Genomic DNA, 56,435 nt, shown 5'->3' with positions numbered 1-56,435 from the left:
TCAAACTAGACACTCTAATGTACTTGTCCTCTTGCTCAGTTGTGGACCGGGGCCTCCCATTCCTCTTTCTATTCAGGTTAGAGCCAGTTTGCACTGTTCTGTGAAGGGAGTAGTACACAGTGTTATACGAGATCTTCAGTTTCTTGGCAATTTCTTGCATGGAATAGCCTTCATTTCTCAGAACAAGAATAGACTGAAGAGTTTCATAAGAAAGGTCTTTGTTTCTGGCCATTTTGAGCATGTAATTGAACCCACAAATGCTGATGCTCCAGATACTCAACTAGTCTAAAGAAGGCCAGTTTTATTGCTTCTTTAATCAGACCCACAGTTTTCAGCTGTGCTAACATAACTGCAAAAGGGTTTTCGAATGACCAATTAGCATTTTAAAATGATACACTTGGATTACCTAACACAACGTGCCATTGGAACACAGGAGTGATGGTTGCTGATAATGGGCCTCTGTACGCCCATTATCAGAAATCAGCCGTTTCCAGCTACAATAGTCATTTACAACATTAACAATGTCTACACTGTATTTCTGATCAATTTGATGTTATTTTAATGGACCAAAAATTCGCTTTTCTTTCAAAAACAAGGAAATATTTAAGTGACCCCAAACTTTTGAACGGTAGTGTATCCTCCTCTAAAGCGCTTTTAGGATGGAGGATAACATGGGTCAAACATGCCAAGCGCACATGAGTTATTCAGACGGAGAGATATCCCCGATGTCTTCGCAACCAAAGGAGAGAGGAGAGTAGAGGGGAGGAGAGAATTTCTTCATCACCATCTAATCTGAGCCAGTAGTGGCCTGTAATGTGGCTATGAGGGAGTTTAGTCATAGACCTGTCATGCATGCTACACTAAGCATCAGAGGCATCATGCACATAAGGGGAACATATTTGTTCTGTTTAAAATGTATTATTATAATTTTTAAAAGTATAATTCTGTAATACTACCAGCCAATTTTATGAAGTTTGCTTTAGTTAGCCCAATCTCCCAACTTCATAATTAGCTACCAAGAAGCTATTTCAGGCTATCAATCAAGTTAGAGTAGCTAGCTTGACTAACTATCTTAGCTGACTTGCAGAAATACAAGAAATACATGTACTGCAAGAAATACATGTACTGCAAGAAATACATGTACTGCAAGAAATACAATAACCACCAGTCAGGAGGATACAGACAGCTTGAGTGGTATGCTTAGATATGCAGAAAAATATACGTATTTTTTTTTTACATAGAATTAAGCATAATGATTATGTGTCTAGATTGCAGGAAAAAGCTGCTTCAGGTGTTGAAAAGTGCGAAATTCCCCAACTTACGGATGGGGGGCAGAGCCCCCTCCGGACCATCCCCCAGCCATCCTAACGTACCTTGTGCCCCTTCAGATTTTTGGGGTGCATAACGCCCCTCCTAAGCATGAAGTACACAGAGAAATAGACTAATATAATTATGCCAAAAAAACTAGTTTTATTATATATATATTATATAGATGGAAGCACACAGTATGAAACAAAAACAAAATTCCCTGAAGTGTAAAGCAGAAACCAGGTTGTTTAATTGAAATATTAATATCATGATGAAGAAGGAAGGATCATGAAAGAGAGAGAAAGAAAAGATCTAGATGTAATGAAGGAAGGAACTCAAAGAAAAGCATCAAAGACATAGACAACACTTGATTCCCACAAAGGCCAAACTTCAAAAGGCTCCTCCACGAAAACACTATATTGCTTCCAGAAGATTATTGCAGGATCAATGCTCAACAGGAAGCACATATTTTGCAAAAGTGTGTCTTCTTGATGCGTCTTTGTATCAGGAAGAAAGGGTCTGGGGTCTTCCAATAGGTGGCCTCCTCACAAATTACAAGAGCTCTCTGATGCCACAGCCCTGTTGCTGATTGACTGTGATTTAGAATCCTGAAATTACAGTGCCTTCAGTTGTTACAGCCTGAATTCAAAATTGATTAAATATGTTTTTCTCACCCGTCTACACTCAATAACCCATAATGACAAGGTGAAAACAGTTTTTTAGCAATTTTTGCAAATTTTGTGAAAATGAAGTACAGAAATGTCTTATTTACATAAGTAATCACACCCCTGAGTCAATACATGTTAGAATCACCTTTGACAGCGATTACAGCTGGGTAAGTCTCTAAGAGCATTGCACACTCTGGGTAAGTCTCTAAGAGCATTGCACACCTGGATTCTTGTATTAAATACTTGAAAGGCTTTGAAGTTGGTAGTTGATTATTGCTAGACAGCCATTTTCAAGTATTTCCCAAGATTTTCAAGGCAAAACTTTAACTAGGCTACTTAGGTACATTCAATTACATTTTGGTAAGCAGCTCCTGTGTATATTTGGCCTTGTTTTAGGTTATTCCAGCTGAAAGATGAATTTGTCTCCCAGTGTCTGTTGGATTGCAGACTGAAATAGGAATTTGCCTTGGCTCAGCTCTATTCCATTTATTTCTATCCACCCCAAAAAACTCCCTAGTCCTTGCCGATTACAAGCATACCCATAACATGATGCAGCCACCACCATGCTTGAAAATATGAAGAGTGGTACTCATTGATGTGTTGTGTTTGCCCCAAACATAACACTTTGTATTCAGGACAAAGTTAATTTCCTTGCCACATTTTTTTGCAGTTTTACTTTAGTGCCTTATTGCAAACAGAATGCATGTTCTGGAATATTTTTATTATGTACAGGCTTCCTTCTTTTCACTCTGTCATTTAGGTTAATATTATGGAGTACCTACAATGTTGTTGATCCATCTTCAGTTTTCAACTATTAGAGCCATTCAACTCTGTAACTGTTTTAAACCATTGGCATCAAGGTGAAATCCCTGAGTGGTTTCCTTCCTCTCCGGTAACTGAGTTAGGAAGGACGTCTGTATCTTTGAAGTGACTGGTTTTTTTTTGTTAGGTAAAAGAACAATCTAACAATAAGTTCACTTTTTTGCGAGGCATTGGAAAATCTTCCTGGTCTTTGTGGTTGAATCTGTGTTTGAAATTCACTGCTCATCTGAGGGACCTTTCAGATAATTGTATGTGCAAGGTACAGCGATGAGGTAGTCATTCAAAAATCATGTTAAACACTATTATTTCACACAGTGTGAGCCCATACAACTTATTATGTGACTTTTTAAGCAAATCCTGAACTTATTTAGGCTTCCCTTAACAAAGAGGTTGAATACTTATTGATTCAACACTTTTCAGCTTTTCATTTTTTATTAATTCGTAAGAATTTCTAAAGACCTAATTCCACTTTGACATTATGGGGTATTGTGTGTAGGCCAGTGACACAAAATCAAAATTTCCTCCATTTTAAATTTGGGCTGTAACACAACAAAATGTGGAAAAAGTCAAGGGGTGTGAATACTTTCTGAAGGCGCTGTACCTCCAGCTTTGTCCACATAGTTGCCTTGATCTCAAAATGAGTTAATGGACCGAAGAACTCTGCATATCCATCCCCACCAACCTTGTATTAGAAAAGAGCAGTAGAGGATTCATGGGATAAACAAGATTGTTGAGATTCCTGCTTTATCTGTATTGGCTCTATGCTTGTGTTAGATGACGTGTACAGTACATTTACATAACGTATAAGCTCTCTGAAGATAAACCTTTAAATCTGCGTGAGTAGATTATGAGCTATTGCCAATTTCCCTTATATTCTGAAACAGTCAGACACTTGAGTTTGATAAGTCAAATTCCTGTGGTTACAAAGATCTCGTGCTTTGCCTCCTCCATAATTAAGTTGCTGCTCTGAAGTGTTCCATCCTCCTCTCCTTCTCCAGATGTCAGTAAGTTGAATGAGCACAGAGCTCAGATCAGATTTAACAAATCATAAATCAAAAGAACAAATAAAGCTTCGGGACTTTGAGGAACTGGGGATATCAATACCTGATCATAGTTCCTCTTTCAAAACGGTCCTCTTATTCACTGCTTATTGTTTCCTATGTACTCAGTCCATTCAACAGCAGGTTTCTATTCCATGTGATCTTGCGGAAATGGATAAACATGCTTGTTGAAACGCAATATATAACTGTTACACGAAGAAGAAGAAAACATATGTGAACCATTCAGGGTTTCATGAATGTATGATTATCACAAATGTTGACTACGGTAATGACTCAGTGTTTTTTTCCATGTGTGCGTAGAAACATGTGTATGTGACATCATATGCATTCAGTTGTGTTTGTGTACGTTTCCTACCCCTCGGAGCCGATGCTGGCAAGTGATGGAGCCGCCGTCCCCATCCAGGAACGCCCAGAGAGCACAAAGGGCCTCTTTCAACCACGCTTTTAACGCCAATGTCCCACACCCACACTGTCATCCAGACACCCAGAACCACACAGCCTGGAATCATTATGGAATGTTCTGTTACTGTAGCCTACTTCGACAGCAGTAAAGCATTCACATGAAAAGGCACATTAAGAAAAACCTCAGAACCGTGGGGGGAAATTATGTAATGAAAAACCTAGCACCAAATCTGCCCAGAAACTGTCTCCCCTGCTGCTGTCTCAGCAAAGCTGTGTGTCACACTAAAATTGCTCCCTTCTCCATTGCTTGTGTTCAGCAATGAGTGGATGATATCCTGTTGGTTTTCCCTACTTCTCAAGCCAAGTACAGCATGCGACTCCGTGGTTAGACTACAGGAACACAATACCATTTTGGTAGGGGGATGATTCGCTGTGCTTAGAACAATATTTTAGTTCCAGCAGCTGCCCAGAGAGCTCAGGTGGACTACAGGCCATGTGTTTAAACAGTGTGTCTTGCCAGCCAGGAGCTTCCTAGGACTGCTCTGTGTAGGGAAGACCCCTAGTGGATATGACAGGCTCCACAGTCGTGTCATTTCAACCCTGAGAAGAGGAACAATACTATGAAACACAGAGACGAACACCGATATCCCTGTACTGTACATCAATCTGAATATCATGAGAATCCCTGACATGGAATGCACGTTAAGGAATAATTGAGTGTTCTTTAGTGAGTATCTAATGTAGAAACACATGGTCCGCGTCGAGGTCGGTTTAAAAATGTCATGTTGTTATGACATTGGGACACAGTACATCAGGGGTGTCGGACAATGTTTCAGTAGGGGGCACAAACCTGATTATTCTCATTCGGACGCTGGTATTACATAAACGTACTAAGCTGTAGGTTAGCTACATAGGCCTACTGTAAATAAATCACTCATGAGTATGCATGAAACTCACAGCACACTATTGTGATGAATCACAGGCACCCTCTAGGGATCAGAATTGGAGATGCAGACGTTTGACATGAGCGCTTGACGTTTTAATGAGGCAAACAAGCAGCAGCACTATATCTGTGTTCAGTAGAGGGTAACATTCACATTGTGCAACAATCCACGTACAGTGATGGCGCTTATCCTTGTGGAATACTGTACCTCAGAAGTCCTAGCTCCTGTTATGACAGAATACTGTTACTATATAACAATACGTTTAATAACATGGACAGTCAAGGGTTTGGATTAACGGAATTTAGCTTAACGGAATTTCACCACCTTTGAAATGGGGGAAAACAGACATAACAGTACAGTAGAAATATAAAACCTGTCAGAACTTCATTTCGGTAAGTCAACTATCTTTCAACTATTATTTTAAAGTAGCTGCCCAGTGAAAATATCCCTTTTAAAAGTTAATATTCTGTTAACTCATATGCAAATAATGTTGTTGACTTGTCCTATATTTGCATTTGTGGCCAATGCATAAATTGAAGAAAAAAACGAATAAAACCATCTCAAACTTATATCTCAAACATACAGTTTCAAAATGCTTGTTATTTCCTCATAGAATATGATGTCATCTCCCTGAGGCGGATGAGCTGGCCAATCAGTGGTTTAGAGGAGGATGAGCTGGCCAATCAGTGGTCTACTTGAATGAATATCTTATGACCATTATACGCCCACGCCATTCTGTTGTTGGGGTACGCCTACACCATTCCAACACAAAAAAGCTGCTTTTCAACATACTTAATTATACTTTTTGTAAGGAAAACTATTTCCCTCATATTGTAAGCATTAATAATCATGTCATAGAAATCTGGAAACACTGGATAGTTACTTCAAGTGACAATACTGTACTCTTCAATGGTCATTCATTGCCAACATCCATATCATACTAATGTTATTTTACATAGCTCTTTTCTCCTTTAGATAACAGCTTTCATCCCATCTTTCTGTGACATAAGTAAGCACATTTTCCAATCAGGTGACAAATCATCAATATTAAGCAATACATTTTCCTTCATTTTATGATACTGTACCATAAATTAAGTCCCAATACCTTTCTGTGATTTCAAATCATTATACACTGAGACAATGTTCTTTGCTTAGATCAATGAGTGAAGTCTTCTCCTATGGCTGTTTCTTCCCCTCGCCCTCTGGTGTGCCCTTCCCTGCTGCAGGACTCTTAACAGCTCTGGGAGTTTTGGTAGCTTTGGGTGGCCTCTCCAACTTAACTAGTTTCTCCTTTTTAACCGTTGTCTCCTCCTTCTTTAGAGTTTCTCCTAAAGACTCCTCATCTGACCCCTCCCCCTTGTCACCTTTGACCTTTCTCAGCTTGTGCTTGCCCTTGACTGGGGCGGAGAAAGTGAGCGAGGCCTTGTTGAACTCCAGAGGGAAAATGCCCACGTCTCCGTCGAAGCGGTTCTTGGCCACCTGGAGGGACCTCCGGCCGGGGCATGTCACCAGCTTCTTCTCCTGCAGGATGAGCACGTTGTCCGCCTCCTGGCTGGCCTGGTAGACAGGAATTTCAAAGGTTACTAGTACCAACACATATAGGTTAAAAATACATTGGTGACAATGTGTGTTATGGTGAATCTCTTTGATTGAAAAAGAATGCGGGTCTGTGAAACTAATAGATATACAGTACATGGAACTGTTTTTGATAATGTTGTCACAAGCACCACCTATCGATCAAACATAGCAATGCGCCCAACAGAATGCCAGGTGTAATAAAAGCACTCAATGCTTTAAAGAGGCAAACAAGGAAGCCGCCTTATATTTATCTGTCTACATTTATATTGACATGTTTCAGTATTAGATTTAACCCTGTACTCACCTTGGCTGTTCCAAAGATGGACGCTGTCTGTAGTTCTCTGTCGTCCTCCTCTTTCCTGGGGTGAATGATCAGAGTGACGTGACAGCTGCTGTTGGTGGCAAACTTCCTGAAAGCTCCGATAATGTGGTCCTGGACGGCAAACTTGTCTACAGAGAGGTGCTCCTGGCCCATCATGAACTGCAGGTTGTCAATGATCACGTGACTGATGTCGTAAAGGTAGACAGCGTGTTGCATGGTGTCCAGCACAGCTCTGCAGAGGGAGAAAGGAGGAAGTTATTTACAACTCAAGCTGTACAGTACATCTGCTGATTGACATATCACTCAACACTTTCAGAGGACTCACTTGACGTTCTGCTGCCCATGGAAGGTCATGAAATAGAGGGGCAGGTCCTCGAACCTGTCGGCCCACGAGTCGTACTGGTCCAGGTTCTCCTCCAGCCTCTGCATGGCGAACTGGGTCAGCATGATCTTGGCCAGGCGCACGTTGTTGATCTCAAAGCTGCCCCACAGCGTGTTGACGCCCTGCATGCACAGGTCCAGGGCAAACTCACTGATGAAGGTGGTCTTGCCGCTGCCCGTGGGTCCTGGAGGGGAGGAGAAAAAAAAGGGAGGAGAGGTACGTTAAAGTTAGAGCCACTATCAACATAGTCTGGTAACAGATTGATCATTTGCTTTTGTTTTGACTTACACAGTAAAGGAATATTCTCACTCAGTCTAGTGTCAGGTTAAAAATCAACCCCAATTTGAAGCATATTCTACCATAACTGGCTATATACGTCTGTGTAGAACAACATGATCAAATGACAATATGTCATCCTACTATACGCTATACCTGTGAAGACTGTCAGTTCTCCTTTGCGATGACCCTTCATGATCCTGTTGAGCTCTGGAAACCTGATCCATTTCACCCCAGCCACCTGTTCCGTGTTGGCAAGCTCCCCGTAGACGTCCTCCCTGAGCTGCTTGAACGACACAATGGACTTGTGGGCGGCGGGGATGGAGGCTTTGACGATGCGGGCCAGGTTCCTGCCCTGGAACAGGGCCTCCAGAGGACAGGGCTGGAACTCCCCCGGGCGCACTAGGGAGCAGCGCTTAAGACCCAGCTTTCTGGAGAAGATCTTGGAGGCCTCCCAGGAGCGCATGTCCCCTCCCAGCCACAGGGTGACCCGCTTGAACTGCTCCAGGTAGGGCAGAAGAGCTGGGGGCAGGGTGTTAACACCCCGGGGCAAAGCCACGCTGGGCAGGCCTGTGGCTTGGCTCACTGCCAGGGTGTCCACCTCCTGGCCTGTCAGCACCACCTCAGAGTCCATGCGTCCCACCAGATGCAGTCCAAACAGGTTGTGGTAGGAGCCAGCCTTGGGCACCGTGGCCTCGGTATAAGCCACCGTCCCGCCCTCCATGCTCTGGGCGGATAGCAGCTTGATGCCTCGCAGGCTGTAGTCCCTTCCACCGAACCAGGGGAACACCAGGCTCTTGGTGGGCTTGAATAACCTCACCGCAAACTTTTTGAGCGTGGCGTTGGAGATCTTGCTGATCTGGAACATGGTTTTGACTAGCTGCGCCTCCTCGTCAGGGAGGTCTGAGAAGGGCACGGCACTGGACCAGATCCTCTGCACCTCCCTGAGCTCCTGTTCATTCTCCTCCCGCTCCTCCTGGCTCTCGGGGTAGCCCAGCAGCACGTGAGGGCTGAGGGAGGCCTGGCCCTCCTTCTGCATCACCTCCAGGCAGTCCTGCAGGTCCTCCCAGCTCCCCTCCACCAGGGTCTCCTTGCACAGAAATTGGCCTGTGGTTTTGTCAATGAACATTGTAAAGCTCTCCCTCCCTGTATCCGCAGGGACACCCACAGCCAAGTCCAGGAACACGCTGGGGGCGTGCAAGCAGCTGTAGCCATCGTGGAAGGGGATGTCTTTAGAGCGTAGATATTGTTTGATATCGGTCACTGTAATAGGGTCAACAGAAAAGTCTAGGATAGACTTGGTATCCTTTTTGTAGCTCCTGGTACAACTGATAGACAATGACATCCCCCATAGTTGTCCCTGAGGATAGTATGAAGGAATAGCAAATCTTGGGGTGTGTGGCTTGGTTAGGATTCTGACAAGAGAGGAAGACAGGCATCTTTGGGGAGGCATCCTTGGGGTGCTGCGGGCTGCCACCTGCAAGAGACAGGTGGTCCCTTTCAGGAACCAGCTCATCCACATTTGTTACCTGTTCAAGACATTGGACCTGAAACATACAAAAGAAAGGATTACACAACTAGCAAGGAAAAACATAGCTACGCTAATCAGTTAGCTAGCAAGCAACATACTGTACATTAGAGATCCCAAATACATTCAGCCGCGGGACAATTTTTTTATTGAGCGTATAGTCAGAGCCGGAACCAGGGTTTATGTTAGCCGTTAATTGCCGGCCTTTACCCCCCCCCCCCCCCCAGAAAAGAAAAGCAGATCAATAAAACTGTTGCTCGCCAAAATGACCGGAAAAAAATTACATGGCAAAATAATGCTTTTTATTCATTGTTGGAAATACCAGTTGATGGAAATACATTTTTACCTTCATGCTTATAGGTCTATAGGTTAATTAGCATTATTTAGTGGAATTAAATTGGTCTGTGTGTATTTTTGTAATTCATCATGTATCTTATTTATCCAACACAACTATCACACACACACACACAAGCCTTTCACAACCATAAGACTAACTAAAAATGAATTTATTTCATCAAAATAGTTTAACCTGCTTTTTATTTGGCTTTCAAGTATCTATGAAAATGACTTTTTTTGTTACAAATTTAACTAGAACTATGCATAATGCACTAACTTCTAGTAGCAGGCATCTGGCTATAGAAAATTAACACTGGTCTCAACAACCTCAAGGCCTCGTGCTAGTGATTAGCCAGCTAATCTTTATATTTCAAGTTTAGCCAACTTGGATCTATTTGCTAGCTAACCAAGTTGAACTGTTATGAACACACCCTTCTGTCTGTCTCCAACTGTTTGAAAAGCATGTTAGGCTGTCGACTTCAGCCCTCAGCAGTCCCGTTCTGTGAGCTTGTGTTGCCTACCACTTCACGGCTGAGACGTTGTTGCTCCTAAACGTTTCCACTTCACAATAACAGCACTTACAGATGACCGGGCAGCTCTAGCAGGACAGAAATTTGACAAACTGACGCGTTGGAAAGGTGGCATCCTATGACGGTGCCACATTGAAAGTCACTTAGCTGTTCAGTAAGGCCATTCTACTGGCAATGTTTGTCTATGGAGATCGCATGGCTGTGTGCTCAATTTTATACACCTGTTTGCAGTGGGTGTTGCTGAATTCACTAATATATACTTTTGTATATATAGTGTATCTCAAATGGCCGGTAAATCTAAATTTCCAGGTCACCCAGTCCGGCGCCACATTTTCCTAATGGAAACCATGGCCAGAACATAAAATTAATTTGTACACTGCAAATTGACCACAAGAAGCCCAAACAAATATAGTTAGCTAGTATTTGACAAAAATAAAATAATTTATTGATAACATTTGTTTACGATTCCATAGCTATGTCTCTCTATTTATGCTGGAAATACTTGGGAACAGATTTCCTAAATAAAAATAGCTTAGAACAGATTTCCTGGGGATTTTTGTCTTTTGTGTTATTTATTAAGCTCAGAAAACTTGGGGCCAAATAAAATCTATTTCGGGCCAATTGCAGAACCCTGCTGTACATTAACCACTAGATCAGGGGTAGGCAACTGTTCCTGGAGGGCCGCAGGTACTGCAGGATTTTGTTCCAACTAGGCACCACACCTCTGACCAACTGAGATAATAGATCAGTTAAATGACTGCCTAAATTTAACACACCTGGTCTTCCAGGTCGGTTAAATCAATAACACGTGGCACTCCATAACCAGGGTTACCTACCCCTGCACTAGATTGCTGGTTGTTGTTAACCAGCTAACTACCGGTTTCCACTGGCTATATTGTAAACATTCATGGGGGGAAAAAGTAGCTTTTTGGTCTTAATTTAAGGTTAGTCATAAGGTTTGCTGTGTGGTTAAGTTAAAATCACATGTTAAGATAAATTGTATAAATTGGTGTGGTTTATGACTTAGTGCCGTGGTAATTAGCTAACTGACGTTAGTAATTTGTGACCTAAGCTAGCTAGCAACATTTTTACAGGGGTGTCAAACTCAAGACCTAGACAACCAGGTGAGGGGAGTTCTAAACTAAACAGTAACCTTAATTCATCAATCAAGTAATGTTACTTGATTGACGAAGGGAGGAGCGACATACCGCAAACACTCGGCTCTGCATGGAATGAGTTTGACACGTGATTAAAAGGCCAAAAAGGAATGCAGAAGTGGACGAAGTCGAGGTTGCGGTAGCTTTAACCTTTTATATTGATATGCATCCCCGCATACATTCTTTCAAATTAAACAAAAAATATAATGATGCACACCAACCTTTTCTTACATTTCTTCTCCCATGCATGCTTTTGCGGGCTTTTGTTGCGTTATAAAAATACGTCCGTGTGAAACAAAGCCATCAAACCAGTACTCTAATCGCATACACAAATCACACAAAGAGAACGCTTTGATTGTAAGTTTGTGATTGATAAATCTATTTTATATTCATATTTGATTATTTTTTACATCGAAAATCCAACTGAAATGTATAACATGTATAAATTAATTCACAATTTATTGAATCCTGTGTTTGTCTTTCCGCCCGGACTTTTCACTTGACGGACTGCATGCTCTTCTCATGCCCGTCAAATTGTCCTTTAGCTACCTAGTCCATGGAAGTTAAACATACACATTTTACATTTATATAGATGTCAAAGTATTTATCAATATTGCAAAATGACATCTAGAGGCACCCCGAGTCGCTTCCTACAAAGTGTTCTGCAAAACGGGGTGGGTCGGTATGTTTGTCAACTGAAGCGCATTTCCCTCATCTTCTCCAAGAATGGACAGAGCTCTCTGGGAGCCAGGTTAGTGTCATAAAGCTAGCTAGCTATCTAGCCTATGTGGTTAGTTACCATTTATTATCTAGTGTGCTTTCTATGCCTGTGATATGTGGTTGTCCCACCTATTTATCTTAAGATTAATGCACTAACTGTAAGTCGCTCTGGATAAGAGCATCTGCTAAATTAATAAAATGTAAATGATTATCAACAAAATCCTTTCTTAGGGAATTCATCGAAGAAGGAGTGGTGGATTTTGCCCAAAATAACCCTGGAACCGTTGTCTACGTATCTCCTCAGTCCTGCAGGATCCCTAAAATTGTTGCGGAATACTGTAAGTGTGAATTGCATGATATTTTGTATTTGAGAAATGTGTTAACGTCGATGTATTATTGTTCCGCCATATCAGAATTCACTGCTACAGTAAAATGAACGCGTCACATTTTTGTGGATGCATTACATAAACATTACGGTAGGTGGCGCCAGAGCCATGTTCTCTGTCATTGAGTGTGATCCAGGATCATTGTGCATTGAAAACCAATGTCGTTGTATAGAATATTTTTAAAATTAATTTTACATTACATTGTTTGTGATTATTCCCAAATTCCCAATCTGACCCTCAAACCATCATGGTCGCCTAATAATCCCCAGTTTACAATTGGCTCATTCATCCCCCTCCTCTCCCCTGTAACTATTCCCCAGGTCGTTGCTGCAAATGAGAACGTGTTCTCAGTCAACTTACCTGGTAAAATAACGGTAAAATAAATAAATAAATAAATTATTGCAGTTTGGATATTCACGTGATGCAGAATGTGCCTTGTTTTTTCCTGCAGTAAACGGCAATGTGAAGGAGGAAGCCATCACAAGCAAGACGTCTCAACAGATCGTAGAGTTAATAACCAAACTGACCAACCAGTCTGGCCTGGATATCATCCGTATCCGCAAGCCCGTCCACACAGACAGCCCCAGCATCCAGGGCCAATGGCATCCCTTCACCAACCGACCCCTGTCCATTGGACCAATCGGACCCCAGAAACAGCAGGCCAACTGAAGACTGTGAAACCTCATAATACTGGCAATATTTTTGTCTGTTATCGTCACCCTCATCAGTGGTAGAACGACTACAAGTCAGGTATCCACTCTCCACAGAACTGTCCATGGCAGGCAAGCCATTGTGTTTCTGAAACACCTGAATCACCAGATATGTTATAGCATATCTGCCCTTTTTCGTTTGAACGAATTTTGCAGTTATCAGAGGCTTGTCAACTGGTATCAGTGGCGTGCATACAGAATAGTTTGTGTGTCCAAACCAGTATTTCAAACTGCTCACTGCAGCTGTGTTTTACGAATAGAATAAAGTGGTCAATGTTTTAGACTCAGAAGTGACTAATTTGTGATCATTTGGGAGGGGGTAATTTAAGACCCTGGGAGGCTAGGTATTTACATGGATGATCATTTGGGAGGGGGTAATTTAAGACCCTGGGAGGCTAGGTATTTACGTGGATGATCATTTAAACTGTTCAAGCGTTTGAATCAGTCGACTGAGTTCTCTGAAAGATACATCAAAATAATTACAGATGACTACGACAGACAATCCTAGAAACATTGTAGAGATGTTTATTTTCCATGGCATGTAGCAGATGTACTCATTTACATCAACAGCAGTGTTTCAAGTTGCCATTACTTACACCACAGTTCAGACAGTATCTCAACTCACAAAATGTCTGCCAATCACCAAAACCATCTAAACAGTGTGGAATGACCCAGAAACATATGGCTCTTGAACGTCTCTATCAGCTACCCATCAATAAGAGAACAGTGACGGTCCCCAACGACTTGACTGTGAGCATGTCTTGTATGAACTCCGTGTTGATTGTCTGCCGATGACAACAAAGCTGTGGGTCGTGATAGGATTTCTGGTTGAACTTGATGGATGAGTTACAGACGGGTTGCGTGTGACTGGTCACAGGAAAGGAAATAGTATAAACCGAAGGTTGATTGTGTAAAATGCAAAGGGTGCGTGACTCGTGAGAGTGGAAGGGAAGAGGAAGTGTACCTGTGACTGCAGAGCAATTACAGTCATGTGGTCATGTGTTAGCAATTTGGTTGGTGACCAAAGAGAATGGCATTACATTTTCCGGTTGTGTAGTCGGTGTTATAGATTTATAGTTTCAACAATTCATAAAATGTGAAAATGTGCCTCTATTCATTCTGGTTCGTTTTTTGACGGTTACCTGTCAGAATGTAGGTTGGACTTAAAACAGGAGATGATGTTAACCTTAATTGAATCCACTTAACTTCATACTAGTTAAGTTATTTAAGTTGTGAAAAATGATAAGTCTGTTATTCTAAGAACATCTGCTGAACAGACTGCTGTTTTTTTTTCTATGGATTGGAGTTGGGTTGCCACTAGTATGAACATAGCTAATTATCACACGCCGATTACAGGCAGCAGAGACTGACCAGATTAGAGTTCTCACATCACATTTTTTCCCCCCCAACGAGAACTGTCAGAGCTTGACTGACACTACGGGTGTAAAATCTCTAAATAAAGATTGCTGTTGCTTAGTTACGGCCCTAGACGCGCCACTCAGACTTGCCTTTTTTTCCCACCAGTCTTTCAGCCTGTGCTGTACCCCCATACCCTGTCACAATCATATGTGTGAGTTACTCACAATGATATGTTGAGCAGTCTGTGGAGAAAACGGGGTCGTGTTCATTAGGTTCCAAAACGAAAGAAAACAGACTAAAATAGGGAGGGACTACCGGTCTTTGCATTGTATAAAACGTTTTCCATTGCGTGTCCTAATGAACATGACCAAGGCCTTGATTATCATTATCACCCAACAGGGTGTCATGCTGTCGAGACAAAAGGACGCCGTTGGAACATGTTTTGCATAATGCTGTGCTGTACTGACTTCGCCCTTGGGAATTGACACACAGGATTATTTCCAGTCAATCTGATGCAAAATAGTGTTTTTTTAATCCTTTACGGGTAGTTGCACAAAACAGTTACAACATACAGTACCAGTCAAAAGTTTGGACATTCCTACTCATTCAAGGGTTTTTCTTTATTTGTACTATTTTCTACATTTGTAGAATAATAATAAAGACACCAAAAGTATGAAATAACACATATGGAATCATGTAGTAACCAAAAAAGTGTTAAACAAATCAAAATAGATTTTTGATTCTTCAAAGTAGCCACCCGTAGCCTTAATGACAGCTTTGCACACTATTGGCATTCTCTCAACCAGCTTCACCTTGAATGCTTTTCCAACAGTCTTGAGGGAGTTCCCACATATGCTGAGTACTTGTTGGCTGCTTTTCCTTCACTCTGTGGTTTTTACCCCTTTTTCTCTCCAGTTTCGTGGTATCCAATTGGTAGTTACAGTCTTGTCTCATCGATGCAACTCCTGTACGGACTTGGGAGAGGCAAAGGTCGAGAGCTATGCATCCCTCCCCTAACCCGGACCACGCTGGGTCAATTGTGCGCTGCCCCATGGGTCTACCGGTCACGGCCGGCTGTGACAGAGCCTGGACTCGAACCCAGAATCTCTAGTGGCACAGCTAGCACTGCGATGCAGTGCCTTAAACCACTGCAGCACTCGGGAGGCCTAAATTAACTTAACGAGGAACACCTGTTAATTGAAATGCATTCCAGGTGACTGCCTCATGAAGCTGGTTGAGAGAATGCCAAGAGTGTGCAAAGCTGTCATCAAGGCAAAGGGTGGCTACTTTGAAGAATCTCAAATATAAAATAAATTTTGATTTGTTTAACACTTTTTTTTGGTTACCATGATTCTATATGTGTTATTTCATAGTTTTGATGTCTTCACTATTATTTTACAATGTAGAAAATAGTAAAAATAAAGAAAAACCCTGGAATGAGTAGGTGTGTCCAAACTTTTGACTGGTACTTGTATGAGAATTGTATTTTCTCCTCAAGTGCAATGATGCCCAAAGAATTACGCATGACATGGCCAATTACATGGCTGATAAAATACTAAGTAGATTGTGAAGTAGTAGTCATATCTACATCGAACCAGAAAACAACACAACATGGATGTAACTTTACAAGGGTATACTGAATCTCCTTATGTACAGAGCAAGAAAAGTCCTCGAAAGAGGTATAACGCAAATTCATCTTTTAGTCATTGTTCACTCAAATGTATTCTGTAGGTGATGTGGAGTTAAAAGCCCAGTGCAGTCAATAATTAAATTTTTCTGTGTTTTATTTATACTGTATTTCCACACTGAGGTTGGAATAAAACTGTGAAATTTATGATAATTCCCTTTTAGTGTAAGAGCTGTTTGAAAAGCCTGCCTGAGTTTTCAGCCTTTTTTGGTGGGATGGAGTTTTGGCCTGCCTGGTGACGTCATAGTTAATAGACCAATAGGAAAGAGTTCCAAACCTCTCTGCCAATAACAGCTAGTTTTCCCCTCCCCACTTAGACCACTCCGAGAGTCATAGCAACATTCTTGCTTGAGAAATTGCACTTTGCTAAGAAGCTATTTTTGTTTCTTTTCGATCGTTTTGACTGAAAACAATCACAGTAAGGTATTTCATTGTTACCTAGAAATGATTTGATATTGAGATAAAAACAGCTGCACTGGGCCTTTGTCTAAACCTCCATTTGAATGTTGTCATGTCTGTACAGTGTGACGTGAGCGAGTATGTTTGTTGAAATAAGTGTTCCACAGTGTTTATGGGGGCATACTGGAGGTGCGTATTTGACTGTAGTAGCCAGCATATTTTCCAATTGACCATAAGTAGTAAGCACACTACAATAACCATATCCAAGTCCCCTGCCATTGGAGATTTCACGTGCTGATCGTCCTCCTGTGTATTTTGAGCAGTCATTGGCTCAGATCATCAGGGTTCCTCACACACTCCTTCCATCCATCTTCTCCATCTCTTCTGAGATCAATGTGATCTGACTTCTTGCATATCTAAAGACAGATTCAATATAAGACAGCGGACATAAAGACTTAATACGGCAGTAATACACTCTACATATACAGCATGTCTGTTTTTTAGTTTTGGTTTTGAACTAACTTCTCTCCGTTAAAACTTTCAACATAACTTGACAGCATCAGTGAATCACCTCTAATGAGAAATGACATGGCCTACAGTATAAATGCCCAGTTTGTCATAAATGTCCAGTTTGTTCTTTCAACTTTGAATGTTCTATTCATAGGCTGAGTGAACATGCTCAACTACCCTCATTTGCGCGATTGCACTTTCGATACATCATTATTTATTTGACATGACAAGATAATAAGATAAGCAAAACACATTCATCAGGCTTGCTTGACCCCTGCTGTAGACAAGCTTTTGTACAACATTAATATAACGCTCCTGTGACATTGTGTTCTTTACACTTCCACCGAGACACCTTGTGAAAACGGCATGTGTAATGAAACACACATCATAGCGCAGAAATATTCTAAACAACCAGGTTCTGCTCGGCTATTAATGACCAATGGGGAGATGGCATGTCTTTGTTATAGCCCAGCACTAAAACACCTGATTCAACATAAATCATTGCCAAGCCCTTGATTAGTTGAATAGGGTGTTGTCATTAGTGCTGGGCGAGAACAAAAACATGCACACCCTGTGGGTCCTTCCAGGGAACAGGATTTAGGAACACTGCCGTAACCCCTTTCCAAAGACAAGGTCACAGGCACTGTTTATAGGCCAGGCTTAATTGATTGGGGTGCTATCATGGAGGTTTGTGAACTCAGCAGGGTCCTCTAGGGCAGGGTTTCCCAAACTCAGTCCTGGGGCCCTCCCTGGGTGCACGTTTTGGTTTTTGCCCTATCGCTACACAGCTGATTCAAATAATCAAAGCTGGATGATGAGTTGGTTATTTGAATCAGCTGTGTAGTGCTAAGGCAAAAACCAAAACATGCACCCAGGACCAAGTGTGGGAAACCTAAGGAAGAGGGGGAATGAGAGAAAAGGAGGGCAGGAGGGGATGATGGATACTGTAACGTGGAGAGAACAGGGAATGGAAAAGGGAGGATATAATGACAGAGAGAAAGAGAGGGAGGGAATAAAGGTAGGGGGAGAGAGGGTTAGGAGGAGGAGGAGCGGGAAACCTCTTGGGGTGCAAAGCAGTTCCTGACAGCCCCCCTCCCACACACAAATACAGACACACACACACACATATGCATACACCCTCCCTCTCCTACTCTATCAGCTCTCTACATCAATGCCCAGGACACACAGGTCAAATGTTTCCCTGTGCCGCTCGGCCGCCTTCGATAGAATCCACACCCAAAAGGACAACAAGCCTTCACTTGGTGTCTCTATGGAGTCCAGCCCATGAGCGATGCCAAGCACCGCTGTTACTGTCAGCAATGCAGTAACAGATACACAAACCGGCGCGCTGTGCTGCGAGCCACCAGGGAGCAGCCGGGCAAGAGCTGATTCCACACTTTACTGTGATGAGGAAAGGCCTTTATTTAACACGGCAAGCCTTGACATGCTTAGAGAGTACCGACTGACTGGCTGTTTGTCATCTTGTTCCTATGCTGGATGCATATTCCACCATATGGCACCATATTCCCTATATAGCGCACTACTTTTGGCCAGAGCCTTATATATTCCCTATAGTGCACTAACAGTAGTGCACTTCATAGAGAAGGATGCCATTTGAGACACATATACTTGCTTTGGTCAGAGTGGACTCTCAAGGGAATGAAGCAGTGGAGTAGGTCGTCGCTAGCGGCATGCATTGTGTTTGCGTTGACACCGATGTCACGTAAACATTGAGAGAGCGTTGCGGGCTAAGTAACAATGACGCAGGTCTTTTTTTGTGCGAAGGTCATATAGCTCATCTGGCATGTGGCCACCAGCTTGGGACAGCAAAGGACACATAGCGCCAACATCAAACTGGGATGGAATCTGGACTGTTTCTTTTATACTGTTTTTCACCCTGTGTATCCATATACTGTATTCTTCACATAACTCATTTTACTACATCTACTACTGTATATATCATTCTTTGTAGATCTTTTTGGTGTACATAGCCTTCAGAAAGTATTCACAGTCCTTGACTTTTTCCACATTTTGATGTGTTACAACCTGAGTTTAAATTTGATTACATTAAGATGTTGTGTCACTGGCCTACACACAATACCCCATAATGTCAAAGTGTAATTATGTTTTTAGACATTTTTACAAATTAATAAAAAATGAAAAGCTGAAATGTCTTAAGTCAATAAGTATTCAACCCCTTTGTTATGGTAAGCCTAAATCACTTCAGGAGTACAAATGTGATTAACAAGTCACACAAGTTCCATGGACTCATTCGGTGTGAAATAATAGTGTTTAACATGATTTTTTAATGACTACCTCATCGATGTACCCTACACATACAATTATCTGTAAGGTCCTTCAGTCGAGCAGCGAATTTCAATGGTTACTTTATAACAGTTACAGAGTTGAATGAGAAAACTGAAAATGGATCAACTTTGTAGGTACTCCATAATATTAACCTAAATGACAGAGTGAAAAGAAGGAAGCCTGTACATAATAAAAATATTCCAGAACATGCATCCTATTTGCAATAAGGCACTAAAGTAAAACTGCAAAAAATGTGGCAAAGAAATTAGCTTTATCTCTTGAATACAAAGTGTTATGTTTGGGGCAAATCCAACACATCACTGAGTACCACTCTTCATATTTTCAAGCATGGTGGTGGCTGCATCATGTTATGGGTATGCTTGTCATTGGCAAGGACTAGGGAGTTTTTTATGATAAAAATAAATGGAATACAGCTATAAGCACAGGCAAAATCCTAGAGGAAAACCTGGTTCAGTCTGCTTTCCAACAGACACTGGGAGACAAATTCACCTTTCAGCAGGAAAATAACCTAAAACACAAGGCCAAATATACACTGGAGTTCCTTACCAAGATGAGATATAATATTCCTGAGTGGCCTAGTTACAGTTTTGACTTAAATCGGCTTGAAAATCTATGGCAAGACTAATCTATGCCTGTCTAGCAATGATCAACAACCAATTTGACAGAGCTTGAAGAATTGTAAAAAGAATAATGGACAAATATTGTACAATCCAGGTGTGCAAATCTCTTAGAGATTTACCCAGAAAGACTCACAGTTGTAATCGCTGCCAATGGTGATTATGACATGTATTGACTGAGGGGTGTGAATTCTTATGTAAATAAGCTATTTCTGTATTTAATTTTCAATACATTTGTAAAAATTTGTAATAACACGTTTTCACTTTGTCATTATGGGGTATTGTGTGTAGATTGGTGAGAAAAATATACACTGCTCAAAAAAATAAAGGGAACACTTAAACAACACAATGTAACTCCAAGTCCATCACACTTCTGTGAAATCAAACTGTCCACTTAGGAAGCAACACTGATTGACAATAAATTTCACATGCTGTTGTGCAAATGGAATAGACAACAGGTGGAAATTATAGGCAATTAGCAAGACACCCCCAATAAAGGAGTGGTTCTGCAGGTGGTGACCACAGACCACTTCTCAGTTCCTATGCTTCCTGGCTGATGTTTTGGTCACTTTTGAATGCTGGCGGTGCTTTCACTCTAGTGGTAGCATGAGACGGAGTCTACAACCCACACAAGTGGCTCAGGTAGTGCAGCTCATCCAGGATGGCACATCAATGCGAGCTGTGGCAAGAAGGTTTGCTGTGTCTGTCAGCGTAGTGTCCAGAGCATGGAGACGCTACCAGGAGACAGGCCAGTACATCAGGAGACGTGGAGGAGGCCGTAGGAGGGCAACAACCCAGCAGCAGGACCGCTACCTCCGCCTTTGTGCAAGGGGGAGCACTGCCAGAGCCCTGCAAAATGACCTCCAGCAGGCCACAAATGTGCATGTGTCTGCTCAAACGGTCAGAAACAGACTCCATGAGGGTGGTATGAGGGCCCGACGTCCACAGATGGGGGTTGTGCTTACAGCCCAACACCGTGCAGGATGTTTGGCATTTGCCAGAGAACACCAAGATTGGCAAATTCGCCACTGGCGCCCTGTGCTCTTCACAGATGAAAGCAGGTTCACACTGAGCACATGTGACAGACGTGACAGAGTCTGGAGACGCCGTGGAGAACGTTCTGCTGCCTGCAACATCCTCCAGCATGACCGGTTTGGCAGTGGGTCAGTCATGGTGTGGGGTGGCATTTCTTTGGGGGGCCGCACAGCCCTCCATGTGCTCGCCAGAGTTAGCCTGACTGCCATTAGGTACCGAAATGAGATCCTCAGACCCCTTGTGAGACCATATGCTGGTGCGGTTGGCCCTGGGTTCCTCCTAATGCAAGACAATGCTAGACCTAATGTGGCTGGAGTGTGTCAGCAGTTCCTGCAAGAGGAAGGCATTGATGCTATGGACTGGCCCGCCCGTTCCCCAGACCTGAATCCAATTGAGCACATCTGGGACATCATGTCTCGCTCCATCCACCAACGCCACGTTGCACCACAGACTGTCCAGGAGTTGGCGGATGCTTTAGTCCAGGTCTGGGAGGAGATCCCTCAGGAGACCATCCGCCACCTCATCAGGAGCATGCCCAGGCGTTGTAGGGAGGTCATACAGGCACGTAGAGGCCACACACACTACTGAGCCTCATTTTGACTTGTTTTAAGGACATTACATCAAAGTTGGATCAGCCTGTAGTGTGATTTTCCACTTTAATTTTGAGTGTGACTCCAAATCCAAACCTCCATGGGTTGATAAATTTGATTTCCATTGATAATTTTTGTGTGATTTTGTTGTCAGCACATTCAACTATGTAAAGAAAAAAGTATTTAATAAGAATATTTCATTCATTCAGATCTAGGATGTGTTATTTTAGTGTTCCCTTTATTTTTTTGAGCAGTGTATATTTAATCCATTTTGAATTCAGGCTGTAACACAAAAATGTGGAATAAGTCAAGGGGTATGAATAGTTTCTGAAAGCTCCGTACAGACGAATAGATTGCATTTGGATTACCGATACAGTGTTATTTGAGATTGTTATCTGGATTCGTTCTAGTTTTTAATTGTTTGATATTTGTACTGTACCGTTAGGAGCTAGTAACACAAGCATTTCGCTGCACCCGCTATAACATCTGCTAAACTGTGTAAATCAATATGTCTGCCCCAATCGCCTTCATCTGCTGATGTTTGGTAGTGGTGGACTTTGACTTTGAAAAAAAGGTTCGAATGACAGTGACAATGTGCATGTTCATAGTAATTGAGAAGTATTTCAACAACACGTGCAGGGCACAGCTTTCTCTCAGTCTTACCTTTGCCTTCTGGTCTCCTGTTGGGCTCACACATCTCTGGCAATCAGATCCATCATCAACATCATCATCACTCAGTTTCTCTGATCAATCTGACCAGAGATCAGTCATTAACGATTGTCTTCATTCTTTAATGATAGTCTTCATCCCGCCAAGCTTAGATAAAACCTGCCGTCTATCCATACTGCTGTTTTCCCCCTTTGACACAGTCCGACGCTAACAACACAAAGATGCTAAAAAGTTCCATTTCAATATGGTTTCGGCGCAACCATTTCAACTGGCAGTATTTAAACAGGTTGCTACTGATGGCTGCCACGCGATACTATTGCTATTTACATAAGCACAAAAGAAAACGAAGATAAGTGTGTGGTATTAAGTTATGACTGAAATGTATTATTTGTCCAACCATATTTGCTCTCATATGAAGTTCTGTAGGCCTGGGTCAATAAGAGCCATCTTAGACGTGTATGGCACTAAACTACCGTACCCATTGTTCTCCAAACTCAATAGTTTAGACGATGGTCTATAATGTTCATACCGGATTTGGTAGTTCCTCACAGTCTTACGTTCATCACCATCTCACTTCATGGTCGTTGGTCATATGACCTGGGCTCTCATCGTCCCGTGTCCGACGATACACCACAGCACTCGCTGTCAGTGTGTCTGCTGACCAGACCATCACTGACCCTACTTTCCCAATAGGGTAAGGATCTGAGGTAGGATTGTAACTAACTTGTGTATATGTATCATGTATGTGACCTTAAGTCCTTGAAAGTCAATCAAAGGGTCCATGTAATAGTACAATGTGTGTCCAAAATGGTTACCATGACTATATCAATGACTGCTCCAGTTTGGTAAAAGTCAGAAAGTCTTCTTTACTCCAATGTTCAGTAGTGAAATTACGTGGGGCACCTATCTCGAGTCACAGGAAGCTGCACATTGAGTTTTAGGTATGGATACTCCCACAGGTTGCTTTGACACTGGGTAAACAGCAGCAGTATAATACAAAAGTTTGACCTCCCTGCCTCTTGGGGGAACTCTGGGGTAGTTGGGTTAAACCAATAAACAGATCAATGGGAAAGTGATGGGAGGGGGCTAGACAGAGCTCTCGTCTGGCAGCTGGGGGTCCATTTGTGTGTGCTTCCTCTTCTCTAGGATGCGGTTGAGCTCTTCGGTGAACGAGTGGTAGAGGGGAGACGTGCTCCCCTCGGGGTCCGCCGTCTGCCTCAGCAGCACGTAACTGTTGCCGTTCATCTTGCGAAGGACACTGGGTAATGTCGCCGACATCCCGTTGGCGTACTCTGACGATGCGTACGCCGAGGAGGGCAGGGGCGGCGGCATTGGGAGAGGCGGGGCGGGAGGGGCCGGCGACTTCCCCGGAGACCCTCCCCCGGGCACAATCTGAAGGAAGCCGTCGCACACGTCGTCCACGTTAGAAGCCGACAGGGAGCGGCGTCCTCGCTTGCTGTCCTGCCTGCCGTTGCAGTGGATGGACATGGTCTTGAGCTCCAGATGGGAATGGGAGCTCTTCTTCCTCTCGGCTGCGGCCCCTGACTCGGGCAGCCCCTCCTGGGAGTACTTGCGGCCCTGGTAGGGCGCTCGTTTGCAGAAGCTGACGTAGAGCAACACTATGGTCAGCACCAGGCACAGCCCGCCCAGCACAGCCACCAGGGAGATATACATGGCCTCCATGTGCCTGTAGGTCTGGAACTCGGGTCCAAAGGGGAGGGGAGCAGGTGGGGAGGGCAGGGGCTGCTCGGTGGGGCTGCTGGGAGTAAGAGAAGGGCTTGGTGGGGCGGTAGTGGCGGTAGTGGCGGTGGTTGATAAAGTGTTCGTCGTGACTGTTGGCCCCACAGGGAAGGGCAGGTCAGGGTGCACCTTCACCGTGTACAGCCTCACTGGCACCCACACGTCGTTCTCCACGGCGTAGCAGTGGTAGTCTCCACTCTGGTTGGTCCGGGCGCCAATGAGGAGCAGGCCGTCGGTGCCCACGCGGTGGCCCGAGTCGAGGTCATAGCCCTGGAGCTCGTGCCCATCCAGGGTCCAGTGCGGCGTGGCCAGGTTGGAGTGCAGCTCGCACTGGAGGAGGATGTCGTCCCCAGACATCACCGTACGCCTGCGGTGGACTACTGATTGAGAGAGAGAGAGAGTAGGAGAGAGAGATGAATACAGAAACAGATGTAAAGAAATGGCAGATCATATTATCAAAGCAGAGCTAGCAGGACATATTAACCTTTCAGCGTCACTTCTCATCTTTATTCGTAGTAAGCTTCTGAAAGCGGACAGAACCCCGCAATGCAGACAGCTCGATCATCTGACCTCTAATTTAATGTAAGAGGAACTGATTAAAGTGAGTGGAGCAGCCTGGGGGAGTAGTAACAGCACTGCACACCTAATGAAATCCCTTAATGGCCTTTAAATGGTTTGGGTTTGCGGGTAAAAGAGCCACATGTCGGAATATATTAATGCTGTGATATCCCTTAAAATAGAACTTGTGTGTGTGTGAATGTACGATGCATGTGTTTGAGAGCGATGAACACACACGTGGTGTGTGAGTGTATGGTGTGTGTGTGTGTGCTTAGTACATACCAGCTCCTGTGCTGTTGTCACAGCCTCTGTTGCCTTTCTGTATATCCTGGGTTAGATTGGAGCTGAATAGGAGCCAGAAGAATGTTAGTTCTCATTTATGCTTCCAGGGCAGTGGGCACCCACACATACTGTACACACAGACCAAGTAGGAATGCAGAAACGGTATAACATTTGAACAGGAGTCATTACATATTACTCATTGAAGTACACATAAAATAGGATGTTGGGTTGTGTATTTAAGTAATCAAACAATCCACCCATTTTATAGAGGTACTTCACGGTGCGTTCAGTTAAAGTCAAGAAAAGAAAGTAAACAACAAAAACATTCTAAGCAGAGCCTATTGAAATATGACAGCAGGTGATCTGCAAGGTTTCTTTTAATTGGAATGAAACTCTCTCAAACTAACGCGGTGCTCAAAGCACAGCAACAAATCCACAGGAAAACCACAGAGGAGTCTGATGTGTCTGCAGCAGCAATGAAGATTAAAATGTCTGACGCTCACTCATGCAGAGTAAATGATTCCAGACACAAAACAGTCCCCAGCCTCACTCACTGGTGTCCCACGTGTGTGTGTGTGTGTGTGTGTGTGTGTGTGTGTGTGTGTGTGTGTGTGTGTGTGTGTGTACACGTGCGTGTGTGTGCCTGCCCTCACGTGTTTGTGCGTGAGGATATTTCCACACACAGCTTCCCGTCCCAGCCACAGTAGGGGTCCCGGGCAAACACACAGTCGAAACAGGACGTGTAGCGCTGGCAGGAGGACAAGGGGACCTGGAGCACTGCAGAGTTGGAGCCCACATAGACACTTCCCTGTTGGACGAGAGCTCATGTTTCATGACTATTTGGTAACAATTTACTTATAACTGGCAGGCACAATGCTTTAAAACGTGTTATTAGCATGTATGAGCAACATATAGTACCTGTGTCTGGGAGATGACCATGCTGTCTACAGGCTGAGGGTTCTCAAAAAGCTGCAGCTCCTCTATGATGTGCATTTGACCTCCGACCTCCACAGCCCTGTGCAGCCAGCCCTCATCTGCAGGAAAAAACACAGACATATAATGTTCATCCAACGTTTATATAACGTTCAAATAACATTCATATGATATAACATTGATATAACTGTCATATAACATTCATGTAACATTCATTCAAGAAAAAATATGTATTACGCATTACACATCTAGCCACTCACCAGTTCCCAAGAAGAGCAAGGTGTAGACGTGTCCGTCCAGAGCTGCCACCCGGTGCACGGCCATCTTGACGTAATTGACACTTCTCTTGAATAGTAGGGGTCGCCCTCCTATGGGGTGGACCTGTGTAGACATCAGGGGGTGGCGCCTCGCAAAGGCCAACACGTTGTCTGGGAGGTCACGGGACGAGTTGATGCCCTGGGACCGGTGTATGTTTGTGATACACTGGAAGGAGAGAAGGCAGTGAGAGAGAGAGAGGGGCAGGAGAGGGAAAGAGAGAGCAGTCAATACAGATCAGAAGAGAGTGAGTGAGACAGAAATAGACAAGGGCTCACCTCAACAGCATTAAGGGGCTTCCTCTTCTACACCCGCATATTAAAGAACTAGTCAGGTGACAGCCAAGTCTAAGTACTGCTTTCACTTATTCAGTCTTTTCAGATGAAGGATAGAAGACGAGGAAAGGAGGACACTGTGTAGAGAGTATTGAGATTGATCCAAGGTGGTAAGGAACGGGGGAAAGGGGAGGAATAGGTGATTGAAGGGTATTCCTAGAGACTTACCGAGCCAGGTCTTGGTACCGGAACCTTCCCTCTATATTCCCTCCATTTGGAATCCTGCACCTCCATGTAAGGCCCCTCGAAGGCCCTCTGAATATCTGTGAAGGAGTACTGGCACACCGCAGACACCTTGACATTTTTCCTGAGACAAAAAAATGCCCCAAGACACAGAACAAAAGTCAGAGAATAATAATTCTACGTTATATAAAACATTGAAGCTTGTTCTTGGAAAGTAACTGCCACCGGCCACCCAAAACTAATTTCAAACACATCAGCGATCCACTCACCGAGAGAGAAAATGTCAATAGACTTGGTAAGGTTTTAGTAGATAATTCACTGAAAGCTGTAGTGGGTGGGGAAGCAGTGGTGGAAGCAGTGATGTAAAGTCACACTCAAGTATGACAACGGAGTATTTTTTCCACCACTGGTGGGAAGGAAAGTGTGGGTTTGGTTTTGGGTAACAGTAATCTTTTCCTTGTTCTCTCCTTCCCTTTGTTTTCAACAGGGATATGGGGAGTTGAGGCCACGTCATTAAACAGGGGTAAGCTCTTGTCTTACTGTATATCAGCACTAAGCTTATACTTTATTCGTATTCAATGTGCAGTTGAGTCATGTACTCGCAACTGTGTTGGCATAGGTCTTACTACCTGGGACTACACGCTTGGGTGAAAGACTGACTGGATGGCCGCATTTAAAACGATACCCGATTTCCTACAGTACCTTATTTCCACTAGAGACAAATAGTCTGGTCAAGGTCAGGTGTCATTTGGAACACACACTCTAAGCCACATGACATGGCTCTGTTGGGGAGTACCTAGGAAAGAAAGAGTCGTTTTGTCCTGTGTATGTGCTAGTAGATGGGAACCAGGGGAAATAACTGTCAAATGCTCCTAGCCTGCAGGTAGGATTAGCCTGTGTGAGTCACTGTAAAGCCTATTGTGTGTCCTCCTCAGCCCGCACAACCAATCCAGGACTTCTTCTGGTGTCTGCCCAGAGTAATACAGTGTTGCCCAAGGGCTTACTCACTCAGGTCACACACATGGTGATGGGTGTAACTCACAAAGGTGCACCTTTGTGTGTGTCTGTGTGTGAGAGTGAGTGAGTGAGTGAGTGAGTGAGTGAGTGAGTGAGTGAGTGAGTGAGTGAGTGAGTGAGAGAGAGAATCTCTGCTACTCTATCTTCGCCTGACAGGGTCTTTGATATGCTCCTACTGCAGCCCCAATGTCAGCCTTTCTCACTCCCCATCATTCTCTATCAGCCTAGAATCTCCCATCCGATAACCCCAACAAACTACTATATACTTACACTGTCAACAGACCACAAATCTCTGCATACAAAGTGGTGAGTGCATGACTACACAACAGTATAAAGCCAGTTGACAATTATCCAGTCCCCTGTATGGTAGACAACAAATCCCATTGCTCCATTCTCTTACCATTCCAGGCCAAAGATCCCGTAGAAGACGGTGCTGTGTACGTCTGGGCCCTCCAGTACGAAGACGCTACGCAGCACATTCAGGTGGAGCTCGTAGTCAGGAACGGAGCACACCAGTCTAGCCTTCAGGAAGGACGTCCACTTCCTCTGCAAGGTCCTCTGGCCGCCCCAGTCACCCTGGAAGGGAGGGGGAGAAAGGGAGCGATGGACAGAACATCAGTCACACACACAGATACACACTCATACAGTAACACACACACACACACACACAAAACACACATACACACACACACACACAGAGATACACACTCATACAGTAACACACACACACACACAGGTTTACTCATGATCATACGTACACATACCACAAACACATACACACAGAGACAGACCCACACGTACCCCCTTGCACGCACACACACACACACACACACACACACACACACACACACACACACACACACACACACACACACACACACACACACACACACACACACACGTACACACACACACACACACACACACACACACACACACACAGACACACAGACACACACACACACACACACACACACTTATTCACAACCCCACCTAGAAGCAATACTGAGCACCATTGAATGAGAGTGTTCAGTTGAGGCTCACAGTGTGCCTGGAACACATTTACTCCAATTGCATTTCAGGCAGCAGCAGCAGAGGAGGCGCTCGGAGAAGAAGAAGCCTGAATAGAGTGATTTAGCACACCTCATTTAGACAAGAGACTTCTCCCCTCTTTGTATGGCAGGGTTTAAATACACCCGTCGCTCTTCATTTCTGTCTTTCATAGACCTCTATCATCTCTCTACCCAGCCTCAGAACTGTATCCGCCGCAAAACACTGTAGTCACAGTAAACAAAGTAACCAAAACAAACACAAAACAGCACACATTACTCATACATAAAAAGGGCTGATCCATCGAGAACAATAGCGTTGTTCTCAATGCAAAAAAAGAGAAGATTAAGCAGAGAAATACACCGGTACTGAAGGTTAATCTTCTCCCTAGTGAATTAGACCCCTGGTGAGAGTTGGCAACCAGCTCTGGCAGAGAGACAAGATGGCCGCCATCCAAAAGTAGGCACAAGCAGCCGGTATAGAAGACTAAAGATATTTGGGTTGTGATGATGTTGGTTGTGGTGATGTTAACAATAGCCTGTCAGGTGAATTGTAATGCACACGCTCTGTGGCTAATCATCTTGTCACTTCATAATCTGTTAACAGACACAAGGACCCTAGCACAGCACCCTGAGGATATGCCTATGTGAAAATAAATTGTGGAGGAAGTGGACCAGTGCCAAGTGGTGCACATTTTCATTCTAGCCCAGCAGTAGCACACCTGATCAACTTATTAACTAACCAAGCCCTTGGTTCAGGTGTGTTACTACTTGGCAACGGTCTAAAACGAGTGGTAGAAGCCATGCAGGGGCTATGGCCAAGAGCTATATAGCCTGATAGCCATGTAGGGCCACCTTAAGCATGGATGCCACATCTGGCATCTGGATGGCTGTGCAATGGATTGCACACCGTAGATGTGGGTTGCCGATGAAAAGAAGGTTGGGGATTGGCTGAGAAGCAGACCGACCAGTGGCACGCCTCCAGTATTCTCTGGCTAGCAACTTATGGGAATTCTGTGTCTGGGGATCTGTCGCCGCTGCAACTGTCATCATCATGGGTGACTGCCACTGTGCCGAGTCGCCACCCCCCAGACTGACATCTGCGTGGTCTGCTGTGGCCCAGTTATGGCTGGATCCATCACATTCTACCCCTCCACCACCACCACTACCACAAAGTGGGCACAGGCAGCAGACTTGACCCCATTCCCAGAAAGCTGCATTTTTGAAATAGGGAGACTGCAAGCATGAAGATTACAGTTACACCAGGCACAGCCAAAGAGAAAGGAGGAGGTGGAGGAGTGAAACAACCATTTTCTGTATCTCCAGGAGTGGTTTCTGGGCACAGTGTCTGGAGAGAGACGCTGATCTCCAGTAAAATTAGGTAGGAGGGAGAGAGTGGGGGGAGGGAGCGAGAGGAGAGAGAAAGTGGGGAGAGAAAGAGAGTCTACCATTGCAGCGGGGGTTGGGTGGGCTTCTACCCTGCCTGGCAACAGTGGCACACTGTGAAGCCCTTCAGAAAGCAGCCAAGATGTGAGGAGAACAATAATCAACCTGAAGTTCACTCAGTGGGTGAGAGCACAATGTGAATGAAAAACACAGGCAACTCCAAGAGCAAGCTCGCTACTCCTCTCCTCAGAACTGAAAACAAGAAGTACACTAAATTAATCCAATATAAGGTTGCCAACCCTCCAGGTTTGGCCTGGAGTTTTGGTGAGAAATGAAGCTATTCTGGGAGAATGCTGGTAGAGGGCGAAATCGGAGGACGGGCTCATAGTAATGGCTGGTTTCCTTGTGTTTGATCTATTCATTCCATTCCAGCCATTGAGCCTGTCCTCTAGGGCAACCCCAAATTACATAACACCTGTCCCCCTCCAGGCCTACCTTGCAGACGCGGGCAACCCGTGCCACCCTGGTCTGGCTGGGGTAGGCCATCTGCTCCTGGCTCCTCTCCGTGAAGAAGAAGTAGATCTTGTCGTCGTCGCCGAGCGAGCTGTTGACACTCTCCTTCAGCAGTGCCGAGCCCACAAAGTCCGCCTCTGCTCATACAATAGCAACACACCATCATTCTGTGTATATTCTGTCCAACTTCGGACAAAGCACATACTATGGAGAGATTCATGTTAACGACAACCTGCTACCATGCCACCAACTCCTATAGAGATAATGTAGGCTGAAAACAAGGATGACCACAGTATATAAATTGAAGAATGCTAAAGTGAAGGAAGATCTTATATTATGAAGGAATGGATATTAAAGGACCTATGTTTTAGACCAGTACTTCGTACCAGACCTGGTTTCAAATACTATTTACTGTGTTTGAATTACGTTTAAATACATTTAGAAACAATTCCACTACATGACCAAAAGTATGTGGACCTCTGCTTGTCGAACATCTCATTCCAAAATCATGGGCAGTAATATGGAGTTGGTGCCCCCTTTGCTGGTATAACAGCCTCCACTCTTCTGGGAAGACTTTCCACTAGATGTTGGAACATTGCGGAAGGGGACTTGCTTCCATTCAGCCACAAGAGCATTGGTGAGGTCGGGTACTGATGTTGGGGCGATTAGGCCTGGCTCACAGTCAGCTTTCCAATTCATCCCATAGGTGTTCGATGGAGTTGAGGCCAGTCAAGTTCTTCCACACCGATCTCGACAAACCATTTCTGTATGGGCCTTGCTTCGTGCACCGGGGCAATGTCATGCTGAAACAGGAAAGGGCCTTCCCCAAACTGTTGCCATAAAGTTGGAAGCACATAATCGTCTAGAATGTCATTGTGTCCTGTATCATTAAGATTTCCCTTCACTGTAACTAAGGGGCCTAGCCCGAACCATGAAAAACAACACCAGACCATTATTACTCCTCCACCAAACGTTACAGTTGGCATTATGCATATCGGCAGGTAGCGTACTCCTGGTATTCGCCAAACCCAGATTCGTCCGTCGGACTCCCAGATGGTGAAGCGCGATTCATCACTCCAGAGAATGCTTTACCACTGCTCCAGAGTCCATTGGCGGCAATCTTTACACCACTCTAGCCGATGCTTGGCATTGCGCATGGTGATCTTAGGCTTGTGTGCGGCTGCTCGGCCATGGAAACCCATTTCATGAAGCTCCCGACTAATAGTTTTTGGTAGTGAGTGCTTCAACCGAGGACATATGATTTTTACGAGCTTCAACACTCGGCGGTTCCATTCTGTGAGCTTGTGTGGCCTACTACTTTGCGGCTGAGCCGTTGTTGCTCTTAGATGTTTCCACTTCACAATAACAGCACTTACAGTTGACCGGGGCAGCTCTAGCAGGGCAGAAATTTGACACGCTGACTTGTTGGAAAGGTGGCATCCTATGATGGTGCCATGTTGAAAGTCACTGAGCTCTTCAGTAAGGCCATTCTAGTGATATGTTTGTCTATGGAGATTGCATGGCTGTGTGCTCTATTTTATACAACTGTCAGCAACGGGTGTGGCTGAAATAGCCAAATCCACTGATTTGAAGGGGTGTCCACATACTTTTGTATATATAGTGTATTTTGACAAAGTTTCTTGAATTATTTTCACAAGTAGTTGAATATTGCCATAATGTATTTGGAAATTGGAAAGTATTGGCATGTATTTACAACCATGTCTATTTGAAGTAGTTGTTTTTTGGCTGTGTATTTGAAAATACCCTCAGGTCTGCTTAGTGCCATATAGCTGTAGTATTATGAATCAAAATGACAGTTTTGGTATTGGTATTCCAAAATTGCATAACCGTAGGGATCAAGCCGCAAAACGTGACCAATGTGTATAAGATAAGGGATGGGCCATAATCTGTCCTTACCCAGCAGCCACCTGGTCGGAGCCTCCTCTGTCCTCAGAGTGGGGAAGGGGAAGTTCCGACGAACGTCCGGAGAGCTGCGGAACTCATACTGGGACGCTGAGAACATCTCACCGTCTGACAGACCGCAGAGAGAGATATGGAGGGGTCAGAGAGAGAGGACACAGAACAGGAGATCGAAGAGTGTCTCTCAGTTTCTTCTTACTGCTTGGTTAGGGCAAAATAGTGCACCCCAAGGAGTAGATTAAGGTTCTTACCCACAAGGAGGCTGGTGTAGCCCTTGGCTGGGTCATAGGGACACCTGTCCCTGCCCTCCTCGAAGCCAGAGGAGAAACTGAAGCGCTCCACATCCTGATAGAGAGAAGAAAAAGAGAGAGGGTCAATAACTACACTACGGGAACATAAATCACACTACCACCATAACAAAACTGATAACACAGCATGCTAATGGGCAGTACGTTGGAAGCCAGAATGTAAACAGGGAAGCTTCCAGCAACAGGAAGAGCAGCTCTTACTATGTAGGCACAGAGGGGCCTGAAGGCGTGCGTGCCACAGACGTACAGGTGAGTCTCATTGTACCTCTGTAGGATGCGGATGTGATTGTAACACTCTGTCTGTAGGAGAGACAACGCAGGACGGTTATACATCTATAAAGCATCAACCTAGTCCTGAAGACACAGGCTAACACATTCACTTGACTCCTTCTGCATGAGGACGACATTATTACATTATAATAACAACATCACATCATTTTTATACCATTTAATAAGGAGAGAGAAAGAGAGAGAGAGATAAAGACACAGAGAGAGAGAGATACAGACACAGAGAGAGAGACACAGAGAGAGACAGACACAGAGAGAGAGATACAGACACAGAGAGACAGACAGACAGAGACAGACACAGAGAGAAAGACACAGACAGACAGACAGACAGACAGACACAGACAGACAGACAGACAGACAGACAGACAGACAGACAGACAGACAGACAGACAGACAGACAGAGAGAGAGAGAGAGAGAGAGAGAGAGAGAGAGAGAGAGAGAGAGAGAGAGAGAGAGAGAGAGACAGTGTGTGTTGAGCGGTGTTAGCTACATGCAATGGGTTGTACCTGATTGTCTTTTCCTTTGTTGAGACACTGCTTCATCTGCTCGGCCGAAGCTTCCCAGTCAATCTGTAAGGGGGAGAAGAATGACCTCTCATGTCACCCAAATAGGTAGTGGGAGGATGGACAGTGTAACATGCCAACATTTAAATACCAGTGAATACTGCTCTTTAATATTCCAGTGAATACTCTATTTAAATACTCCAGTGAATACTCCATTTTAATACTCCATTTTAATACTCCAGTTACTCCCATCAACCACATTGTGTTTTAATCTATTCTGTTGGCCCGTGAGTAAGCTTACCCCATGCATTTAATCCAATGCCCACACTGAAGAAAATGAACATACAATAGGATTTACTGAATCTCCTTAAGGCTATTATTAGCCTGTCCTGTTTAAAAGTTGTGAAAGAAAAAAAGATTTGTGAAAGAGGGTTAGTTTTGCAAATTGCAACATAACGGTCATGAGATGTTGTCACGACTTCCGCCGAAGTTGGTGCCTCCTTGTTCGGGCGGCGTTCGGCGGTCGACGTCACCGGCCTTCTAGTCTCCACCGATCTACATTTCTTTTTCCTTTTATTTGGTCTTGATTGTACACACCTGGTTTCCATTACGTTATAATTTATTCCCTATTTAACCCTCTGGGTTCCATCATGGTTTTGTGTGTGTGTTTATTGTTGTCAAGTTGTCTCGTTTATGTGCTCTGGAATTTTGTTCTCCTTGATGGAAGATTGTTTATTGAGTAAAGTTACGATTATTACTCATCTCTGTGTCCTGCGCCTGACTCCGCCTTACCCACATCACCTAGACTATTGACAGATATGATGTGCTGTACCAGCTGACCAGTTACAAATACAATACAACTTAATTGCCGATCTAAGGGTTAGCAAGATAGCATCCCGGCACTCACCGTGAGGTTACCGGGCGTGGAGATGTTGGTGGTGTCCAGGGCATAGAGAGCCCCCCTGGCCCCCACGTATAGCACCCCATTGTCCTCCTCCAGGAGCAGTGTGCTGTAGTTTTGAGATGGGCTGCTGAAACGCTGGCAACCTAACAGGCCTGAAAACAAACACACAAACTTACTGAGTCTTTGGGGTTGATTTAACTGAACCTGCATTGTGGTATTTGCACAGTTTTCCCATGGTCAAATAAAGTCACAGAATGGTGTTGTTACTGGAAAAACCTATAAGTACTATTACTACTGCCAAGTACTAGACCCACAAGTTGATGCTTCCACTTTCAGAATAAGAAAATATAGCGCAATGACAAAACATTCCCCAAATATTACTATGTTGGATTTGGTGGAATTCCAGTCTTAGGTATGCTGTAAGTCTTGCCTCATAGAATGAAACTGTCTGTACTTAAAGTTGTACTTAAAGTTATATAAAACTACGCACATACTTCCTCTTTCCAATGGTCTCGGTGACATTATATCAGGTTGTGTTTTCTACCGATTCATAATTTTTTCCCGGTAGCTTAACTATCTATCAGAAGTAAATGGGAAGTGCAACAGATTGACTGTGACAAGCGTGCATCCGTCCCCAGTAAATCAATATGTGGGACGTCATGCATATAAGTTCTTATTACTGCAATCAGCCTGGGACATACTCCCATCAATTCACCAAAATAAAGGGGGGAGGAAGAGGAGAGGAGGAACAGATGGGAAGAAGGAGGAGGAAAGGAAAACGAGGGGGAGGAGGATCGAGGAAGGAGGAAGAGGAGGAGAAGGGGAGGAGGAGAGGAGGTTAAGAGGGGAGGATGTCTGCTAAATTATTATACCCATCTACACCATGCTGACTCATATTCCTCAGTGTATTTTCCATTATTCCTTCCTCCTTTTGTTCAACTCTCCCTCTCTCCATCTCACATTTATTCTCGTCATCTCTGTCCACCTCTATCCCGTTCTTAATCTCTCTTTCTTTTTCTATCCCACATTCCTCACTTTTTTTATCTTCAAACTCCATCAATGAACGAGCAGTGCTGCTACTCACAATTAAAATACTGTCTTATCTGCCTCACCACTAAATAAGATCACATCTTAAATATAGCAGCCTAGATGAAAACAATGACCTCTTTTTCACCACTTCGTAGAAACGGAGCAGCTTGCCCCCATTTCAGAGGTTCCAGACTACTGATAAAATATTTAGTTTGATCCGTTTCCATGAATTAAGGTCAAAACACAAAGGAATGAAAGAAATGTGTAACCTTGTGTTGTTTGTCTGCTGTATTTGTTCAAGGGTTATGAAGCTCAGGCGCTGTACAATATGCAGTGATTGAGATAACCCTAATCAACCCTTCTTGTGCACCCCTTCCCCCAATGGCACACACACACAGACACACGCACACTGCCCTAATTGTGGCATTTGTACGCTTATATGATTTGACAGTACTGGGGCACATCTCCTGCTGAATGGCCTTAAAATGCCCTCCCCCAATACCCCATTTCAAACACAACCATCCCTTCTACTACCCCACGATATTAAGATTTACAACATAGAAACATGCAATGGTTGTGAGCAGGTGCTATAAATCAAATTGCATGTTCAGCAAAAAGAAGACTCATCGATCGATGCTCCCATGTGGTTAAAAAAGCATTCATGATATTACCCTGAAGAAGGCACTGTAATTCTGAAATATTGGTGGTTTACCCAATATTACTGGGAACTTATATATGATGTCGACGACAGACATGGTCGCCCTGTTTCCAGCTCCTATCCAATTTTGCATATTTGATTTGTTTGTGTATGTTATTTCTTACATTATTTTCTCATAACGTTTCTTCCATTATTACCTAGAGCCGAAAATAACTTATGGATATTAGATAGGCGATCACTCATCAGCATTTCGACCAGAAATGGTGGCGGTGTACAGTATGTTTCATGATTAACTACTCGTGGTGTGATTGTGGTAATGTACAGGAACTCAAGTTCTCCTGATATGGAATATCTCACCATCAAATGCCGACCTCATTACCTCCCGAGATATATCTGCCCCAAGCTGACACAGCTCTCAGGAACTAAACTTGACTATGTGCAAACTGGAAAGCGCATATCCTGAGGCCACATTTATTGTAGCTGGGGACTTTAATAAAGGAAATCTGAGGAAAATGCAACCAAAGCTCCTCGCTCATCGAGCACTCTTGACCATTGCTACTCCCCCTTCCAAGATGGCTACAGGCAGAAGCTTAAACAGGAAGCACCCATGTAAAGACTATTCAACGTTGGTCCGACCAATCAGAATCTATGCTTCAAGATCATTTTGATCAGGCAGACTGGGAAATGTTACGGGTTGCCTCCGAGAATAGTATTGACGTATACACTGACTCAGTGGCTGAGTTCATCAGGAAGTGCATAGAGGATGTTGTTACCACTGCGACGATTAGAATTTATCCAAACCAAAAAACATTGATGGATGGCAGCATTCGCGCAAAACTGAAATCGCAAACCACCGCATTTAAACACGGCAAGGTAACTGGGAACATGGACGTGTACAAACAGACCATCTATGCCCTCCATAAGGCAATCAAAGAGGACAAATGACAGTACAGGGACAAAGTGGTCGCAAGACATATGTGGCAGGTACTCCAGAGAATCACAGATTATAAAGGGAACGCCAGCCACGTCGCGGACACCAACGCCTCGCTCACGAACAACCTAAACACCTTCTTTGATGAACAGAATGCTGTTCATTAAATCATGCTTTGACTTTTTGGTCTTCTATAAGAATTGAAAAATTGTGTCAATAAAACACACTAGGGAGAGACCACACTGTGCCAAGACTTATAATACACACAATCGTGCCAGTCAGATTTATTGGGTTCTTCTGATAGGGTTAATAATGTCATCAATTGCATTACTGTAGTTTGTGACAAAAAAGTAGTGAATGTCCTTCAATACATCTCTGTGGACAGGTGCACAATTCGCATAATTCAACCGCCCTCGCAGACGGCAATGGCTTAAATGACAAAAAAATTGGGATTGCCAGTTACTACAACAAATACTACATGTTGTCACTTGTCACTGGTAAAGTCACTTCGTTATGCTGTCAAACCTGTTTGAAAACCTCCTCCCCGCACAAACAGTCACTCAGGGATACAATGGTGATACTATGAGTAGCACCCATGACTAGTATGCAGGCAGAGAGATAGTCAGACAGGCAGTCAGAGAGACAGGCAGTCTGAGAGACAGGCAGAGACATGAGTGAGCCATGAGAATCTCTTCTCCTCTGACCAACTCAAAGGTCAGGCCACACTGGAGGTTATGCAGAAAGGGAGGGGGGGGGGCAGTCACGACACAGCAGGGCACACACAAACAGAACCACACACAGACAAGCAAACCTGCGCGCACACACACACACACAAAGACGTGCACACACACAGACAGACAGACACACTCACACTCTCTATCACTCTCCCTTTCTCAAAACCCAACAAGAACATTACGTTTTGTCCCAGATTATTTTATTTTGCGCAGTTACGCTAACACAATGACAACCCGTGGCAATGTAAAAACAAATCTCATTTTTCATTTGACTAATCCAAGTGTGTGCACAAGAATAGCCTTGGATTCTTCGTTTTAAAAATAGGCCGACCATGATGACGATGATGATGCAATAAGGCCGCCGCCCAAGGCAGTCGGGGGCGAAGTGTCCTTGATGTCTGTCAGAAGCCTGACCTATGAGCTGCTCCGAAGGCAACGTTCTAAGGCCAAACAAACACATAAGTAGCGATGTGACGATTATTGAATTTTGCTCATAAAATTATTACCAACTTTACCCTCTTCATATTAAAATGAAAAACTTCTATTGGGTGAATCTACTTGAAAATAAAGTTGAATCCTACAATGAACGCAATAAAACGATTATGATGATTTCATTATTTTGTTCAGTTCTTACAGTAAGTGCATTCATCTTAAGATAGGTGAGACAAGCTAGGCGAGACAACCACATATCATAGTCATAGAAGGTACATTTTTCTCAACACAGAAGAATACGATTATATAGACATAAGTATTAGGACGGCCCCAGCTTCCTCCCAACTATGGAAAAACCAAGAATCTATTAGGCATAGATCCAGTCGTCAAGGGCCCCAGTCCTGCTGATTTCATATATACTTTTTACATCAACTAGAAACTGACTTACACACAGGCAGACAACAACAATACTCAGAAACTTGAGGGCCTGAGTTGTGCACTTCTGAGGTAGAGAGAGAGAGAGAGAGAGAGAGAGAGAGAGAGAGAGAGAGAGAGAGAGAGAGAGAGAGAGAAGTTCTAAACCCACAGCACAAGCTGCACCTTGTGCTCCGTTAACAAATCGATGCGGAGAGTCAACAAGCGACGGAGAGTGCCAGCTGAGTCGGTTTCTTCTATCTACCATTGTCGTCCAGCGATGATAGGAGGATCTGAGGGAGGCTATCGCTGTGACCTCTCACCCCTGTCCCTAGTGCCGCACGTGGAATCACCCCTGTGTGTAAACTGAACACACACACTCTGCATCTATGCCATTTCACCTGTCTCACAGAGAAAAAGGAGGGTCGGCTCTCTCGGCATTAGAAGAGGTCTGGGTGCATTTGTGTTTATGTATGTTCATGTATGTTCATGTATGTTCATGTATGTTTATGTATGTGAAGAGTTTATGTCCCTACAGGTGCTTTCGTGGATAGAAGAACAAAGGATGTGTGTGTGTTTTATTGTGTTGTTTTGTTGTGTGTGTGTGTGTGTGTGTGTGTGTGTGTGTGTGTGTGTGTGTGTGTGTGTGTGTGTGTGTGTGTGTGTGTGTGTGTGTGTGTGTGTGTGTGTGTGTGTGTGTGTGTGTGTGTGTGTGTGTGTCCATCTGTTTTCCTATCCTTGGGGTCGGTCCAAAAGCACAGTAAATCTAGTGTGTGTCTTACTGGATTGAGGGAGTATAGAGCTGTTCTGTGTGTGATTGCCCTTGTGACTCATTGCGCACGCCTGATCCTCTCTGACTAACTAAGACAGGCACATGACACACACACACACACACACACACACATGGGTACATGGGCTGGGGGGACAACACATGACTTAACCACTGTTGACACTGGTGAGAACTGTCAGCTGTTGCTAAATTGATCAATGTTATTATATTGCCTTGTCAGGTATTGGTCCACCAATACCTGTCAAGGCAAACTGTAGGAGTTCTAGCCTTCTAGTCATAACTATCATAGATTTATCTATAGAACGTGATTGGAATAAATTACACCCAAATGTACATCTCGAGAAGCAAGACTATAAAGTACTGACTTTTAAAATGAAGTTTGACAAAAATAAATGATCAAGAATACAATACTTCCTGTTCCCTATTTTCAAAAACCTCTAAAATGTCTGAGCATATCCGGAAATCGATTATTTCGACCAAGGATCGGCATAGCAGCCTCACCACTAGGTGCTTCATTTCCTTAAATCATCGGAGGGAACAGCCCACACACTGTCAACATAAACAAGTGTGTTCTGTCTATCACGAGTGGTCTGTCATATTTACCATCATTCTTGTGATGTTTGGCAGTACTGAGGTTTTGGCCTTATGCAACTCTCATGGTTGCCTGTCACAATGTAACCCTTTCTATTTATCTCCATCAGCCTGACTATGTTTTTCCCAATATTCTTTGGTTACCATGAGAGTTCTGAAAGACAACATTACAATGAAAGCAGTGCACGCACAGCCATAACAAAAAGCAGAGATATTTGTCTTATGATGGTATCAAAAACTCCTACAGTTAGTGCATACATCCTGGTGCCATTTCAGGTATCTAGGCAGAGTCTGTCTCTGTTAAGATCCTGTCAACCACCAAGCTCAGGGAACACCAGAGAAAGAGATCGACCAGAGCATCACTGGATAACTCACCAGGGTCAAGATGTCCAATTGTTCTCTATTGTCACCCGAGTGTCACATTAAAAGAAGCCATTTTCTGCAAACACTGACTGGTGAGAACAAATTGTGAGATGCTGCATCCAACAAGAAGAATGAAAGGCAGAGAGATAGACTCTAGGGGCTGAGAGAGACAAAACACTTGTTTTCAGATTGAGCCTCGTCACCTCATTAGTATTTTAGTGAGCCCTTTTTTCTGTTTACCTACACACAACAACTGACTTGACTAAATAGATACAAGCATTTCACTACACCCGCAATAACATCTGCTAAATATGTGTAAGTGACCAATACAATTTGATTTGAAATGTGAATTACAGATCACTATTGCCAATTATTAACCTTACTATCGCACGCCCTGAACATAGCTACATGCCTCAGGAGTGGTATGCTAGTCTACATAAAATCTCCCCCTTTCAACTGAAGAAACTGCAATATTCTAAACCAATGACTAAATAATACACAGAAATCCACTACGATCAAGACCTCCGCTGCACTCTCTCCTCATAGCAGCAGTAGACAGATCTTACACATGCATCAATAGTGCATGCATGTTTCCATTACTTCACGTCTGGTTGGCACCAGCAGAGAGAGTGGGAGACAATGTCCTAGGTTCCTCCCTTGAGTTCAGACCAGAGACAGGCATTCGTCTAACCATAGAGAGACACACTCAATCACAAACACGCATGCATACACATTTTTTGGATTTCAGTATGTCAGATATGCCAGCTCTTAGCGAGTGTTATTGTGAGTCAACGTACACCCACTCCTACAGACCAACTGTAAAACATAGTGCAAATTAATGATCGCCCTCTCACCCCACCCACAGAGATAAATATAGCTGAGATCTCAGACTACCAACGGTGGTCATACAGTACCACCACCAGCACCACCCAAATAGAATAGCCCTCCTTTTCATACACATTACAGTCATTTGCCCGGCGGCCATTTTTCTCTACGAGGTGCTACTCTCTCTACTCTTCATTCTGCACTGGGGCATGTTTCTCCTAAGTGAAAGTGACTGGGGGTGCATGCACGTGCAGATTTTAGATGTGAGTAGAGATCATATATGCATGCACACACACACGCACGTGCACACACACACGGCCCATGGGAGTCTGAATGTAGGTCACGGGTTTCCTTCTACAAGGACAAGGAGAAAAATAAGATTGACTGTGTTAGACCGACTTAGCAATAGAGGCTTTCTGAACAAAAAAAAAAGATTTCCATAGGGTACCCATCAAATAATCTGGAATCCATTTCCCTGATTGGGTAGAGGGAAGAAATATTCAACCCATACGTTTTGGTGGTTTTATGTCACCTTTAACCCCCCCTAACAGTCCTGTCTATCTTATCTCTAACCATCTCTTTCCACTGTAATAGCCTGGTTTTGTGACGGCACCACTGTCCAGGAAGGCGATACACCAGGCTCTCTTTACTCCCCTCCTGTTAATAATATTCCTCCTCTCGAGACAGGAGTGGAGAGGAGTGGAGAGGAGAGAGTAGCCAGGTACAGTATAGTCATCTGAAGAACCTGCCAGGGCTAGGTAATCCCTTTGCTACAGTAGCTTTCTGGGTGATAGATTATGCTGCAGTGGATAGACAAAGAGAGGCTGAGCTGATATGGGAGGGAAAGAGATGCTGATGCGTGTAAATGATGTACCCTAACCCCTTTTTAAAATCCCCTGTTCAGTACTATTTCATTTTCTACACAGGCACTGGTCAGGGTTCCAACGTAGAGGGGTCCTCTTCTATGGGGTCCTCTTCTATTCTCTAGTGTTTCATTAGAGCTGCATGGTGAACTAAGTGAACTAGGACTTGACTTGAGAGAGACGATTAATAATTCCCTGGAAGTAGGGGCTGGCTGTCTTCAGGGCAAATTTCAAAACTGTGCCACTTGTTAAAAGTCAGTTGTATTGAATCAGGACACCGCGTGTGATACTAGTACACAGTAGATGTCCTATAAGTAGAGCCAGGAGTTTTCCCAGGCCATGTGATCTGACCAGGAAAAACTCCTAGACCTACAGCTAGGTCCCAGAGGTTTCTCTAGGTCAGGTGCAGTCATGTTGACAGGACAACCTGGCTCAAACTAGTATACACTCTTAGGAAAAAAATGCTATCTAGAACCTTAAAGGGTTATTCGGCTGTCCCCATGATAACCATTTGAAGAACCCTATTTGGTTCCTGGTAGAACCATTTTGGTTCCAGGTAGAACCCGTTTAGGTTCCATATAGAACCCTTTCCACAGAGGGTTCAACATTGAACCCCAAAGTGTTTTACCTGGAACCAAAATTGGTTCTAACTGGAGCCAAATAAGATTTTCTTATGGGGACAGCCAAAGAACCCTTTTGGAACCCTTTTTCTAAGAGTGTACAGCAGAGCTGGAGTCTTGGTCTGATCTTACCTTGGGAGAACACTGTGGTCCTGGGGTTGACGTCCATGTCAAGGACGGGGCCGAAGGGGAACCCCCACACCCCTGACAGGCTACAGAGGAGCAGCAGCAGGGGAGGCAACAGTGTGACGTGGCCCTCCATGTTTGACAGGTTGACCCGGGTGCAGCTGGAGCCCTGTTTTCTGTCACACACCTTGTTGCTTACACACAAGAATGATATCCTGCTCTGCTGGGCTCAGCAGTGGTGGCTTCTAGGTCATTCTCAGTCTGTAGGAAGGCTCACTCTACACAGAAGAAAAACAGATGTTATCCCTCATAGAGATCCATAAGGATATAGTGCAACTTGCAACTATAGATGCCATTGTTTAGATGAGAGAGTGTGTGTGTGTGTGTGTGTGTGTGTGTGTGTGTGTGTGTGTGTGTGTGTGTGTGTGTGTGTGTGTGTGTGTGTGTGTGTGTGTGTGTGTGTGTGTGTTCATTTCCTGGGCCTGGTTGAATTTGTGCATAATCACACTGCGTCACCCCACATTAGCTTAGGAACAATTAGTACAAGACGTGTTACATAAAACACCAATTTAAAAAGTCGATGATGAAAAAGTATTGTTGTTTTCTCTCATATTCTGGCACATGGCTCCACTTCTCCACTTCCTAATTAGCAGTGTGCGTCAAGGGGCTAGGCTAGGCGGGCTAGGCTATCTGATGACTAATCTAGTGATTAGGCCCGATGCCATCAGCACAGTCTTCGCCTGGTCTCCTGCACTCATGCGCTCTGTCACTGATCAAAGGCCTCTGCCATGAATCCTGTTCTCCTCTCCTCCGCACGGTGACACAGGAGAATTCCCATAGCCTTGATCTCCCCGGCTGCCTCTCTGACAATATTTTCACAGTAGAAGACATGATGTGGCTAATGAACTCTGTAGTAGCAGCAAGGGCACTCGAACCTCTCTATAGGATCCCACACAGAGAGAAAAGAGAGAGGGAGGCAACTCTTTCTGGAAGGTTGAGTCTGTTGTATGTCTGTGTGTTTCTCAACTCCAGTCCTTGTGTAGGTAGGCTACCTCCAAGGTATAACTTATTCAAACGGGCTTGGTGATTAGTTGAGGTGTCCTGGTGCTAGGCTGGAACACAAATGAGCAACCTTGGGGGTATCTGAGGATCAGAGTTGAGAAACACTACTACACACGCACACAGCCTACTGTGTAAACACACCAGGGTCTCACCCATCTGCCACTATTGTGTTGATGGTGTCGCTTGTGGAAGGTGGCCAGGCGATGACGGCCTATCTGTTGTCACCGTGATGACAACATGGAAACTGCACATGGAAAGGTAAAGACATCTGCCTGAGCTGTATCACGCCTGGATCATAACACACTCATGAACGAAAGGGTCGAACAAAACAGCACGAGCAGGATTTCCCCTGAAACGCTTTGAAAAACATTTCAAATCTGGCCCCAAAAAATGTTACATCTATTTGGAGCTCAAAATATTACATGTATTCATTGTTGAAATGGAATTCAACTATTTTTAAGGGTTTTATCTGGGACAGAAGAAGTACTGGGTTGAGGGTAACTTCTTCAGCACTACTGCTGGAGGCTACTTCCCTGAGCGTTTTTAAAACGTTTCTGACAAACTGGCCTCAGTTGCCTCCCTGTTCAGAAAGCACAGTTATATTGATTGATGGCCTACAGAATGTGCAAAGATATAAAATTGAGTTATTTACATTTACATTTACATTTAAGTCATTTAGCAGACGCTCTTATCCAGAGCGACTTACAAATTGGTGCATTCACCTAATGACATCCAGTGGAACAGCCACTTTACAATAGTGCATCTAAATCTTTTAAGGGGGGGGGGGGGGGGGGGGGGGGGGGCAGAAGGATTGCTTTATCCTAGGTATTCCTTGAAGAGGTGGGGTTTCAGGTGTCTCCGGAAGGTGGTGATTGACTCCGCTGTCCTGGCGTCGTGAGGGAGTTTGTTCCACCATTGGGGTGCCAGAGCAGCGAACAGTTTTGACTGGGCTGAGCGGGAACTGTACTTCCTCAGTGGTAGGGAGGCGAGCAGGCCAGAGGTGGATAACGCAGTGCCCTTGTTTGGGTGTAGGGCCTGATCAGAGCCTGAAGGTACTGAGGTGCCGTTCCCCTCACAGCTCCGTAGGCAAGCACCCACAAGAGTTATAGTCTCTCTGGATATGGCCATCTGTCAGGCAAGACATAATGATATGCAAAATATTATCCAGTCTGACATTTCTACCGATACGCTCCAATTGTCTCTTCTCTTCCTCGCTTTAATATACAAAACCAATCAAAAGTTTGGACACACCTAGTCATTCAAGTGTTTTTCTTTATTTTTACTATTTTCTGATCTGGCCTCCACAATCACCTGACCTCAACCCAATTGAGATGGTTTGGGATGAGTTGAACCTCAGAGTGAAGGAAAAGCAGCCAACAAGTGCTCAGCATATGTGGGAACTCCTTCAAAATTATTGGGAAAGCATTCCAGGTGAAGCTGATTGAGAAAGCTGTCATCAAGGCAAAAGGGTTGCTAAATAATCTCAAATATAGAATATATTTGGATTTGTTTAACACTCTTTTGGTTACTACATTATTCCATATGTGTTATTTCATAGTTTTGATGTCTTCACTATTATTCTACAATGTAGAATATAGTAAAAATAAAGAAAAACTCTTCAATGAGTAGGTGTGTCTAAACTTTTGACTGGTACTGTAGCTATGAGAAGAAAATTTCACCAAAATTCTCATTGAAAGCAAGTCTAAGAAACGGTAAATCTGTTCTATGTGCACTATTTCTAAACTTCCCAATGTTAAGTTTCATTTTTGCTTTTACTTTCGGTTTTGTACATCAGCTTCAAACAGCTGAAAATACAATATTTTTGGTTATGGTCAATATATTTCATAGAGGTTTAGATGGTACAATGATTCTCTACACAATGACTGCTTGTTTTGTCACATAAATGGAAATTAGGCAAACTATTCGAATTTTAGTAACCAGGAAACCAAGTGATTGGGTTAAGACTTACTTTTTCTGTCCCACATAGAAGGGCGAAAAGAGCTCTGCCTTTGCTGCTGTCGGATACTTGTTTGCCAAGTATGAAATAAATAACCGTAACTGAAGAGATTAATCAAATGAATGGGGATGGATGAATGAAATCACCCTTTTCTAAGTAGAGAACATATCCACTAGGAGACAGAAAATGTACCAAGGCAAAGTAGCATGAAATGGGGATTGTGTCTCAAATAATCTGCCATTCTATTCTGGATAAGTCTAAAGAACTGTATACAGAAGGATTGATGTCTATGTCAATCTTATTTGGGTATCAAGCACATCCTTTGAACCGGATGGCAATTTAACATATGACATCATAGTTAATATGCCTGTATTACTATGTTGTGCCAATTTATTTAGCCTTATCTGACACATAGCACCCAATAACAAATACAACATTCTAACAACATTACTTCAACGTAGTAATTAGAGGCATATTAACAATGCTGTCACATTGATAGAGATACTTTTTTTGTAAAATACCAAACTGCATAAAAAGTGTATTTTTTAAAACCAAAGCCAATCCATATAAGAGCATTAAAAGGCTAGTGAATAGCCATGACCCAATGTAATTTCCTTCTTAGCGATGGACAAGTAGCTACGCGCTTTCATTTTAACACTTTTAATTGGTTGGTGATACAAACGTGAAGAGGATGGCACTGGATGCCCATGATGTTGATGTCATTTAAACTTTTCGTATGATATGTATTAATTTGTGGATGTCCATCATCCATTTCGTCTGATATGTTACGAATTTGCAAAACGTACAATATGTTATGAATTTGCAAGACATATGATATATTACAAATTTAAAAAAATGTGTGGCTAATGTTAATAACTAGGTTTCTAGGTGGCTAAAGCTAACGATAACATTAGCTAGCTGGCTAACGCTAGCTAGACTAGGGTCTGGGGTTAAGGTTAAAGTGTTAGGAGTTAGGGGAAGGGTTAGCTAAAAAGATTAGGATTAGGAAAGGGTTAGCTAACATGCTAAATAGTTGCAAAGTAGCTACAAAGTAATAAGTAGTTGAAAAGTAGCTAATTATCTAAAATGCTAAAGTTGTTCGTGATTAGATTCGAACACGCAACCCTTGTGTTGCTAGACGTTCACCTCGACCAACAACCCTCCTTTTGTTTTTGCCTTAAACTGAAACCGAAGATACGCCGTCAACAGCTTCATAATATGCGTGCGAGAGAAAATAGCGTAAATTCACGTACATTGCGTAGCGTATTCCAACTTAATTGTTATGAGAATCCATAATAAACAGTTGTATTTGTTATGTTCGCTATGAAGCCCTTGTGAATTTGTGTTGTGTGTTCCCTTAGACTCACCTTATATATCATACGGGAGCCAACATACCTGCCGCCTGTTATGTTAGCATGAAGGTGAGGAAAGTTGTAGCTAATACACCCTAGGAGTTTATAAAGAATTTAGCTAGTCTCATTCTTTCTACATAACAGTATTTTCTATTGAACGGAGTTCCTCGAGTTTCACACTTTTTAACTATACATGTCACCATTCCAGACGTAACAACGCACAGTCTATTTTCTGGCAATTTATCCGCTCACTTTACCAGCATTACTTTGCGTAGACGCAAGAAAAATAGACTTGGTATTGGTATTTATTAGGATCCCCATTAGCAGCTGCAAAAGCATCAGCTACTCTTCTTGCGGTCCACATGAAACATGACATCATACATAGTACAGCACATTATTAGTCAAGGACTGAAATACATCAATTTAAAACGTCACACACAGCCTTACATATCAGTACATATAGACAGTATCTTGGTCTAATACATAGTACAGTGTAAATTACAATACAAGATGTATAAAATGGCTGTGTCTCTTCACAGTCCCCTTTGTGCACTAAGGTGTTCTTTTATCTGTTTTTTTAAACTGGTTTTATTCCTAGCTTGAGTTACCTGGGGTGGCAGAGAGTTCCATGTAGTCATGGCTCTATTTAATACTGTGCGTTTCCCAGACTTTGTTCTGGACCTGGGGAAGAGACCTCTGGTTGCATGTCTTGTTTTGTACCGATGAGTGTCCGAACTGTGTGCCAACTGCTTGAACAGACAGTTTGGTACCTTCGACACATCAATACCTCGCACAAAGACCAATAGTGATGCAGTCAATCTCTCCTCAACTTTGAGCCAGGAGAGACTGACATGCAGGAGAGACTGGTCAGTCTGGTCGACTGGTCCTATCATGGACAGACCTCTTCCCATTTTAGCAACTATTGAGTCAATATGTTTTTACCATGACAGCTTGCTATCTAGGGTTACACCCAGCAGTTTAGTCTCCTGAACGTGCTCAATAGCCACATTATTCAATTATTGAAAACCCTCTGTGTACTACTAGATATGTAACTCTCAATCCATAATAAGGCAGAGAATGCAAATCCATAACACCTAGGTTTTTTTCAGCAATGGGTTATGATCAATTACATCAAAAGCTGCACTGAAGTCTAACAAAACAGCTCCCACAATCTTCTCACAATCAATTTCTTTCAGCCAATCAGTCATTTGTGTCAGCGCCGAGCATGTTGAGTGCCCTTCCCTATAAGCATGCTGACAGTCTGTTGTTAATTTGTTTCCTGTAAAATAACTTTGTATTTGATCAAACACAAAAAAAAATGCCAAAAGTTTGCTAAGCACTTGTAACAGGCTGATTGGTCGGCTGTTTGAACCATTAAAGGGTGATCTGCTATTCTTGGGTAGCGGAATGACCTTTGTCTCCCTCCATGAGGGCACACTCAGTCTTCTAGGCTAAGATTGAAGATGTGGCATATAGGAGTTGCAATGTATTCCGCTACCAACCTCAGTAGTTTACCATCCAGGTTGTCGGTACCAGGTGGTTTGTCCTTATTTATAGATAGCAACCATTTTCTCACCTCTTCCACACCCACTTTGTGGAACTCAAAACTACAGTGTCTTTCAGTATTTGGTTCATTATGCATGAATATAAAGGCTCAGTATTTGTTGTTTGCATGCTTTCTAATTTGAAGTTGACGCTCGGAGTCCGTCTTTTTTCTCTCATTCTCTACCATGCATTATAATTCCAGTGTGTACACTCTCGTTCACGCTCATAAAAAAAATATAATTGGGCTTTAACCTTCTGACTTGTGTAACCATACCATACGTAACATATCATACTAATTTGAATGTCCCGTATTTACATTGATTATGTTACGTCTAGTCTATGAGACCAGACTGGTTCTCAATATCGTAGCAATTTTGTAGGCTAAATATTTTCTATTATTTCCAAGATCAGACAAAACCATAGCTATGCTTAATTTGCATTCCGATGCCCCCATGTACACATTCCAACATAACTTCTGACGATTCTGCCACGCGTGCAAATGTTGTTCCATGTTATCACACATTTACAGATATTGATAAAACCGTGCGATGTGCCCTGTCTAAAAGAAATGTACATTGCCGAGTACACCCCCGACGCAATACACATTTCCACAATGTAACCTGTTTGACGAACACTGCAGCATATTAAAGAACACCTAGCAGAGCGCATTCTCATTCACCTTCACCTGCCTGCAATTTGTCCCATACCTCTTACACCACATTCAAGGCTGAATAGGTAAACTGAACGAAATACAATATAGAGCAGTAGGCTAAGGTAGAGAGTAGCGTACAGTACAGTAAGCCTACTGTAGTTACAATGTTTTTAATCTTACCTTGCAAATGTTCTACGAAACTAGAGAATTATCTTCTGAAGAATAATTATTTGTTGAGTCCCTACGTGGTGAAGTGGTGCGCAGATGCCAGCCTCTGTTCTGTCAAAACCAGCGTATTTTGCCACATGTGTATTCTAGACCGTACACTGGTGTCGCTCGCTCGCTCGCTCGCCCGCACTCTCTCTCAAAACATGCGCAAATGGTTTCAAAACACAATTGTAATCCCTTCTTGCCATTGTAAACAATTCTCTCTATGCTCATGTCCTTGCTACTTCTGACATGATAACATGCAACTCATTGGTCAAATGTGTCACCACATATAGGTTACAATGTTATTTTAATGGGTTAATAGTGTTACTTAATGTGGATGCCTGATGTCGAAAGCCTACAACATATATAATTCTAATAGACTCCTACGATTAAACTATATTCAAATCGATATAATAAATGTTATTATCCCTTATAGAAATATGTGTGTGTGTGATTGATTTCTGACAGGTTAAATTATTTTGCACAGGTTATACTTGAAACAGCATCTGGCGCTCTTATGTTTTTACGTGATTTCATGATTTTTTTCATCATGATAAAGATGCACCCATATCGACTGAGCGCCACCTGTTGGGGGACAATGGGAGTTGATGTGAGAGGGACCGTATGCATCAGGGACACACTCTTTTCGCGCCACTTCGATACAGCTATGACCGGAAGGGATTTTCGTAGCAAGTTAGGAGAGCAGGTTCTCCTAACCTGCTAGTGCTACGAAAAAGTAGCTTCCGGTTGTAGCTGAATCGAACTGGTGATGCTCGTACAGTAGCAGTCAAAAGTTTGGACACATCTACTCATTCAATGGTTTTTCTTTATTTTTACTATGTTCTACATTGTAGAATAATAGTGAAGACATCAAAACTATGAAATAACACATATGGAATCATGTAACTGCATTTCTCCTATAGATCTCCATTTTTATGGTATGGTCTGCCTACCCATGTGAGAGACGCAGACTCGGTCTCAACCTTTAAGTCTTTACTGAAGACTCATCTCTTCAGTGGGTCATCTGATTGAGTGTAGTCTGGCCCAGGAGTGTGAAGGTGAACGGAAAGGCTCTGGAGCAACGAACCGCCCTTGCTGTCTCTGCCTGGCCGGTTCCCCTCTCTCCACTGGGATTCTCTGGCTCTAACCCTATTACAGGGGCTGAGTCACTAGCTTACTGGTGCTCTTTCATGCCGTCCCTAGGAGGGGTGCGTCACTTGAGTGGGTTGAGTCACTGACGTGATCTTCCTGTCTGGGATGGCGCCCCCCCCCCTTGGGTTGTGCCGTGGCGGAGATCTTTGTGGGCTATACTCGGCCTTGTCTCAGGATGGTAAGTTGGTGGTTGAAGATATCCCTCTAGTGGTGTGGGGACTGTGCTTTGGCAAAGTGGATGGGGTTATATCCTTCCTCTTTGGCCCTGTCCGGGGGTATCATCGGATGGGGCCACAGTGTCTCCTGACCCCTCCTGTCTCAGCCTCCAGTATTTATGCTGCAGTAGTTTATGTGTCGGAGGGCTAGGGTCAGTTTGTTATATCTGGAGTACTTCTCCTGTCTTATCCAGTGTCCTGTGTGAATTTAAGTATGCTCTCTCTAATTCTCTATTTCTCTCTTTCTTTCTCTCTCTCGGAGGACCTGAGCCCTAGGACCATGCCTCAGGACGACCTGGCATGATGACTCCTTGCTGTCCCCAGTCTACCTGGCCGTGCTGCTGCTCCAGTTTCAACTGTTCGGCCTGCGGCTATGGAACCCTGACCTGTTCACCGGACGTGCTACCTGTCCCAGACCTGCTGTTTTCAACTCTCTAGAGACCGCAGGAGCAGTAGAGATACTCTTAACGATCAGCTATGAAAAGCCAACTGACATTTACTCCTGAGGTGCTGACTTGCTGCACCCTCGACAACTACTGTGATTATTATTATTTGACCATGCTGGTCATTTATGAACATTTGAACATCCTGGCCATGTTCTGTTATAACCTCCACCCGGTACAGCCAGAAGAGGACTGGCCACCCCTCATAGCCTGGTTCCTCTCTAGGTTTCTTTTTAAGTTTTGGCCTTTCTAGGGAGTTTTTCCCAGCCACCATGCTTCTACACCTGCATTGCTTGCTGTTTGGGGTTTTAGGCTGGGTTTCTGTACAGCACTTTGAGATATCAGCTGATGTACGAAGGGCTATATAAATAAATTTGATTTGATTTGATGTAGTAACCAAAAAAAGTGTAAAAAAAATCCTAATATATTTTATATTTGAGATTCTTCAAAGTACCTCCCTTTGCCTTGATGACAGCTTTGCACACGCTTGGCATTCTCTCAACCAGCTTCACAAGGTAGTCACCTAGAATGCATTTCAATTAACAGGTGCCTTGTTAATTTGTGGAATTTCTTTTCTTCTTAATGCGTTTGAGCCAATCAGTTGTGTTGTGACAAGGTAAGGGTGGTATACAGAAGATAGCCCTATTTGGTAAAAGACCAAGTCCATATTATGTCAAGAACAGCGTAAATAAGCAAAAAGAAACGACAGCCCATCATTACTTTAAGATATGAAGGTCAGTCAATAAGGAACATTTCAAGAACTTTGAAAGTTCCTTCAAGTGCAGTCGCAAAAACCATCAAGCGCTATGATGAAACTGGCTCTCATGAGGACCGCCAAAGGAAAATACCCAGAGTTACCTCTGTAGCAGAGGATAAGTTCATTAGCGTTACCAGCCTCAGATATTGCAGCCCAAATAAATGCTTCACAGAGTTCAAGTAACAGACACATCTCAACATCAGCTGTTCCGAGGAGACAGCGTGAATCAGGCCTTCATGGTTGAATTGCTGCAAAGAAACCACTACTAAAGCGTACCAATAATAAGAAGAGACTTGCTTGGGCCAAGAAACACGAGCAATGGACATTAGACGGGTGGAAATCTGTCCTTAGGTCTGATGAGTACAAATTTGAGATTTTTGTTCCACCCACCGTGTCACAGAGTAGGTGAACGGATGATCTCCGCATGTGTAACATTTGTTAAAGTACTTTGTGAATTTCACCAGGTTCATATATGAATATGGCATGTTGATTTGGTATTATGCATGCCTGCATCCTGGGAATAGGTGAGTGTGTACTTACGTTTTGCCCTGCGTGCTCTGCTCAAATCATTTTGATGCACTATGAGAGGTAGGTACACTTTTTCAGTCATCTTCAGAAAAGTTTGATTCCTTTAAGCACAAAGTCATACACACAGTGTTTTGTTCATGAATAATGTTGTATATTTAGAGGTTACTCATAAGTGGATGGTATTGTTAAAATGCAATTGTACTTTTTAGGAAGATGTTAACATTCTGTATTCAACATGTGGTTACTAGCTAGCTATTGTATGTGTGAACGATGGCTAGCTCCTCGAATGATTCCAGTCCCTTGTGTTGTGCGTCTGTTGTAGAAATAGGTGATGATTCGCAGAACATATTTGTGCTATATTTTGTATTTTCATATGGATGCAGGTATGTGGTTGTATCTATGTAAAATATATGTTATGTGTTGATGCATAATAAGGAGAGGCTGTACTCATTTTTGTATTCTGGCAAATCATTTTGATGCACTATAAGAGAAAGAGACAACGATTCGCAGAACATGTTTGTGCTCTACAAATGTTTTGTCTTTTCTTTTGGATGAAGAGAGTGAATTCTGATTCATTAAAACAACCTGATCTCCGAAGTCCACGTCTATAGTCTCAATCAATCACACACAACGCAGAGCTACAGAGGTGCAGTACAGCACTGGTTAAATGTGGTTCCCACTGTGAAGCATGGAGGAAGAGGTGTGATGGTGTGGGGGGTGCTTTGCTGGTGACATTGTAAATGATATATTTAGAATTCAAGGCACACTTAACCAGCATGGCTACCATAGCATTCTGCAGCGATACGCCATCCCATCTGGTTTGTGCTTAGTGGGACTATCATTTGTTTTTCAACAGGACAATGACCCAACACACCTCCAGGCTGTGTAAGGGCTATTTGACCAAGAAGGAGAGTGATGGAGTGCTGCATCAGATGACCTGGCCTCCACAATCACTCGACCTCAACCCAATTGAGATGGTTTGGGATGAGTTTTACCGCAGAGTGAAGGAAAAGCAGCCAACAAGTGCTCAGCATATGTGGGAACTCCTTCAAGACTGTTGAAATAGCATTCCAGGTGAAGCTGGTTGAGAGAATGCCAATAGTGTGCAAAGCTGTCATCAAGGCAAAGGGTGGCTACTTTGAAGAATCTCAAATATAAAATATATTTGGATTTGTTTAACACTTTTTTGGTTATTACATGATTCCATTTGTGTTATTTCATAGTTTTGATGTCTTCACTATTATTTTACAATGTAGAAAATAGTAAAAATATAGAAAAACCCTTGAATGAGTAGGTGTGTCCAAACTTTTGACTGGTACTGTATGTATCAAGCATCTCAGATTAGGAGTGCTGGTTTAGGATCAGCTCCCCCATCCATGAAATATTATTCATTCTAATCAAATGGAAAAACTGATCATAAATCAGCTCTCCTACTCTGAGAAGCTTGATACATAAGATTCCAGAAGCAATTACTGTTTTTTGGAGGCTATACAATTAAAATAGATAGGTTTTTAGGAATTAAACGAATGTCACACAAGACCCAAATAGAGACACAAAAGCCCAAATAGCTCATTTTTCAAGGATTCACCTCATACTGAGACATACAGTTGCATTGTATAGCCTACACCAATACAATATTACACCTCAAAAAGAGCCCAATGATGGCCTGGGGCCTGGGGTGGTCTAGCGGTCTAAGCTGCTGCCTCTAGAATCACATGTACTGTGTACAGCTGCAAGCACGGCTCCCCCCCTTCCTTTCATCTCTACCTCGTTATCTCTATCCTACCCAATAAAACACATAAAAAAATACGAAAGGAGTGGGACTGCCCCATTCCTTAATTATTATTTTTTTTATGCCACAAAGTTTACAGGGTGACATAATCTGAAAACATCTCATTTTATCACAAGTTTTTCTTCCTCCAGTCCATAGCCCATCTTTAGTTCCCGTCTCTCTGGACTATGTTACAGTTTAATCTCAACTGGGGGAATTCCTAGTTCCTCCTCCAAGCAGTTCCCTTTGTATTTTTATGGGAACCAAGGGCCGGGCAGCCAGTCAGCTGTTTTTCTATTCTCAGAACTGCTTTGTATATTTGTATTGATTCAGAGGCACCCTCCCACCCCTTCCCTTCATACTTGGAAGTGATTGCTTGGCTCAACTTAAAGAAAGACAGACACAGAAACAGATATGTCACAGAGGGTATGTAGGGAGTTCGTCACACACTAATGCTAGTATGTATCAGAAAGCCTTGCAATAATCGAAGTCAAACTGAAGACAGAACATAGTTTTCTTTGGATGAAAGTAGGCTTTTCTCTTTCAACAGGGATCTAGTGTACAACATGGTAACAGTGCTAATGTCAACAGGGACCGGGGACCAGTGTAACTTCAACGTCAGTGAGAAATGTCAAGGGGTAAGTTAGTGATTCTCTCTATTGTATTATTATGGTAATGCTGCTCAAGATTGTTTTACTAGTCTCCCTAACAGTTGCTTGTGACTGATCTCTATCTAATTTTATTCAGTGAAATAAAACCTTAGTAAAGTGGACCATACTTGTACTTCTTGAGAGAGAGAGAGAGAGAGAGAGAGAGAGAGAGAGAGAGAGAGAGAGAGAGAGAGAGAGAGAAAGAGAGAGAGAAATAGAGAGAAATAGAGAGAAAGAGAGAGAGATTAAACAGTTGTGACTTAAATCAGACTCAACAAGACAAAGATCAATAATTCACTTTACACTTGTCCGTTACAGCTTACCTAAAGTATGTGTTGTCATGTCTTATTCCATGAAGGGTCTACGCACTCAAATGCCCACCCTGGGCCTCATGTGACTCACACAAACTGTCTGATCGCACACGTCTGTATGCCGTGACTCAGGGAGTGGCCTAGAGATAACCCTGACTCATTCATTCTCATGTGAGTTTGTTTTCTCTGCAAATCTATCGTGAAATACCGTGGCCACTCTTTTTCCAGTTAATGGACATTTCACTGTCATTTCAGCTGGGGATTTTGGAGGGTTGTGTACCAGCCCTAGCACTGTACTTTCAATGGGCTCTCACAGGGCATAAGCAACTAGATGTGCTGTCAAAGATTAGAGGTATGTATGGTTTTAAATGTCAATAACAGTGCTATTTCATTCCATATTAAGATGTCTACCAAATTTAACAACAATTCATTATGAAAACATTTGTTTCTGGCCTTTCTGGTGTGCTACTTTCTGGTCTACTAATATAATGTAATTGTGGAAACCAACAAGTCTATCTGATGCTGCAAATGAGCGTTTGGCCATGAGAACTGAATTCCATAGATGGTAGTTGCTCAGATAGACATCTATGGATTCAGTTCTTCTTGCCTGGCAGCTACAACCAGCAACCCATCACCTATCAAGGACAACAGAGACGAGGAAAGAAACACTTTGTTAATTTGACGTTGGTAGGATACTGCAAAAATGTCTGGCCCCCTTAGCAGATACATGTGAATTATAACGAAGTTGCTTCATTCTTATTGTCAGCACACTTGTCCCATTATTGTGCAGATATTTGAATCTGCAGAAAAGAAAGGAAGAAGAAAACATAACAAGCACACAAACACAATTTCAAGCAAACTTTACTCTAGGGGGCACTACAACCCTTGTCATAGC

General features: G+C 43.3%; 3 protein-coding genes across 5 annotated transcripts; 1 reads left to right on the top strand and 2 right to left on the bottom strand.

The window, feature by feature from the left end:
* Window positions 1–5,278: 5,278 nt before the first annotated feature.
* twnk (twinkle mtDNA helicase) lies at window positions 5,279–11,616 on the bottom strand. The gene is made up of 5 exons (XM_055924662.1): window positions 11,536–11,616; window positions 7,920–9,310; window positions 7,431–7,671; window positions 7,088–7,337; window positions 5,279–6,762 (listed from the first exon to the last, which is right to left on the bottom strand). Exons 2-5 carry the CDS (start codon window positions 9,283–9,285, stop codon window positions 6,382–6,384), a joined length of 2,238 nt encoding a protein of 745 aa, XP_055780637.1. The 5' UTR covers window positions 9,286–9,310; window positions 11,536–11,616; the 3' UTR covers window positions 5,279–6,381.
* Window positions 11,617–11,801: 185 nt separating this feature from the next.
* Window positions 11,802–13,420, top strand: mrpl43 (mitochondrial ribosomal protein L43). 2 transcript variants are annotated; one of them, XM_055924672.1, is made up of 3 exons: window positions 11,802–12,065; window positions 12,266–12,372; window positions 12,872–13,420. In XM_055924672.1, exons 1-3 carry the CDS (start codon window positions 11,935–11,937, stop codon window positions 13,087–13,089), a joined length of 456 nt encoding a protein of 151 aa, XP_055780647.1. In that variant the 5' UTR covers window positions 11,802–11,934; the 3' UTR covers window positions 13,090–13,420. The 2 variants fall into 2 exon arrangements, with proteins under 2 accessions (XP_055780647.1, XP_055780656.1); XM_055924681.1 differs by lacking the exons at window positions 11,802–12,065; window positions 12,266–12,372 and adding an exon at window positions 12,392–12,783.
* A 219-nt stretch (window positions 13,421–13,639) lies between these two features.
* LOC129856890 (semaphorin-4G-like) lies at window positions 13,640–49,860 on the bottom strand. 2 transcript variants are annotated; one of them, XM_055924649.1, is made up of 16 exons: window positions 49,684–49,860; window positions 42,942–43,213; window positions 34,563–34,711; window positions 33,659–33,721; window positions 33,065–33,163; window positions 32,807–32,900; window positions 32,553–32,666; window positions 30,618–30,772; window positions 28,088–28,263; window positions 26,656–26,794; window positions 26,098–26,320; window positions 25,823–25,938; window positions 25,558–25,712; window positions 24,905–24,966; window positions 22,319–24,441; window positions 13,640–16,991 (listed from the first exon to the last, which is right to left on the bottom strand). In XM_055924649.1, exons 2-15 carry the CDS (start codon window positions 43,069–43,071, stop codon window positions 23,411–23,413), a joined length of 2,706 nt encoding a protein of 901 aa, XP_055780624.1. In that variant the 5' UTR covers window positions 43,072–43,213; window positions 49,684–49,860; the 3' UTR covers window positions 13,640–16,991; window positions 22,319–23,410. The 2 variants fall into 2 exon arrangements, with proteins under 2 accessions (XP_055780624.1, XP_055780614.1); XM_055924639.1 differs by having other exon boundaries at window positions 22,319–24,444; window positions 49,684–49,859.
* Window positions 49,861–56,435: the final 6,575 nt, after the last annotated feature.

Source organism: Salvelinus fontinalis, chromosome 1, assembly GCF_029448725.1.
Source record: "Salvelinus fontinalis isolate EN_2023a chromosome 1, ASM2944872v1, whole genome shotgun sequence".
Classification (NCBI taxonomy): Eukaryota; Metazoa; Chordata; class Actinopteri; order Salmoniformes; family Salmonidae; genus Salvelinus; species Salvelinus fontinalis.
The sequence above is the reverse complement of the archived record's forward strand: the minus strand, read 5'-3'. Positions and strand labels throughout refer to the sequence as shown.

Coding starts and splice junctions, on each gene's coding strand:
- twnk (XM_055924662.1), bottom strand. CDS start 9,285: ATGTGGATGAGCTGGTTCCTGAAAGGGACCACCTGTCTCTTGCAGGTG. Junction 7,672..7,919: donor AGAACTGACAGTCTTCACAG/GTATAGCGTATA, acceptor CCTCCCCTCCAG/GACCCACGGGCAGCGGCAAG. Junction 7,338..7,430: donor CATGGGCAGCAGAACGTCAA/GTGAGTCCTCTG, acceptor CTCCCTCTGCAG/AGCTGTGCTGGACACCATGC.
- mrpl43 (XM_055924672.1), top strand. CDS start 11,935: ATGACATCTAGAGGCACCCCGAGTCGCTTCCTACAAAGTGTTCTGCAA. Junction 12,066..12,265: donor CAGAGCTCTCTGGGAGCCAG/GTTAGTGTCATA, acceptor ATCCTTTCTTAG/GGAATTCATCGAAGAAGGAG. Junction 12,373..12,871: donor TAAAATTGTTGCGGAATACT/GTAAGTGTGAAT, acceptor TTTTTCCTGCAG/TAAACGGCAATGTGAAGGAG.
- LOC129856890 (XM_055924639.1), bottom strand. CDS start 43,071: ATGGAGGGCCACGTCACACTGTTGCCTCCCCTGCTGCTGCTCCTCTGT. Junction 34,712..42,941: donor GACCACAGTGTTCTCCCAAG/GTAAGATCAGAC, acceptor GTTTGTTTTCAG/GCCTGTTAGGTTGCCAGCGT. Junction 30,773..32,552: donor TCCGACCAGGTGGCTGCTGG/GTAAGGACAGAT, acceptor TTGTATGAGCAG/AGGCGGACTTTGTGGGCTCG.